We start from the raw sequence: 72089 nt of genomic DNA, 5'->3' as shown, positions 1-72089 counted from the left end.
TTAGGGTGTCTGTTCCCTAATTCTTAGATTACCAGACTTAATAAAAAGGGGCATATTCGATTTCGATAATTCAACCATAGAATGTAGTTTCACGTACTTGTGTCTATTTTGTAAATCATTTATAAAACCTGCATGTATTCTCATCCCAAAAATATTAGATTTTAAAAGTGGGACTATAACTCACTTTCACAGATTTTTACTTCGTCGGGAAGTAAGACTTGACCACTGGCTGATTCACGAACCTATAACAATATATACATATATATCAAAGTATGTTTAAAATATATTTACAACACTTTTAATATATTTTGATGTTTTAAGTTTATTAAGTCAGCTGTCCTCGTTAGTAACCTACAACTAGTTGTCCACAGTTAGATGTACAGAAATAAATCGATAAATATTATCTTGAATCAATCCACGACCCAGTGTATACGTATCTCAGTATTGATCACAACTCAAACTATATATATTTTGGAATCAACCTCAACCCTGTATAGCTAACTCCAACATTCACATATAGAGTGTCTATGGTTGTTCCAAAATATATATAGATGTGTCGACATGATAGGTCGAAACATTGTATACGTGTCTATGGTATCTCAAGATTACATAATATACAATACAAGTTGATTAAGTTATGGTTGGAATAGATTTGTTACCAATTTTCACGTAGCTAAAATGAGAAAAATTATCCAATCTTGTTTTACCCATAACTTCTTCATTTTAAATCCGTTTTGAGTGAATCAAATTTCTATGGTTTCATATTGAACTCTATTTTATGAATCTAAACAAAAAAGCATAGGTTTATAGTTGGAAAAATAAGTTACAAGTCATTTTTGTAAAGGTAGTCATTTCAGTCGAAAGAACGACGTCTAGATGACCATTTTAGAAAACATACTTCCACTTTGAGTTTAACCATAATTTTTGGATATAGTTTCATGTTCATAATAAAAATCATTTTTTCAGAATAACAACTTTTAAATCAAAGTTTATCATAGTTTTTAATTAACTAACCCAAAACAGCCCGCGGTGTTACTACGACGGCGTAAATCCAGTTTTACGGTGTTTTTCGTGCTTCCAGGTTTTAAATCATTAAGTTAGCATATAATATAGATATAGAACATGTGTGTAGTTAATTTTAAAAGTCAAGTTAGAAGGATTAACTTTTGTTTGCGAACAAGTTTAGAATTAACTAAACTATGTTCTAGTGATTACGAGTTTAAACCTTCGAATAAGATAGTTTTATATATATGAATCGAATGATGTTATGAACATCATTACTACCTCAAGTTTAGTAGGTAAACCTACTGGAAGTGACAAGAAATGATCTAGCTTCAAAGGATCTTGGATGGCTTGAAAGTTCTTGAAGTAGGATCATGACACAAAAACAAGTTCAAGTAAGATTTTTACTCAAATTAAGATAGTTTATAGTTATAGAAATTGAATCAAAGTTTGAATATGAATATTACCTTGAATAAGAAAGATAACCTACTGTATATAACAAAGGTTTCTTGATCTTAGATGATTACTTGGAATGGATTAGAAAGCTTGGAAGTAAATTAGTAAACTTGAAGGGATTTTTGAAGTGTTCTTGAAGTGTTCTTCCTATGATGATTATAGCTTGATTCTTGAAGTGATTTTTGATGAAGATGATGATTAACTACTGGAAAAATACGTTCATAATAGTGTGTGTGTGTGTGTTGAGAGAGAATTAGAAAGAGAATTGGAAGTGAAATGGAGTGAATGATGAGTGGTAATTAGTGAGTGGTGAGTGGGGTTAAAAGGAGTTCTAGTTAGTTGACTAGCTCATGGTAGAAGTTAAAATTGATTAGTCATACATGACATAATCAAGAGTGGAATCCCATGCTAGTTCCTATTGGTATATACTCATAGTAAGTACGTTTTGAAGCTGTGTATAATACGGGTAAGAATACGACTAGAATTCTTGATGAAAGAAAAGAATGGAAAAGTAACTGTAACCATTTTCGTTAAGTATGAGTGTTTTGATATATGTCTTGAAGTCTTCCAAAAGTATTTTAATACATCTAAATACACTACATGTATATACATTTTAACTGAGTCGTTAAGTCATCGTTAGTGGTTACATGTAAGTGTTGTTTTGAAACCTTTAAGTTAACGATCTCAATTAATGTTGTTAACCCATTGTTTATTATATCTAATGAGATGTTAAATTATTATATTATCATGATATTATGATATATTAATATATCTTAATATGATATATATACATTTAAATGTCGTTACAACGATAATCGTTACATATAAGTCTCGTTTCGAAATCCTTAAGTTAGTAGTCTTGTTTATATGTATATAACTCATTGTTAATATACTTATGGAGATACTTACTTATCATAATCTCATGTTAACCATATGTATATCCATATATATATCGTCATGTCGTTTTTACAAGTTTTAACCTTCGTGAATCGCCGGTCAACTTGGGTGGTCAATTGTCTATATGAAACATATTTCAATTAATCAAGTCTTAACAAGTTTGATTGCTTAACATGTTGGAAACATTTAATCATGTAAATATCAATCTCAATTAATATATATAAACATGGAAAAGTTCGGGTCACTACAGCAGTATGTTTTGTGGGTCTGATGAATGGTATGCAGGCAGCTTGGATACAGAAACAGTAAGAGCAAAATAAATGAACGAAGGGCTATTTTATCAGCTTTTTGGGGTGTCGGTGTTGGAATGGTTATCGAAATAGAAACATGTTGTTGGTTTGCAGCTGAACAGAAGCGTATAATAGTATAAATTGTTTGATAGAAAACAAAAATAAAAGTGGGTTTCGTGGTGCTGTGTTGATTCTCAAACGAAACAGGAACAATAACAAGTAGCAAGTGGTGGGTCATGTAACAATAGTGATATGATGATGTTGAATATCGAAGGTAGTTTGATTAGTGGTGATTTCATGGAGAAGGAGGTGGTGATCGATTAAAGTGGGTTTGAGGTGGTGAATGTGGATGTCGACATGGTGAGGGTGAAGATGGTTGTTGTAGTGATAACCGGCGGTGGTTGTTCTCTGGTGGCATTTTGGTGGTTGAACAAGAATAGAAAATAGTAGCTAGATGATGGTGACAAGTAATTAATATTCGATGATTGTTGGTTTTGAATGGTGATGGACATAGTGTCCTTAAAGATGCAAGTAAATGAAGATGTAGATATTCCTTGAAGAACTTTAGACTAGTTAATGACAGTTGTAATGCATGTAAATGATATATATAGATACATCTTATATGAATGTGATTCCGCATATATAAGATTGAGATAAATGGAAAAGTAACACAGTACACATTCTTGAATCTAAATCTCAATAATAATAATAATTATAATAATAATATAATAATATAATAATAATAATTAATAATTATAATATAATTCAGAATAAGAACATGAGAATATAATAGTCGTCGCCTTTTACGGACTGGATTTCGTACTCCGCTGTTAATCGGTGGCGGATAAAAGTATTGCAGAAAAATCTCATTTTTGGATCACCGTTTATTTTAAAATCATATAAGTTCGATTTAAACTTCTCTAAATAATAATCGAAACGTCAAACGAGTATTACAATCAATTAATTATTATTTTTAATCTACTTATATATATATAGATTCATAACAACTTAATTATATCGTTTATTATTTTACAACTTAATTCTTACAATTAAATCATCTATTATTATATTTCATATATTTATATATTTACATATATATGTATCTATTTACAAATAGTGGTTCGTGAATCGTCGAGAACAGTCGAAGGTCAAATTGAATATATGAAAACACTTCAAATTTTTTGTGACTCAACTTTACAGACTTTGCTTATCGTGTCAAAAATATTAAATCGTATCGAGAGTTTGATTTAAAATTAGTCAAAATTTTCCGGGTCTAAGTTTAAATTTGGTCAGAAATTTTTGGGTTGTCATAGTACCTACCCGTTAAAGAAATTTCATCCCCAAATTTGATCGAGGTCGTCATGGCTAGCAATAAGAATGTAATTATGACGAATATAAGTTGATAACTATAGTTTTATCATCATTGAGTAATATGGATAAAATAATTTGATTACGCGAAGAGTATAAGTGAAGCTATCACAAAAGAGTGAAATGAATAAATGCAGATTTGTTTTAACCGATGGCGTAGTCACGGTTGATTTTCGGAATTCAAGGAACTTAGAGGAAATCTTCGTAATAAGATTTGGTTCTTCGATAATTAAGGAAATTAAAATCCTCTTTGGTTAAATGCGATGATCTGTCTTGATTGCTATGTCTGTTATTTCACTATAAATCCACCTTCTTCGTTTCCTTATTCCTACAGCTCACACCTTCTATTCTTTCTCTCTCCATTCATACTATAAATCATTCGTCAATATGCTCCATCCAGTTCTGATCCTTGATATACTCCTAACTTTCATATCTGTCATTCTTCTTTTTCATCTGCCACCGTAAGAATTTATTCACTTCTACTATACTCTTGGTTTTATAGTATTTTTAGTTCTCCCGTGTCTTTATATTGCTATTCGCATCGATATACACGGTTTGTAATTTCTGGGTTGTTGTTGGGTTTTGTATCTTGCCTTATATTTCGATGTCTCTGCTCCTGTCTTTATATAGTCATTGACATCCACAGTTAATGCTCTCTCCTATTTGCTGCAATTTATACTCCCATTTCTATTTCGGAGCTTCATGCTTTTGTTTTCTCTTCGCAAGTAATGGTCCAGAATTCGTAGGTATGGAGTTTCGAATTATCATAATATACAAAGTAAAAAGGAAAGGTAGTAGCACGATTTGATTTTCAAATTACCAGAATATCCAGAAAAGACCGAATCATCAGGAAAAATATTTTCTTGATAGCTTAGAGGTTAAATAGAATGAAAGAGTTATGTAACATGGTTCATGATGAGGGTATGATCGGTGAACCTTTATCACGTTCCATTAGAAACTCAGCATGACTTACTGTAATATAATCACGTTGATCAAGTGTCATTATATTATACTAACCCATGCTTCAGTTTCCAACATTACTTCAAAACATTCCTATTTTAAGTTCGAATTTCTCAGAATTTAGAAAGTAAAACAGTTTCCTTTATGATATAATACTGATAGTACGAAGAGATAAATAATCTCAGATGAGAGTAATTATGAATATGTCTTCAGAAATATCGAAGATATTAATAATGAAAGATTTGATAATATCTTAGAATATCTAAGATCGGAGGATGATGAAGAATATTGTCCGCAAGGGTTTAGAGTCAGGAGCAAGGTATCCATTAATGACTTCAGCAGATACTGAATCACTTGGATTATTTGAAGGCAGGTTTAGTCTTTGTGATTTGTCCACATCCTCCTTCATAGTTTGCTCAATCCGTTTTTCAGTAGCAAACCTTCTCTTTTTCCGAGCTTTGCCAACACACTATTCTTTATCATCAAACTTTCGACTGTTAAGATTGTTTACAGTTTTTGCTGCTTCATCAGGATTTTTCCCAAAATTTGGAGAACTAGTTCGCAGTTTAGGGTGTTTTTCAGAAACTTCACATTCGAAGTATATAAGTCTAGGAGATAGACGTTATATGTATATATATAATCGTTGGCATAGAATTGCTACGAAATTCGAGAATAATGATTCAAGCTTTTTGATGTGGTAACTACCGTTACAAGATGCAGATGAGTATATGATTGGGTTTCAATGTATAAGTATAGTGATTTTCGGAGAGGCTTAAGTCAAAGGGTAATGAAGTTGTTGATACGTTTACTGTTAATATGGTGAAATGTAAAAGGTTCCCCGGTAATGATGGTGAAAAGGCAACGTATATATCGAAGTTATAATTAGACTATTTCGACTGAAAAGTCGAAGTTGACTTGCTGGAGCTGTGACAAAACTGACTACTTTGGAAAGGGATTGTAAAGTTATTTTTGAAAATAAATGCCAAAGGAGCTGACACAGATATGTATTAGTCTATGACTTTAGTTTCGAGAGTTTCTAGGTGTATCGCTATACGCGTAATCCTTCTTTCCGTTGATAACGTGTGGTTGGATCATCATCTCGATTGTTTCTTAATTGAGGTGTTTTTCTAGAATCATGAAGGGTTTTGAATGTAGATTGTAATCGTCAATATACATATGATGTTCTAGAATTTTGAATGGTACGAATATTTTTCTGGATTTAATGAATAGCAGTGATGTTCTAGCATAGTTTTGAAGTCAAAGTATAGTTTTGAAAGCTATAGGAATAAGAGTGATGATATCGGTTATATCTCGACTTGGATTCTGATATGTTAAAATCAGAATATGTAATTGAATTTGAATGAGTATGGTTGTTTTGATTTTTATGAAAGAATGTATATTGTTGTGAAAGTAATGCGTATAATTAATGATTTGTGAATTAGAATCGAAGAATGTAACATATTAATTGTGAATTTATATATCTCTCAGGTATTACCTACCCGTTAAAAAAATTCACAAGTAATATTTTGTACCAGATAATTTTATCACAGTCTTTATGAAAATATATGTATATTTTCTTCGGATGTAATACGGATTTAATGAGTTAATATTAAACTCATTTGATTTTCGGCTGGAACTAGAAATGAATAATCGCAATCTTCGCGGATTATTTTTTCAGCGTAAATGAAATCATGAATCAATACTTTATTATTCATTTTTTTTATATATTTCTTCGGTGAATGGTGTTAGTGTTCGTGGAATTCTTGTGAACTTCGCAAGATACGAATGATGTTGTCTGAAAAGTTTCGAGTACATCGATGATGAAAGTGTAAAATCAAACATATATTTGAATAATACACTTGATTTATTATGAAATGGAATTTATTGAATTGAAACAGAGATTGTAGTTAACGATGGTTAAGTCACTGACGAAGGATGTACATCATAGCATATTAGTAATATGAATTAACCGAGTAGTTAAGATTCACACGTAATAGCTTAGTACGGAAAGATTCATTATGGTTTCAAAATTTATATATATAAGATATACATATAAATCCTTCAGTGGGAATGAGTTAATACTTTATAACTCGTTGATATGACATACTTGTTGTTGATTTGTGATGATTTTTCGTGGTGATTATAGAGTTGACGGAGCTTGTGATGTTGTAGATGCTGCTGGTGCTGGTAATGCTAACAGTACTGCTAGTACTGGTGATGCTGACGGTATTGCTGCTGCTTGTGTAAATATCGCTTGTAAATCACGCACTATTCCGGTCAGGATTTCTACTCTATCTTCTATCCACTCATCTGATTTACGGTTAAGGCTAGAATAGATAATCTCTAATCTTTAGAAGTTACATAATCGCCGTAGAATGTTTCTCCGATGAAGTTATGAATCAATACTTCATTGGTTATTGTTGTTAGTATTCCTTGATATCTATAGGGCGTATGACGTTGATGTTCGTGGGTCAGATTGTGAAGTTGAGGCTTGCGATGCGGATGTGGATGTTGTGGGTGGTGGTACTGGTACTGTTGGTGATACTGTTGATGACGGTGGTGTTGCTGGTGCTTGTAACCTTTGCACCATATTCTCTAAAGCCACTACCCGAGCGTGAAGCTCATTGACTTCTTCTATTACACCGGGGTGGTTGTCGGTTCGGACGAGCAGATGGATAAGATCTAGAATCTGAGATAGTATATAATCGTGACGAGATACTCTGGAAATGAGAGAGAAAATGGTGTCTCGAATAGGTTCGCCGGTAAGTGCTTCGGGTTCTTCGTCAAGAGGGTAATATTGTGGATGGAATGGATTGCCTTCTTCTTGTCTCCAATGATTAAGTAGACTACGAACCCATCCCCAATTTATCCAGAATAGATGATGGCTAATTAGTTGATCCATTCCGGTCACACTGCTTTCGGAGCTCGAGTGAAACTCCATATCGGAATCCGAGGGACTTGAACTTGTGGCGAGTTCCATTTCGTATGATTGAATAAAGGATATATCGATATGAAATGATTTCCGGTTATCAGATGGTATTCTAATTACATAGAATATCTATATATATAGAACAAAAGATTTCGTAGATTACGGAGGAATTTACAGAATATGTCAGACAAAGTTTACAGTAACAGATACGCTAAGATATGAATTAGTAGATACGCTAAGATATGAATTTTTGTCTATACACTATTTATGCAATCAATGCGGTAAGATGTGTCTAGACTGAGAATGATAAGCATGTAATTTCTGACAATAAATGATAAGCAAAACTTTTTGACATGCAGACACGGTCGAAGTCCAGACTCACTAATGCATCTTAATAACTATCCGTTATACACACTAATGCAAGACCTGGTTCGCTAAGACCACCGCTCTGATACCACATGAGACATGTGGGGACGCATCCCACTCAGTGCCTTCCCAGCTAACCGCCTGGTGACCACTGAGCGTACCTCAGACACTGATTTTACAGCCCGCCTCTCGACGAAAGCCAACCATAATCGGACCGCGAGGAGTAAGAGCCAATGCTTCATCACAGGTAACACTATGAGAACCCCTTCTACGATTAAGCCGACGAAACAGCTTAAACCAGCTCTGATACCACATGAAGCGACCCGTCCTAATCCATAATGACGAATACAAAAACATATGGTTACATTGCGAGGTATTTGACCTCTATATGATACATTTTACAAACATTGCATTCGTTTTAAAAAGACAAACTTTCATTACATCGAAAGTTGACAGGCATGCATACCATTTCATAATATCCAAACTATAAATGACCTAATCTGTCATTTACTTAGTAATAATCTTTATTGAAGTCAACAACTTGAATGCAACGTCTTTTGAAATATGCCATGAATGACTCCAAGTAATATCTTTAAAATGACCAAATGCACAGCGGAAGATTTCTTTATTTCCTGAGAATAAACATGCTTAAAAGTGTCAACCAAAAGGTTGGTGAGTTTATTAGTTTATTTTAATCAATCATTTCCATAATTTTAATAGACCACAAGATTCTCATTTTTCATAAATATCATTACACTCGCAAGTGTATAAAATCCATTCGTATGATGAACACCTGGTAACCGACATTAACTTTAATGCATATAGAATATCCCCCGCAAACTCGCAAGTATGCTATATACTGGAAATCGCAATCACCATTTAAATCGAAGTACTAAAGCAGTTCAAATTCTCTGACTGATGCTGGTCAGTGTCCGTAGATCTACCTTTAGGATTCGCGTCAATTAGGGGCCATTTCCCTAATTCTTAGGCTACCAAGCTAAAAGAGGCAATATTCGGTATAGTAATCCAACCATAGAATGTAGTTTTAAGTACTTGTGTCTATTTCGTCAAACATTTATAAAAGCAGTGCATGTATTCTCAGCCCAAAAATATATATTGCAAAAGCATTTAAAAAGGGAGAAAATGAAACTCACGATACGATATTTTGTAGTAAAAATATGCATACGACGGAACTGAACAATGCAAGGTTGGCCTCGGATTCACGAACCTATATCAATTATATATATTAAAACATATAATGAACATATAATGGTATTCAAACTATTATATATATATATATATATATATATATATATATATATATATATATATATATATATATATATATATATATATATATATATATATATATTAACTATATAATATATTACTTATTTAAAGTAGTAATGTATTTATTATTTTAACTGTTATATATATCTATATATGTTATTTTTATGTTAAAATAGCAAATTAGATATACTTATGATATATGTAGTAATTATATTTCTATATAAATATCTTTTATTTCTTAAAATGATATTTATGATAATACTAAAATCGTGATAATAATACTAATAATGATGTTGATAATAATAATTTTTAATAATACTAGTCTTTTTTTATTTGTAGTAATAATAATTATAATAACTAAAATAATAATAATGATAGTAATAATGAAAATAATGTTAATGCTAATAATAATAATAATAATAATAATAATAATAATAATAATAATAATAATAATAATAATAATAATAATAATAATAATAATAATAATAATAATAATAATAATAATAATAATAATAATAATAATAATAATAATAATAATAATAATACTAATAATAATAATAATAATAATAATAATAATAATAATAATAATAATAATAATAATAATAATAATAATAATAATAATAATAATAATAATAGTAATACTAATAGTAATAATAATAAAAATAATAATAATAATAATCATAATAGTAATAAAAGTAATAATAATAATAATAATAATGATATTGAAAACTACCTTCCAAAGCTTTTCTAAAAAAAATAATGCCCCAGTCCGGGCTCGAACCCGCGACCTCCCGCTAACCCGAATCACTCCTTAACCACTGCACTACTATTGCTTTTCTGATTATAACTCGCTTTTTTAATTATTTAACCCGTACGAAACGATTTATCATCTTCATCATATTTCATCATTAACCTAAATCTTCATCATCACTTAATCATAACATCCTTATCATCATGATTATGATCTTCCCAAAAATATCTTCAATATCATGTATCAACATAATCATGTACATCACCTTAGTCACGATCCTTAATTACTAATATTAACCTCGTTATCACCATTATATCATTGATATCGCATATTTCATACGCGTTTTCCTTAGCGATATCGGGTACATTTTGGTCCTCGGCAGTGGCGCCAAAAACTTGATGTGAAATCTAGTATATAATTTATCATGGAAAATGCCGGTTTAAAGAGATTACTACACACTAACGGGCAGTGTACCCGATCGTGCAATAGTATAAAGTTGGCAATTCTGAAATCGTTCCAAGGACAGCTTTAAACGTGAGAATTAAGATTGCAACTAATAAAATAAACTAAGCTAATCTATGAAAATCGAAAGTACGAGATAGTTTGTTTTGTGGCTATTTAACGATTAGCCAAATCAAAGATTGATTAAAAGTAAAAGACAATATTTTTGTGTTTTTTAGTTTATAATAAATAAATGCAGACTCAACGAAAAGTAAAGATATTTGAATTCAATAGATAAAAGAATGTTCGCCTAGATCTCCTATTCGCAGTATTGGATGATTTGTTATTAAGCTCTAGTTCAATTTATCAATACATGCAACTACAGAGTCGGTTTACCCAGAGTTCTCTTTTAGCAAACACGTCAAACTTGGATTTATTGGCTTAGCGTTCCCTTTCATCAAAGACCTCTTTCGTTTGTGACTTAGTAATTAACTAATTACAAGATTAAGATTCAATTGGTTACGCGTTCGCTCCACACAATTCACCCATATTTTGTTTAATCTATGTTACCCGGTTTACCCCCTTGGTCCAGTAAGTACCCAATTGGTTAAGACAAATTAATTGAAAACTAGTGTACTAAATTGAAACAGGGTTCTCTTTGTTCAAACAAGATCACTAATCAACCTAGTAACAATAATCAACACCCACAAGAATAGTTCTTAATCAAAACTCATAATTATCATGCATTAATCAATAAAACATTAAAGTATCATCCAAACACATACGAATATTCAATCTAGACAAACATTAAAAAGCTTAGCCAATAATCATGGCTAAAACCAAAATCAGCAATAAACAATTAAGAGTATTCATTATGATGATAAGAATTAAACCTAATGAAAATTGTGTTCTTGAATGATGAACGGATCGAGACGCGTTTTCGAAATGATTGATGTGTTTGAATGATCTTGGGGTTCTCCAAAAATCACCCTTTTTTGTCAAAAAACTACTGGAATTCATCTGGATGCAAAAGTGTAGACGGTCTTCATCTGGAGTTTAGGGACAGCCGGTCAGCGTATGATGCTCAGGTTGAGCATAATCAGTGGATGTTAGAGGAGCAGCGCAGGCATAATGAGGATATGAGGGTCTGGCACCAGAATAGTTATGGTGCGATTAACACGGCGCTGGGACAGTTTGGAACGGAGATGGGTCATTTGGGTGTCACGACCCTACTTTTTCCGTTATCTTTTATCGTTAATTATTTAACGACCGTTAACTGTTAATTGTGCTACGTCATTTCCATGACCTATATTATTATATTAATAATAATATATTAATTATTAAGTGTTATGTGAATAATTGTATTCATATTTTAATTTGTACGTTTCTACGTGTCGCGAATTTCTATCCGGCGAATCTTTTTGGTTTTCAAACCAACGGTCGCGTTTTTGGGATATTTAAATCCTAATTATTTTAAATATGATATTTTAAGATCATATAATTATATAGGGTATTTATATTTATTTTTCGTCGCGCGTTTGTTATCTCTCCAGATTTTTAATCGCGTAAGCGTGTTTTCGCGTTTCGGGATTCGTTAGGGCTTTTGGGCCATAAGTACATCAACAATTAAGTGAGATGGGCCAAGTGGGACCCACCCCACCCCTAGGATTGGCTGAATGGATGGGGATGGGGTATCCCCTTTTGTTTTCAATTTTCTTCTCATTTATTTTTCATTCCATATTTTCTTATCTAAACCTAAATTATTTTTGGTGCTCTCTCCTCTCTCCCTCTTCTCTTTACCATCGCCAACCACACACCAAATATCATCATCTTCATCAATTATTATAGCTTGGATCAAGGATCAATTAACACCAACGCGTTCCTCGTTCCGTTCTCTACACGATTATACTTCTCGTTTCTTGATTAGGGTATAAACCATAACCCTAGAACTTTTGATTTTTCATTTTATTTCTGTATTTTGATTATATATTAATAGTATGATGATTACTTGTTGTTGTAATGGTGTTTTGCATGCATAGAATTACTCGTAAACACATGTTTTCGGTTTGATATAATTGGGACAGCAGCTTTTTCGTGTGTTTATGCTATTATGACTGATATAAAAGTTAAAATAAAGTATCTAGATGAGTTCCTCTCATCAAGACATTAATTTTAGACTCCAGATTCATGTCGTTTCGATTCTCGGAGCCCTAAATATGATCAAAGTGGTATTTTGTTAAGATTGAAATGTGATTTTGGTATGAACCAGGTTGGGTCCGAATTTGTGACTATATTTGGTGACTTTAGGGTGTGTTAGTGTGTTAGGACTGATGGTGAGATGAACTTTCATGTTCGGGTCATCTTAATACGAGCCACGAATCACCCGTTACGTCTAAAACACGTTTTTGATTGAATTGAAGTTCCAAGTAGTGTATTGGCTGTATATCACGACTTGTGGGCTATTCATGGTGTGTTATTGAGTGTACCAAAGTGTCGGGTAGTTTGATTAGGCGGAGATATATGTAAGGCTCGCCGAAAACCGACATTCGGGGCTCAGGATACGACCCGATGAACTTTTGATTTAAAACATGTGACTAATTTTTAAACTTATGATATAAATAATGGATTTCATTATCATTTAATTACTTATGATAAAAAAAAGTAATTATTATTATTTACAACTTATGATATATTTATTATATCATTTAATTAATACTTATGAATTAATTAACATTTTAATTAAACATATGATTAATAATACTTCATTATTAATGGAAAAATACTTATGATAAGTATTAAACTTATATTATGAGATTATTATAATAAGACTTATAATAAGGATTAATTAATTATTTAATTATTATAAGGCTTAGTTATTATTTAATTATAATTTAATTATTAAATACTTATGATTTAATAATTATAATTAGAAACTTATGATATGATTAATAATTCATTATTAATTAATAATACTTATGATATGATTCAAAATTTATTATTAATTAATAATACTTATATTACGACTAATATTTAATTAATTAATTAAATACTTATGTTATATTAAATATATCATTTAAACTTATATTAAATTAATAATTCATTTTAATTTAATTAAACTTATGTTATGACATAAATAGACATATTTAAGTTTAATAAACATTATAACTTACATTATTATTACAACTTACACTTTTAAAATTAACGTTGACTATGTTTGACCAAGGTTGACTTTTAAGTTGACTTTCGGTTGACTTTGACTTTCAGTTGAGTTCTGTTGACTTTCTAATTAAGGAAACTTTCCTAACTTATAAACTTTCCTAAAATAGCAACTTTCTAAATTTGGAAACTTTCCAAAAATAGAAACTTTCCAAAAATTGAAACTTTCCAAAAATGGAAACCTGCTAAAAAAAGAAACTTTCTAAAAATAGAAAGTGTGTTTCCGTAAGCTGTTCCGATCAAACTAATGCATATTGAGTATTGTTCTATGACTACTTGCAACATGTACAATAGCTATCATACTAAGACTTGACCTAAGTTAGTTATTTATATCGACCTGCTTTATTTATAGGTCGGCGTTGTGATTATTCCTGATCACTGTACTCATTTGCTGTTTGCTTAATTGTGTTAGTTACTTCGTTACTATTAAGGTGAGTTATAGTCCCGTTTTTACATACTTTTCAAAGTATATTTTTGGGATGTGATTACATGCATTTTATTTCACGTTTAGACACAAGTGACAATTAAATTTAAATTATTCATTGTGAGTTGGACAAAAATATTCCCTAGTCTGGTAACTATAATCATTGGTTTCTACCGGTGAACGCGAATCCTACGGATAGATTTATCGGGTTTGACATCCCCATTTCGAGCTAGTCGCGCTAGCAATATATAATCGGGATGTTTAGTACTTCGTATTTTGTTGTAGATACACTGTCCAGTGTATATTTTTATTATGTTTGGAAAGGGTAAATAAAGGGTTAAGTGGTTACCAGGTGGCTCATTGATAATGAAATAATGTTTAATGTTTTCTAACATTTTTAAATCTTGTGGTCTAAAGTTTATTCAATTATTTAAACCTATAATTCACTCAACCTTTGTGTTGACAGTTTACTGGCATATTTTCACAGGTACTTGAGTTTATGTGATGCTTCCGCTGTGTTTAGAAGAGTCTACATGCATTTGGGCAGATTTTTATGAAACAATTTATGAAACTTTGGCTTGCATTCGGTTTTTGAATAATTAATATTTGTGGGTTGTTGACAATGTTTTGTATCAACTTTGGATTATTAATATGTTGGGTTACTTTTAAACTACACATTTTGGTATGCTTTCCTTTTTGGGAAATTTTTGAAATAAAAGAATGCAATGTCGTTTGTTAAATTCATTTAAGTTCGATCAAGCTGTGGTACCAAGTGATGGAGCCGTTAAGTGTTTTGACGGGGCCATCACATTGGGAGAGCGTGTTGACAGGGTAGAGTATGATGTTAGAGGAATTCGGGCCCACAATCAGTGGGACGTTCATCAACGACAAATTCAGCGACAGATGCGTCAGAACCCGGAGGCGTATATTCCGACGCGGACTACCATTCCTGATTATACATCAGTTACTCCTTCGAGACCGGATCCTTCATATGACCCGTACCGAGCTTGTCAGGATACTTATGGTGTGGTTTGGGACCCGTTCAGAGACTTGTGGCTGAGGAATGATTGATTTGTTACGCATGTTTATGTTGTATTTATTTGAAACTATTTCCTTTTCTTTTGGTCTGTACTTGAATAATTTTATTTTCTGTTTATGTTCTTTGAAACTTATTTGAGGGACAAGGCATTTCGGCATCGGGTAGTGCCACCTTGTCCTGTTATGTAGTTCATTTGTTTTTATTTTCTTAGGTATGTTGGTGAAACGATTTTTCAAGTCTGGCATTAAGTTCAGCAAAACTGCATGATTGATGATATTGGTGTGATGATCGAGAATAGACGATGTTCTTATGCTGGCAGTCAGTTCGGTGCCATCTGTCGCTGGCATTCCGCGATCAGTGGTTAAGCTCGATAAGTTTTTATATTTTCTTTCTCACATAACCCTTTCGATTTTTATCTAATTTTTGATCTCAAGTGATGGGGACATTACTTGATCTCAAGTGTGGGGTGGGGGATGTAAAATCTCTCGGGTTGGTTGTTAATGGAATCATCATCATATTAGTTTTGATTTAAAAAGACTTGACGTTTCACGGGTTTTGGTCGTAAAAAAAATGAAAAAATTAGGGGTAAAATAAAAAAAATAGAAAAATTAGTTTAAAAATATATAAAAAGTAGAAAAACAATTGAAAATTCGGCCAAAACCTTTATTCTGAAAATTGGCTTGGTATTTTATGGTATATTTCGTGTTTTCAAAGAAGCCAAAATTGTTTCACATGTTCATTATTTTGAACATGAAATCCTACGAGTTCGGGGAACTCAATAGTAGGTCACCTGTACCAAAACAGGTATAAACCGTGAGAGAGCGGTGATTGCATAGCGTGATTGTGACCGAATCACGTGCCAGATCACAAACTTTTGGTTACTTGGTATAGCAGACTTCCGAAACTATATCATTTTATTATTACATCATCTAATGGTGTGATACTGTGGGAAGAGGAGCCTAGAGCTTCACCAGTGTTATCCTTTTTAGGAACAATAGCTACGTGCTTGTGTTTGCTTAGACAACACAACCCATAGTCAAAAGCTATGGCACCCAAAGGTTTTTGGGATTTAAACCGAGTGTCAATTGAAATAGATTGGCATTCCCGAGTAACTCAGATCTACTCATTAAGGAAGTAAAGTATTCTGACCATTTCACTTGGTACGTATACCTCTTAAGTTGTACCATTTCATTACCCATCATTTCACGATGAGGTACTGTTAGAGGTGAAAGTCTTGAACTTTCAAAACATGTTCATTATTTTGAATGTGAAATCCTACATGAACATTAAAATTCATACGTAGGTCATCTGCACCAAGGAGGGTGTCAACCGTAAGAACGGTGATAGTAGCGTGTAGTCGAAACCGGACCATGCGCTAGATCGAACACTTTAACAGGGCGATCATCATTGTTTCTCCTAACAAGGACAATGTTGCACCCGACCACTTCATTTAACCATACAGGATGTATCTATTCCATCCTAAAGGGAGTCAAGTCTCCCGAACGACACACTTGCTGATTTGTTTCAGAAGTTGTAGTCCAGACCAGTTGTAGGGTGATGAAAAATCTTGAAAAGTCATTGCTAAAATCGACTGGAAATCTACCAGGCCTCAACGTCAAACAGGGAAACTGGTAGTCAAAGCTTATCTCAATGAGGGAGATTTGATAGTCAAATGGGAAGCGCACCATGATACACAAAATGTCAGTGATTGATCAGATTCCCAGTAGATAACCTCCGGAAAGGTAAGATATCAGCATTTAAGCCTGATGAACCTCAATCTTTATGATTAACTTAACGGATTAGATGATCACCTCATGATTATCGATGATATCTGGACGTAATGTGTATCCTCCTAAGCACATTATTTTCTTACCGACATCTCACGATGTTAGGTACTGTGGGAGGCATTGGCTTGACCAATTGCGGGGTAGCCCGTGCGTTCTTTTTGGCACATGCGTTCGATTGTCATATCTTTGGTGTTTGGCTCCCACTTGATTCCCGGTTCCTTTGAAGACTTACATTATTGCTCAGATTCTCTGCTTCATTTTATTTGGTACGCTATTCAAGATTCTATTTAGCTACGTTGTTCATGTTAATTTCTTGAGGTTTGATAAGTTAAATTCGGGGGAATTCAAGTGGGAGGTATGGTTGGTATTTACTCTAAATCGTGCCCATGCTAGACGATGGTTTGTTGATTGTTCGTTTGGTTCTACATATACTTTTGAAGATGTTACTTCATGGTAGAAGATTATTATCGAATTTAATTGCTTGAGGACAAGCAAAACTCTAGTGTGGGGTTGTTTGATATCGCATATTTCATACGCGTTTTCCTTAGTGATATCGGGTATATTTTGGTCCTTTTGGATACGATTTGGTGTTATTTCGATAAATGTTGTGAAAGTTTGAGTTCCAAGACCAAGAAGATTAAACTTGAAGTTATTTGATGGTTTTCGGTGATTTTCTATGTAAACGAGTGAAGAAGATTGGTTCGATTCGAGTTTTGGTGGTTTTATTGAGTTTTCAGCTCGAATTCAGCAGAAAGGGACCTGGAGCGCCGCTCTAATAGGTGTAAAAATCAGTTCGAGACTTTTCAGAAGGCCAGATATCAGTTTTACAACAAATGTCGCACAGCGCGAAATATGGAGCGCCGCTCCACTTTGACCCGGTTTCAGAATTGACCTATTTAAAGCCCGAAAATTTACCCTAAACATACACTTTTGCATCCAGACGAATTCCAGCAGCTTTTTGACGAAAAAGGGTAATTTTTGGGGAACCCCAAGATCATTCTAACACATCAATCATTCCAGAAACGCGTCTCGATCCGTTCATCATTCAAGAACACAATTTTCATTAGGTTTAATTCTTATCTTCATAATGAATACTCTTAATTGTTTATTGGTGATTTTAGTTTTAGCCATGATTATTGGCTAAGCTTTTTAATGTTTGTCTAGATTGAATATTCGTATGTGTTTGGATGATACTTTAATGTTTTATTGATTATTGCATGATAATTATGATTTTTGATTAAGAACCATTCTTGTGGGTGTTGATTATTGTTACTAGGTTGATTAGTGATCTTGTTTAAACAAAGGGAACCCTGTTTCAATTTAGTACACTAGTTTTCAATTGATTTGTCTTAACCAATTGGGTGCTTACTGGACCAAGGGGTAAACCGAGTAACATAGATTAAACAAAATAGGGGTGAATTGTGGAGCGAACGCGTAACCAATTGAATCTTAATCTTGTAATTAGTTAATTACTAAGTCACAAGCGAAAGAGGTCTTTGGTGAAAGGGAACTCTAAGCCAATAAATCCAAGTTTGACATGTTTGCTAAAAGAGAACTCTGGGTAAACCGACTCTATAGTTGCATGTATTGATAAATTGAACTAGAGCTTAATAACAAATCATCCGACACTGCGAATAGGAGATCTAGGCGAACATTCTTTTATCTATTGAATTCAAATATCTTTACTTTTCGTTGAGTCTGCATTTATTTATTATAAACTTAAAAACACAAAAATATTGTCTTTTACTTTTAATCAATCTTTGATTTGGCTAATCGTTAAATAGCCATAAAACAAACTATCTCATACTTTCAATTTTCATAGATTAACTTAGTTTATTTTATTAGTTGCAATCTTAATTCTCACGTTTAAAACTGTCCTTGGATCGATTTCGGAATTACCAACTTTATACTATTGCACTATCGGGTACACTGCCCGTTGGTGTGTAGTAATCTCTTTAAACCGGCATTTTCCAAGATAAATTATATACTAGATTTCACACATCAATCATCATCATTAATCTGATACAAAATCACGATTATGTATATCACCATAATCAATTCCGTCTCCTCGTTCCACCGTCATCATCAATTACTATCTCATTCTAATTACACCTTAATTTTGTATGGGCCAAAGATTTAATCCACCACTAGTCGAAATGATCTAGAAGCCCAAAGAAAACAAAACATGGATCTCGGCCCATTACTCAAAATAAGCCCAACAGAACTCGGTTGTTTAACTGTTTTTGAGAAAAAGAATTGCTAATCTATTCTTGTGGTACCCATACGCTAATCGACTTCAATGATAGTATTTAGAAAGCAGTCAAACACGACTTTATGTGTTTTTCTTTGTTTAACAAGTTGCCAAATATTAAATTAACAAATTGCATAAGTGGGTTAACTTGTTAGAATTGTGTCGGCCATGAAGGAAATAAAGAATCACTCACTAGTAGTTCCATCTTTATCAATCATTCGCGTTATTCATCTTTGTTTAATTTGAAACCGAAACATATAACTGCAGCAGCAAAGCAGAAGTCTGTTGCGAGTAAAAGTTGCAGTCTATAGTGGCTGTTAACAAAAGCAATTCAAATGGAAATAGTTGCAGACGATAGTAGTGAGTAACAAAAGAAGATAGAAACGGTAATCAGATGCAGCAACAGTGGGTTTGGTGTTGTGATGGTCGAATAAGAAGGTCAGCAAATAGCCGGTAATCACGATCATCATCTTTATCGAGTGATCATCATCATATCAATCATCATCGTTCACCACTATCATCATGAAGTCGTCATCAACATCATAACATGATCCTTCATCATCACTTCTATTCTTCACCATCATTATCGTGTTTTAATAGCAATAAAAACAAAAAACGAATTGCAGTAGCAATAGTAATGTCATCATCATTCTTTATCGTTAAACATCAACTGTAGTAGTATGTTTTGTGGGTCTGATGAATGGTATGCAGGCAGCTTGGATACAGAAACAGTAAGAGCAAAATAAATGAACGACGGGCTATTTTATCAGCTTTTTGGGGTGTCGGTGTTGGAATGGTTATCGAAATAGAAACATGTTGTTTTTTTGCAGTTGAACAGAAGCGTATAATAGTATAAATTGTTTGATAGAAAACAAAAATAAAAGTGGGTTTCGTGGTGCTGTGTTGATTCTTAAACGAAACAGGAACAATAACAAGTAGCAAGTGGTGGTTCATGTAACAATAGTGATAAGATGATGTAGATTATCGAAGGTAGTTTGATTAGTGGTGATTTCATGGAGAAAGAGGTGGTGATCAATTAAAGTGGGTTTGAGGTGGTGAATGTGGATGTCGACATGGTGAGGGTGAAGATGGTTGTTGTAGTGATAACCGGCGGTGGTTGTTCTCTGGTGGCATTTTGGTGGTTGAACAAGAATAGAAAACAGTAGATAGATGATGGTGACAAGTAATTAATATTCGATGATTGTTGGTTTTGAATGGTGATGGACATAGTGTCCTTGAAGATGCAAGTAAATAAAAATGTAGATGTTCCTTGAAGAACTTTAGACTAGTTGATGACAGTTGTAATGCATGTAAATGATATATATAGATACATCTTATATGAATGTGTATCTGCATATATAAGATTGAGATAGATGGCGAAGTAACACAGTACACATCCGTGAATCTAAATCTCAATCTCAATAATAATAATAATAATAATATAATAATTATTATAATATAATTCAGAATAAGAACGTGAGAATATAATAGCCGTCGCCTTTTACGGATTGGATTTCGTACTCCGCTGTTAATCGGTGGCAGATAAAAGTATTGCAGAAAAATCTCATTTTCGGATCACCGTTTATTTTAAAATCATATAAGTTCGATTTAAACTTCTCTAAATAATAATCGAAACATCAAACGAGTATTACAATCAATTAATTATTATTTTTAATCTACTTATATATATATATATATATATATATATATATATATATATATATATATATATATATATATATATATATATATATATATATATATATAGATTCATAATAACTTAATTATATCGTTTATTATTTTACAACTTAATTCTTACAATTAAATCATCTATTATTATATTGCATATATTTATATATTTACATATATATGTATCTATTTACAAATAGTGGTTCGTGAATCGTCGAGAACAGTCGAAGGTCAAATTGAATATATGAAAACACTTCAAAATTTTTGTGACTCAACTTTACAGACTTTGCTTATCGTGTCAAAAATATTAAATCGTATCGAGAGTTTGATTTAAAATTAGTCAAAAAATTTCGGGTCTAAGTTTAAATTTAGTCGGAAATTTTCGGGTTGTCACACGTTCCTAGCTACGTTTTGGTGGTAGTGGTAAGTCTTGAATCCGAGTTTCATTACTTATGATTATTGTTCAATTTTGGGTTTGAACTTGTAAGTTCTTGAGAAAATCCATTTTGCTTTTTAATGGAAGTTTGGAGCTAGTATTTAGTGTTGTTGACCCTTGTTGGTGGATTTTGGGTTGGTTAATGATTTAACCATATTTAAGACTTGTAATTGGGTTTAATCAATCGGTTTAGTGATTATGGAAGTATTGGAACCCATTTGGGTGTGTTTGAAAGACTAATTTTGAAATGGGTCAAAATTAGGGTTTATGTGTCAAATTGGGTAAGACAAGTGTTTAACACTTATGATTTGGTTTAATTGATGTAATAGGACCATTTTCACTAGTGTTAAGTGATTATTGGTAGTTTGGACATTGGTTGTGCTTGGAAGTGCAATTGGGTCAAAATTGCAATATGTGTCAATTTGGGTTGGTTTGTAATCCACCCTAATTGTGTTATTTGTTTATGTGATAAATGGAATAGGTACTTTCCATTGACGGATTACGGATTTGGTTTGCATTCATCAAGGCGACAAGGTGAGTGTAAATATATTATATGCGTATGTATGCATAATGTCACGACCCTACTTTTTCCGTTATCTTTTACCGTTTATTATTTAACGCCCGTTAATTGTTATTCGTGCCACGTCATTTCTATGACCTATATTATTATTTTAGTAATAATATATTAATTATTATATGTTATGTGAATATTTGTATTCATATTTTAAGTTGTACGTTTCTACGTGTCGTGGATTTCTATCCGGCGAATCTTTTCGGTTTTCAAACTAACGGTCAAACTTTTGGGATTTTTTAATCCAAATTATTTTAAATATGATATTTTGATGCCATATGATTATATATAGTGTTTATATATTTTATTCGTCACGTATTTGTTATCTCTCAAAAAATTCAATCGCGTAGCAGCGTTTTCGCGTTTCGGGCTTCGTTCGGACATTCGGGCCAAAAGTAAATGAACATTTATCAAATTTGGGCCACAAGGGGCCCACCCCATATGGATTTTGGCCAAACACCCCTTCTAGGGGAACAGTTTGATTCTTTTTGATTTTATATTTCCTTATTCATTTTATTACTTCATTTTATTTCTTCCTTAACTTTTTCTCTCAAACTTTCTCTCCTCTTTTTCTTGTTTCTTGGCCGCCACCAACATTCACCATATCATCATCATCTTCGATCAAATACTAGCTTGGAATTTAGGGCTTTTAGTATAATCGGATTGTACACATCGATCTCTACGCGTTCATATCTCTTGATTATTGATTAGGGTCGGCGTTGTGATCCTTCTTGATCACTTTACTTCATTTGTTGTTCACTTTTTGTGTAGTTACTTCATTTGCTTTAAGGTGAGTTATAGTTCCATTTTTATATTTTAAATCTTTTGGGATGAGAATACATGCATTTTATTTCTACATATTGGACACAAGTGGAAGTTGGTTTAAATTATTCATTGTGAGTCGAACAAAAATATTCCCTAATCTGGTAATTGTAATCACTGGTTTCTACTGGTGAACACGAATCCTATGGATAGATCTATCGAGCCTGACAGCCCCATTTCGTGCTTGTCGCGCTAGCAGTTTATAAGCGGAATGTATTAGTACTTCGTTATTTTTGAAGATACACATGTTCAATGTCTATTGTTGTTTGGTAAGGGTATGAAAATAGTTAAGTGATTACCAGGTGGCTCACGGGTTAATGGAATAATGTTTCTCTCGTATAGCTAAACCTCTGACTGCTTTAATGCACAAGGGGAAGAAGTATGGGTGGAAAGATGAACAAGATGCTGCTTTTCAAACTCTGAAGCAGAAGTTAACCTCCGTTCTAATATTGTCACTGCCGGAAGGTAATGACGACTTTGTTGTCTATTGCGATGCATCGCGTCAGGGGTTTGGTTGTGTATTGATGCAACGAAAGAAAGTCATCGCTTACGCATCACGTCAGTTGAAGATCCATGAATAGAATTATACAACCCACGATTTAGAATTGGGAGCTGTTGTGTTTGCACTTAAGATTTGGAGACATTATCTTTATGGGGTCAAAAGTACAGTGTACACTGATCACAAAAGTCTCCAACATATTCTCGATCAAAAACAGCTAAATATGAGGCAGCGAAGATGGGTTGAGACATTGAATGATTATGATTGTGAACTTTTATATCATCCGGGGAAGGCCAGTGTTGTGGCCGATGCGTTAAGTCGGAAAGAGAGGGTTGAACCTCGCAGATTTAGAGCCTTGAACATGACCATTCGAACAAACCTCGCTAGGCAGATTCTTGAGGCACAACAAGAAGCCTTGAAGGAGGAGAACTTAGTGAATGAGAAAGTCAGAGGTATGGCTAAGAAATTTGAGGTACGAGCAGATGGTACACGGTATTTTGCGGGATGCCTTTGGGTTCCGAAATTTGGTGATCTACGACAACTTGTTTTAGATGAGGCTCATAAGTCTAGGTACTCTATTCATCCTGGTTCAGGAAAGATGTATCATGATCTTAAGGAGCTATATTGGTGGCCTAATTTGAAAACTGATGTGGCTACGTATGTGGCTAAGTGTTTGACCTGTGCTAAGGTTAAAGCTGAACATCAGAATCCGTCTGGACTTTTGGTGCAACCTGAGATTCCCGAGTGGAAGTGGGAAGGTATTACGATGGACTTTATCACGAAGTTACTGAAAGTTGTGGGTGGTTATGATACCATTTGGGTGATTATTGATCAACTCACAAAGTCAGCTCATTTATTTTCGATTAAAGAAACTGATTCGATGGAGAAGCTTACCCATTTATATTTGAAGGAAATTGTTTCGAGGCATGGTGTTCCTGTATCTATTATTTCAGACCGAGACATTCGATTTACATCGAAGTTTTGGCAATCCTTACAGGAAGCTTTAGGAACAAAATTGGATATGAGCACCGCTTATTATCCACAGACGGATGGTCAGAATGAAAGGACCATTCAAATCTTAGAAGACATGTTGCGAGCGTGCGTTATTGATTTTGGTAATGGTTGGGATAGATACTTGACACTGGCTGATTTTTCTTATAATAACAGTTATTATGCAAGTATTAAAGCCGCACCGTTTGAGGCATTGTATGGTAGAAAGTGTAGGTCTCCTATCTATTGGAATGAGGTTGGGGATGCTCAACTCACAGGCCCAGAAATTATTCATGAGACTACCGAGAAGATAGTGCAGATTAAAGAAAAGTTGAGAACCGCCAAGAGTCAGCAAAAGAGTTATGCCGATGTTTGAAGAAAAGATTTAGAATTTCAAGTTGGTGATCTTGTCATGTTGAAGGTATCACTCTGGAAGGGTGTGGTACAATTTGATAAGAGAGGAAAGTTGAATCCTCGATTTGTTGGACCGTTTGAGATTATCGAAAGAATTGGACCCGTGACTTATCGTTTGAAATTGCCATAAGAACTTAGCGCCGTTCATGACGTTTTCCATGTTTCGAATTTGAAGAAGTGTTTGGCCGAGGTCGATGAAACCATTCCTCTTGATGAGTTTCATGTTGATAAACAAATATATTTTATTGAGGAACCAGTCGAGATTATGGATCGAGAGGTTAAGACTCTTAAGAAAAGTAGAATTCCTATCGTCCGAGTGAGATGGAATGCGAGATGCGAACCCGAGTTCATTGGGGAGCGTGAAGATCAAATGAGGCAGAAGTACCCGCATTTGTTCCCAGATGACGAGCCAACCCTACACCTGCTTAAATTTCGGGACGAAATTTCCGTAACGGGAAGGTACTGTCACGACCCTACTTTTTCCGTTATCTTTTACCGTTTATTATTTAACGCCCATTAATTGTTATTCGTACCACATCATTTCTTTTAGTAATAATATATTAATTATTATATGTTATGTGAATATTTGTATTCATATTTTAAGTTGTACGTTTCTACGTGTCGTGGATTTCTATCCGGCAAATCTTTTCGGTTTTCAAACCAACGGTCAAACTTTTGGGATTTTTAAATCCAAATAGTTTTAAATATAATATTTTGATGTCATATGATTATATATAGTGTTTATATATTTTATTCGTCGCGTATTTGTTATCTCTCAAAAAATTCAATCGCGTAGTAGCATTTTCGCGTTCCGGGCTTTGTTCGGGCATTCGGGCCAAAAGTAATTAGAAATTTATCAAATTTGTGCCACAAGGGGCCCACACCATATGGATTTCAGCCGAACACCCCTTCTAGGGGGGAGAGTTTGATTCTTTTTGATTTTATTTTTCCTTATTCATTTTATTACTTCATTTTATTTCTTCCTTAACTTTTTCTCTCAAACTTTCTCTCATATTTTTCTTGTTTCTTGGCCGCCACCAACATTCACCATATCATCATCATATTCGATCAAATACTAGCTTGGAATTTAGGGCTTTTAGTATAATTGGATTCTACACATCGATCTCTACGCGGTCATATCTCTTGATTATTGATTAGGGTCGGCGTTGTGATCATTCTTGATCACTTTACTTCATTTGTTGTTTGCTTTTTGTGTGGTTACTTCATTTTCTTTAAGGTGAGTTATAGTCCCATTTTTCTATTTTAAATCTTTTGGGATGAGAATACATGCATTTTATTTCTACATATTGGACACAAGTGGAAGTTAGTTTAAATTATTCATTGTGAGTCGAACAAAAATATTCCCTAATCTGGTAATTGTAATCACTGGTTTCTACTGGTGAACGCGAATCCTATGGATAGATCTATCGAGCCTGACAGCCCCATTTCGTGCTTGTCGCGCTAGCAGTTTATAAGCGGAATGTATTAGTACTTCGTTATTTTTAAAGATACACATGTTCAATGTATATTGTTGTTTGGTAAGGGTATGAAAATGGTTAAGTGATTACCAGGTAGCTCACGGGTTAATGGAATAATGTTTTTATATGTTTTCGAGCATAAAATCTTGTGGTCCAAAATGAGTCTTTATGTTTTCAAACATAAATTTTTATGGTTTAAATTGATTATTGTTTGCAATATTAAACTTAGAATTCACTCAACATTTTTGTTGACAGTTTACTTGCATATTTATTCTCAGGTTCATGATTAATTGCTTTCGCTGTGCTTAGAGAGTCTGCAAATTTTTTATGGCAGCTTTTTTTAAACATTAACTTGCATTCTATTTTGATAAATTAAATTGTGTGTGTATATTGACTTTGTCTTGGTCAACTTTTGGTTAAAGTATTTATGTATGGTTTTTCTAAACTTACATATTTTGGTAGGTTTCCTTTATAGGAAATCATTTTTATATAAAGAATGCAAGGTTATTTATTAAATTCATTTAGAGTTATGATCAAGCTGTGGGACCAAGATAACGATGGTCGTCAAGTGTACTTTGATGGGTCGTTAAACATAGGATGGGTGCGGGTAAGGTAGAGTGATCCTTGGGCGTTCGGGTTCACTTTACATGTGTGTGAGATGATGGACTCTATGAGTTTTAGGTCCACATGGCACGTTTGTGCGTCTTGGGTTACCAACCTTGGGGTTGTGAATCTCGGGCGTTACAAATTCACATTGACAAATAGGTCAACCCCGTTGTTGTTGTTGAGATGAGTTGGTAGTGATTCGCGTGTAGTTTCGGCTTCACTAGTGAATCGCATGTGGTTTCGGATTCACGATGTCGCGTGTGGTTTCAGACATTCCCATTGTTTTTGACTTGGAGTGGTGAATCTCGTATGGTTTCGGATTCACTAGGCGCGTGTGGTTTCTGCCAGCTCTATTGTTGTTAAAGTGAAGGTGGTGAATCGCGTGTGGTTTCGGATTCACTGGGCGCATGTGGTTTCGGCCGGCCTTCATGTGTTTGAGGTTAAGGGGTTAACCTCGGGATTTTGAGTACACGTATATACATATATATTATTATTGTGTTGTAGCTAATCTTGCGGTTTTGGCTTGGTGGTACGTAATGTATAGCTTGCTAGTTATACTTGGATGCGGTATGTGTTTATTATGTGCGTTCGTGATACGTATTCATTTTATGCATATGTATGTATATAGTATGTTTATCCTCACTAAGCTTTATAGCTTACCCTCTCGTTGATATTATTTTTATAGGTTCACAAGGTGGCAGTTCGGGTAAGCGTGGAAACTAGTGTACTTTTGTAGGTTGCTTTAGAAGACGTGCTTTCAGATTAATTTAGGATTGGGTAGTGTGTCCCCTATCGCCATGCTCAGTCTTTTGTTTTGTATAAATGAAATGGGTCTCGCTTTCATGTAATTATGGGTCGTTGGAGTCCCAAAGGTCGTAATTTATTTTTTTCGATTAAAAACCAGATTATTTAATGTTTCAAAAGTATTGGAATTAGGTTGGGGGATACTCGGTTTAGGCAAAAATGGATTATCATGTTTAGATATGGACTGAACTGATCTCCCAACTATATTGCGCGCCGCGCGTAGGCCCGCGCGCCGTGCAAATGGCCATTTACTGGTGGTCAGGTCAGTTGCTAACTTCTGAATCTGTATTACGTTATAGCGCGCGTCGCGCAACCCATATGCGCGCCACACATGTGGTCAGACAGGAACTGTTTGTTGTTTTAAAAAAATAAAAAAATATAGGCGTGTTTTCTCGTAAGAGTTTTTGGGTCGTTACAACATATTTAGTGCGGACTCCATACACATGGTCGTAATCTCACGTCTACGGTAATGTTTAAAAATAAACAGTCAAGAAAAGTCCGCACAACTTTTGTGCGGACGAGTGGTGTATTTCGGCAAAATAAAATAATTAAAAAGGTGTATTATCTCCTAAAAGTTTTAAAAAGTAATTTATTCCATTTTTTCAAATTCAAACTGATATATATATATATATATATATATATATATATATATATATATATATATATATATATATATATATATATATATATATATATATCTGGTGTCGATATGTAAAGTTTAACACGAAGACGATGATTTCAATATGAATTATTGAATTGAAAATGAATTACATCAATTGAATCTACAGTAACTTAATCGTCATAAATTGTTTCATTAACTGAAATCTAACAGTCCTAGCAGCCTTTTAATAAACTCTAAACCAAAAAATACAAAACAAGTCCCTAAGCTATTGATAAATATAAAACACGACCCTGGACATCTCAACTATGAAGTAAAATACAAAAATCATCCCTGTACTTCTTGTTATCACAACATAAGTTCATTACTCCCCCTCAAGTTGTGAGTTATGTGGACTACGAACTCCTAAATTGTCAAGAAGTTTGTGATGTTGATCCACAGTAGCAATCTTTGTAAACACATCAGCAACTTGTGACTTAGTGTTAACATACTTTGGTTTAACCAATCCATTTTTAATTTGATCACGTACGCATGTAGTGACAATCTACCTCAATGTGCTTTGGTCTAGCATGAAACACATGATTGGTAGCTATATGTAAAGCAGCTTGATTATCCAGTTTAGCTCAACTGGCCCAAGATCAGTTAGACATATATCTTTTAACAAACTAACAAGCCATGTTATTTCACAACAGGTAAGAGCCATAGCTCTATACTCTGGTTCTGCAGAAGACCTGGAAACTACACTTTGTTTCTTAGACTTCCAAGATACAGGTGAATCACCCAGCAGAATACATTAACCAGTAGTTGACCTACGTGTCATAGGACAACTAGCCCAGTTAGAATCACGTTATGCTTTCAACTCTACATCAGAATTATTTGCATGTACGATACCTTGAGCAGGAGCATTTAATAAGTATCTCAAAAGATGTTTAATAACTTGAAGATGAACATAAGTTAGAGACTGCATAAATTGGCTAAGAAGTTGTACACTATAACAAATGTTAGGTCTAGTGATGGCCAAATATATTAATTGACCAATTATTATTCTGTAAACCTCAGGATCTGATAATGGGGTACCCACATCTGCTTGTAACTTTGTATTTGATCTAGAGGCAATCTGTATTGATTACAATTCAAGACACCATTCTCTTTTAACATATCATTGTATATTTTTGTTGAGAAATGAACACACCTTGAGCTATTTTTGAAACCTCTAAGCCAAGAAAGTAACTCAGATCACCCAAATATTTCATATGAAAACTTGATTTGAGATTGTATTTAGGCTTCTGAATATGCTCAGGACTGCTACCAGTTATTAACAAATCATCAACATAACATAGTACAATAGTAAACTGTGAATCATCCCTTTTTGTAAACAAAGAATAGTTAGCCTTAGATTACTAATAACCAAAGGATAATAAATCAGATGACAACTTAGCAAGCCATTGCCTTGGTGCTTGTTTTAGGCCATACGATTTTTTTTTAACTTATACACCTTTGACTTTTCAACTTGATTTTGTATTGACTCCCCCTTTCCAGCATATCCCAATGGTATTTTCATGTAAACTTCTTCAAATATATCCCCATGAAGAAAATAATTTGATACATCCATTTAACATAATTGCATATTGTACATAGTAGCTACTGAAAGAAGTGATCTAACAGTAAACATTTTGGCCATTGGAGCAAAAGTTTCACTATAATAAACACCATATCTTTGTCTATTACCATCTACAACAAGCCTTGCTTTCTTTTTGTCTATAATGCCATCTGATTCAATTTAGTTTTGTAGATCCAATGACATCCTATAGCCTTTTAATTTGAAGGTAATTCAGTAATTTCCCAAGTATTATTTAACTCCAAAGCAGCTAATTCCACATCCATAGCTTTACACCATTCTGGATCAATGATAGGTTCTATAAAAAAATGTGGGATCAACAGTAGCCATTAGAGCAATAATATAATGTTGAAAAGAAGAACCAAGATTTAGAGAGGAAACTTGATTTGCTCTTGGTGTTTTTGTGAAAACATAATCTATATGCCATAGTGGAGCACTAGATTGTCTAGTTGATCTTCTTAAATTCTCAAAAGAGTTACAAGATTTTCATTTAGCTCTGCAGTTTCTGAAGTATCAATTTGACTTTCTTGTTGACCTTCAGGTGACTTTCAGCTGACTCTTCCACATGAGAGATATGAGTAAGATCATCATATATGAAGACTTTTTAGATGATAAAGTCACGGGAATAGGCTTCATTAACTTTTGCATAGTTTCCTAATGAAAAGGAAAAATATTTTCTTTAAATTCAACATCTTGATACAAACACATATTTTGTTAACAAGCTATATAACAAATAACCTTTTTGATGTGCAGGATAGCCTAGAAAAACACAAGGAACACCTCCGGCACTAAACTTATTCACATTTATGTCAGGATTAGATTCAAAAGCAAAACAACCAAAGACTCTGATATTATCATATCTTGGTAGACTTTTCAGTAAAACTTCGTATGGAGTCTTATTCGATAAATTGGAAGAAGGAATTCTATTTATCAAGTAAACTGCAGTACTTACACAATATCCCTAGAAACTCAAAGGCAAATGAGCATGAAAACGTAATGCTTTGTCCATTTCAAGTATGTGCCTATGTTTTCTTTCTACTCTCCCATTCTATTGTTGTCTATCAGGGCAGGAAGTTTGTTGTACAATACCCATCTTAGTCAAATAAGCACCTAATTTTCCTTTTATAAATTCAAGTGTATTATCAGACCTAACCACTTTTATCTTCTTATCAAACTGAGTGTGCAAAAACTTGACAAATGTTTTAAATGCCTCAAAACACCCACTTTTATGCTGTAGTAAATAGACCCAAGCTGCCCTACTACAATCATCAACTATAGTTAAGAAATACATGTACTTTCTTTGAGTCACAACCTTTTATGGACCCCGTATATCTATATGAACAAGTTGAAAAATATCTTTGCTTTTAGATTCACTTAAGGCATAAGGCAGTTTGGTGAATTTAGCCATAGAACAAGAGACACAAACATCATCATTCTCAGTAATCAACTTTGAAAAAACAGAAGGAATATATTTCATCTTAGAGTCAGACACATAACCTAACCTATGATGCCACAAGCTATATGACATTATAAGTATAGATGAGTTTGCACTATATCCTTCTTTTATTGGGAACAAACATGAATCTTGAACAGAAGCAAAAATCAATCTAACCAGTCTTTTATCCACTTGATCCAGAGGAACATTGACCAAGTAGTAGAAATCATCATTTCTTTTACATGGTCCTATCACCTTCTTTGTTTTCAAGTCCCGAAGTAAACAGAATAGAGTATAGAGTATAACTGTACAATTTATGTCCCTTGTTAACTTGGGAACATATAAAAGATTCATTTTGAAAGACAACAAGAACCTATTTCAATTCCAAATGATTAGCCAATTTAAGTTGACCAATGTACGATATGACAGAGGTATTGTCATTAGGTAATCTTATATGTGGCTTATAGACTATTGACTTATGCTTATTCAAATTAGTAGAATCTGAAGTCATATGATCAGTTGCTCCTGTGTCAAGAATCCATTGATTGACAATATTAGTTTTAGAAATAATACCTACAGCAAAATGATCTATCTCATCATCAGTTTCCGTACCAACATAATTGACCTCGTTTTGAGTCATTTAAGGAAGAATTTAAACAATTGTTCAAATTGCTCAGACGTAAACACCACATTGCTTCCTTGAACATTTGTATCAACTTTCTTATTAAGATTATGACTATCAGCTTTAGGTTTGACATGAGTTGACTTCTTAGCATTAAATCTACTCTTTTAATGCCAAGAAGGATAGCCAATCTTCTCCCAACACTTGTGTGGTGAATGCCACTCATGACCACAAAAGGTACACTTATCATCACCATTACTAGCTTTGCTATACACTGCAGTAAATTCTTGACTTTGAACACATGAAAAAATTCCCTTTGAGATTCTTCTTGCTGCAACATTGAATAAGCTACCTCCACACTTAGAAGTGGACTCATCAACAACATTTGACTCCTCAATGCACTAAACTGTTCATCTAAACCATTCAATAATTGAAACAAGTGTTATTCTTCCTTCTGTAGGGTCAAAGCATTCATAAAATTGACTAATTCAAGAGTAACATTAGTGACCTTAGGTAGTTCACTCATTGAGTCAATTTCTTCCCAAATACATTTTATTTTGGTGTACTGTTCAGTAACAGAAACACCATTTTGATTACAAGAATAAGTTTCTTTATGCAGTTTATATTTCCTGGAACCATTACTTAAGCAAACCTCTTCTCCAATTGCTTTCAGATAGCAGATGCAGTATCAAAAAACATAATAGATTTCACAATAGATTCATAAACAGAACTCATGATCCAACTTATTTCCATATTGTTGCAGGTGTCCCAAATCTTAGCCTTATTTGGATCATCGTAAGGTCTGGTAACATTTCCAGTAACGAATCCAAGATTACGCTTTGTTGACAAAGCAATTTTCATAAACCTTCGCCATGAACGGTAATTTTGAGCTCCAACTAGTTTCTCTTGAAGCGATACTGAACCAGGACCATCTGAAGGATGCAAATAGAGTGGATTTTGAAAAGCTTGTTGTGGATCCATGGTGTTTGAACGAAGCAGAAGCAAATTAATCACTTATTCGAAATGAAATCAAACGCAATCACAAGAGTTAAACCACACGCTCTGATACTATGTAAAGTTTAACACGAAGACGATGATTTCAATATGAATGATTGAATTGAAAATGAATTACAGAATAAATTATGTCAATTGAATCTTCAATGACCTAATTGTCATTAACTGTTTCATTAACTGAAATTTAACAGCCCTAACAGCCTTTTAACAAACTCTAATCCAAAATATACAAAACAGGTCCCTAAGCTATCGATAAATACAGAACAGGACCCTGGACATCTCAACTATGAAATAAATACAGAAATGACCCCTGTACTTCTTGTTATCACAACATAAGCTTCATTACAATATCGATACTAATTGTACATCATGTAAGTTATTTTCTAGAACTTGCAACATTTATTTCGTTTAAAGTTGACTTCAGCTGAAAAATGACCGACATATGCGAACAAGTTAAGTAATGCAAATTGTGTGACCGTTGACCATTATTGTTATATCTACTTCATGTATTCATGTAGACTCGAATTTAGTTAATTAGAAAGTTTAATTGTTTGTTTATCGAGCGAAATAAATTCCATCACTTGATTAAATTTTAGGGGGTAATAGCCCCTCTCTACCTCATATAAGATCCTCACTTACTCCTACACTTGATTTATACGAGTAACAGATTATCGTTTTGTGAATTCCAAAAAACCATAAAAAATAATTATACTTACTTCTAGGAGTCACTACGAACCACAATACAGTTGTCCCCCGTGCTGTTGATACCCACTAACCTACATGTGTGTGTGTGCGTCAGTTAATTATAATTTTTACATTGGATAAAACAAGGTACTTTTAATAAGAAAACTTAACTAGATTTGTAAGTTTCCCACAAGATATGATCCATCCTCATCCTCATAATCTTGTATACTCAATTCCAATTCATTGTACTTAAAAGGTAAAACTTTACCTTTCTTTTCTAGGAAATACAACTCATTGTATCAAGAACAAATATGTCATATTATGAAAAGAAATATATAAAAGACTTTGTGTAAGAAATATAAAATACTACGGAGTATGATTTCAAAGCCATATGACTTTGTGCAAGTCTATCTAACTAAGAGCTAGCGGTTAGCAGCATTAATTTGGACAACTTTGTTGTTTTTAAAATGCCATTTGATTCTTCTTGTATAAATAATACTTAGACAGTTAGACCCAAATTAAAAGTTCATTCATTTTGCGTAATATATACAGCTCTCACATTTTAGCATGCAAAAGACGTGAGACGGGGTCGAGACGGTCGGGTCCTAAAAAGGTCGAGACGTTCGAGACGGTCGAGACGGACGTTGCCCAAAGTTGACTTTTAAATATATAAATATATAAATGTATATATGTATACATATTTTTAAGCAAAAAACCTTAATTGATTAATTTGTACCAAAAATCGCTATCACCGTTAATTTAATACAAAAAAATCAAACTAAAATACGAAAAATTTGAACGATTTTAACGACTTTCTGGCTTTTCAGAATTTTAACCGACTTTGACCTGATTTTTTTCAACTTTGACACGAATTTTGACCGTTGGCTGTCATATTAGACGGTTTTCTTCGAGACGGAACGGGCTAGTCACCAAACAGTCTCAACGGGCGTCGCAACAGCTCGAGACGGGGTGTTTTGCAATGGTGCTTTTTAGTTTTTAGTACTGATTAAAATCGTAAAGTGAAGCAGTTTGTTTGTATATTAATTTAATTAGTTATTCTTCATGGACAACAGTGTTTTCATGGTTGTTAGAAGGCCAACAAATAAAAAGAAAATGATTAATAGCTGTACTTAACCCGACAGATAAGAGTCGTCAAAAAGAATAAAAAAGGGTGTATGTGCTTAGCTTGTTAATATTGTTACAATTCATAATAGAACATATGATCTATCTTTCCAAAATTAACCCAACCAAGCCAGACATGGTAGTTGTTCATGTACATCTATGCTTTTAGAAGGTACAACTCATGATGCATTACAATATACAACTTCAAGTAGCTCAGCAATGGCCCGAAAGGCAGAACTTGTCCAAATTTATCAACTAAAGATATAATATAAATATAAATATAAATATATATAATTCTAAGATAAATATTATGAATTAATGAGCAATCAAGTTAGTTCCAAGCTTCATTCACATATGTTAATTAAACTGTTTGTTAATGAATCTAATTAAGATTTTTAGAACAGATTTTATGAGGTATCTAAGATCATAATCAATGTTCATATATTTGGTCACAATATGAAGAAAATGTGTAGGAAAGAAAAGGATTCATATATGTTGCTTATTACTTGATGTTAAACCAAACCCAACTCTATCAAGAATCAAAATTCTAGAAAAGCTCTTACAATACAAAACAATACAAGCATATGTATCTCATCTTAACATCAAACACAAATCAAGAAACCCTAGAAACGATGAAGTTAAAAACAAAAAGAGTTGACATAAATTAGAAACAAAGAGGAAATTAAAGAATTGAAACCTGAAATTTTTTTCAAGGAAGTTACACATAGTTTGTGATATTAGAATGATGGGCGTCCACTACCATTGTTTCCCCAATAAGCATCATTTGGCATTTGAATGGAGTTGAGATTTGGTTGCATTCCTTGAAATAACGAAGGATCCGACATCAAAAGTTGTTGCTGTTGTGACCCTGGCGGCGGTGTAATTGCCCCCGGAGATCCGAGCGATCCACCTTGCATAGGCAAAGTACTTTCATCATCTTCTAGTGGGAGTCTTTCATAGGCCGCGTTACTAAATGATGCGGCCATAATTACTACTGGCCCAGCGGCCAGTAGTCCTCCTACCACACTACCACCTACCACTTGCCCTTGACCACCAGCTAAGTAAATGGTCAACCCTGTAGCGGCAGGTGGAGCTGGTGGAGGTAGGAAAGATCCCGATAAAGAAAGAATCTCAAATCGTCCATGTAATGTCACAACGGCCCCGGGTGAAGCCGGTTGCCTAAGTGTGACATTTGTAACCGTACCGGTCCCACTTATGATACAAACACCGCGTTGCCTACGGCGTGCAAAGGTGCTAATACTATCCATTACATCACATCCATCCGAAACTTCCATAACATGAGTTCGCAACGCGTTTGCGCTATCTCTAGTGATTATAATCGGTGGCTTGGGTTTGTTTTTGGAACCCGAAGGACGTCCACGTGGCCTTCTTCCCATTTCTCCATCTTTCCCTTCACTACTACCACCACCACCGCTATTATTTAGCATCTCATCATTGTTCTTATCATCGCGTTCTCTTTTGTGGCCACCCATGTTGAGACCGCTCGTGCCGCTTTGTTCATCTTCTGAATTTTGTTGTTGAAACTGGTGGAGATTAAAGTTTCTTGTGTGAAATGGAGGTGGAAGAGAGTGGGCGTGTGCCGTTGCTGATGCTGGATCCATCTTCAAAATCTGTTTTTCTGATTCAAGAAAGGATTATATATATTGGATGTTGTAAAACCCTAGAATGATTTAATCAAAGCTGAGTAATTATAGAAGTGGTAGGTGAGAATTGAATTATATGATTGGGGGTTTAATTTGATTGAACAGTTAAGATGAACACTGACCTATAATTGATTAGTTCATAGTATTGATATGGTAGTTAGGTTTAGGGTTTGGAATTTGGTTGTCCATGTGTTTTATTTGGAGAAAGAGAATATATGGAGTTAGGGTTATTAGCTAGGGTAAGATTCAGATTGGGTTGAAATGATTGTGTGCAAATTTTGGATAGATATACTGTACAATATTTAGCTACTAGATATGAAAAACATGATTTGTTTTTGAGCTATATATATATATATATATATATATATATATATATATATATATATATATATATATATATATATATATATATATACGGACTATTTATATATCTTGCCTTAATCTAAAGATTAACTACGTAGCTACTATAATTATTAATTGCAAATGAAGGATACAGTGGTCACCTTTTTTTTCACAGAAAAAACCTTTGCAAATCAATAATTCGTAGTTGATTAGTCAGGTTATATATTTTTTCCATCTTAGCTTTTATGACCATGTCAAGATATGTATATAACCTTTTCCATCTTAGCTTTTATGACTGTACTTAGTGAGATTTGAACTTAAGACATCTTGTAATAATGTTCCGACATCTTGTAATAATATTAGAACATCTAACTACTACTCTCTCCGTTTCAATTCTAAAGTTAATTATTTTTTAAAAAATATTTTAAATTAATTGTGCAGTTCCATAAGTGAAAAAAAAATAATGTGATAAAGTTCCTTTATGTCCATACTTTATACATGTAAAGATAATAAAAAGATAAGTAAAAGAAAGAAGTAAAACTTAAAAATAAACAAAAAAATACATGTGACAATCACTTTTCTTAAACTGTGTTGTTGTTTTTTTCCGTAGACAATAGATTATGGACGCATGGAGTATATTTTTTTAATTAGTCGTTTAAATCATCCATTCTTCGGCAGATTCAAGACGATTGATTCTTAATGAAGATATTATGGTGACTATCAAGACACTCTTATTTATGGATCTCTAATAGATCTAATTTGGTACCGGGGGTCTTTGAAGCTTGGAGTAGAAATCCAACTAATACCATCGTTTAATCATTTTATCTTGTAATTTTGGCGATTTGGGTCAAGGTTTAGGAGTCTGCTCTTATTTGTATTTGGGGTCTTCCTGATCACGTTTGCTCCTGTATTTTTGCCCGCTCCTTGTGGACTTTTATTATAAATTTTCAGCTTTCCAAAAAAAAAAAAAAAAAAAAAGGCTAACATAACGGGATTGTTTCATAATGTTATCCCATATAGAAGTATGCATGGTACGAGGCCCCCGAGTGATTTTGGTCGCTTGTGTTATTAATGACCAAACAAATGGTCACTATGGTGATCAATTTTAGTATTTTGGTATCTATAATGTTTGGTCACTTGTGTTATTTTGGGTTTTATTTGGCCGTGCATTTGGATCGGTTTCAAGGTTTTCTCCCGGGCATCGATGGGGGCGGGGTTATTATCACTGCATCGGTATAGTCGAAACGGGAGATGATCGCAACGGGTGATTTAGTACATCCCCCTAGGGTGATTCCAATCGTTGTTCAAAAAAATACTCGGTATTACTTTTTTGCTTCTTTGCTGGCATTGATAATATTCTAATAACCACAATCAAAATTTACCGTACGTTTTCAAATTATGTTAGTATTAGATGATTCTTTTTGTTCTGATTAAGATAAATGGATTTTAGGCTAGTAGTACGTATTACAATAAGATACTGATGTTTATATATGCGTCCCTTTCGATGTTATCTTCTTGGAATAGTTTATTTTAACGCTTATATTCTTCTACTCAATTTTCTTAATTATTATTATTATTATTATTACTTACTATTTTCTCAACAATGTTGCTCGTTAATATCAGGTATGTCCTACAAATAAAGATGAGGGGATCATTTTAAAAGAAAAATTAATTCAGGGGTGGCGTATGTGTAGTTGACAAATTCAATTATTATCCTAGTTTAATCATATACCGAGTACTAGTTTAATCATATATGCTACATGCTATCCAATTGGATGATAGAATTTAATATTTATTTCGTCTTAAACTTGGTTTGGCATATAATAATTTATGATCATGCCGTTTTCACTTTTATGGAATTAAAAACGTTTAATATTTAATCTTTTAATATCATTATACGAGTATTTATTATGTCCTCTTTTGATTGGTTACGCATTCCATAAATGACTGTTATCCATGCCGTTGTTGAGTCAATTATACCATTAGTCCTTGTGGTTTATTTAAAATTAAACCGCTCGTCCCTATCTTTTTTAAAATTATATCACTAGTCCCTATGCTTTTAAAATTATATGGCGCAAGTCCATTTCTAACTCCAATTAAGTTTTTCCGTTAAATGGTGAGCAATTTAGGAAATTCTTTAAGATGAGGGGTTGAAAATGTAACGTCGACTTGTCCTTTTTCTTCTCAGCACAATCATCTATTTCTTCTCGGCACAATCATCTAGTAATCTTCTTGTATAAACCCAAGTTAATCTTCTTTAGAACATACTTCGTATAACTAGTGAAATGACCCGTGGAAACACGGGTTTGTATAAACAAAACAGTTTAATGATATGTTTTACGTATTAAGTGAATGTAAATGTTAAAGTCATTTAGTTTATTGCCCCTGTGGAACCACAGATTACGACTAAGAAACTTGTCGTTGATTTTACAAACATAAAGTTCGCTCAAAGTTGAGTATTTATATTTATATTTTTAATAATAATAATAAATGCCTTTTAAATTTTTTTAGAAAAATAAAATTCTAATTTAAGAGAGATTAATATTTCCTTTTATAAAAGATTTTATATTATTTTTTAAATTAAATTAATATATAATTATGACATCATCATTATGAAAATTAAGCTTAATGATGACATCATCATTTTAGAGGTTTATTAGATTATATAGATATAAAGCTCCGTATCATATATCTCGAAAACTTCTAATAGAAATTTTCATCATTTGTTAATTAGATCAAATCTCATATATAATTAGCAAATATCTCAACAAATTCAGATCTATACAAATAATTGAATTTAATCCTAAAGCAAAAAACATTAATCTAACCAAATGATCAGATACTTCATCATCATCGTAAACCAAAATTTTTTATCTATATGACTTCAAAGGATCAGATCCAAGCAACTGCATAAAAAACCCATTTATTCCTCATCATCCTTTTGTTCATCACCATCCTCTCTGTTCATCATCGTCCTCTCTGTTCAGCATCATCATCGAATCAAAACGGAATCAAGAACAAAGGAAACCCAGAACAAAGCCTCGATCTGAAAGAAAAAAAACCGAATCAAGAACAAAAGGGAATCTTACCTTCGAATTGAAACCGACGTTGCAGAGAGTGAAGATAGTTGAACCACCGTCAATTAATCATACTTGTGAAACTCCGGCGAGTGGTTGTGGCTGTTGAACCATCGATGCCGCTGCGCCGCTAGCAACACCACCATAACAACTAAAATGAAGGGATTCGAAATCTGATTCTGAATCTGAACGAACATCCAGATCTATTTCTTCTTCTTTTTCTTGTTACGGATAACGAGGATGATGGTGATTTTTTAGTGAAAAACGAGGATCGAAAACGATATTGATGATTTTTAGTGATGGTTAACGAGGATGAACATGGTTCGATTTTTGGTGTTGGTTAATGTAGATGATTTAACACATTTGATAAAAGGGGTTGTACAATATTTGGTGTTAATTAGTGATTTTTAGTTCATATAGTTTTCAGGTTTCAGATGTTTGATATAATTGAAGTAATATAGACTTCGTTTCAAATTTACGAAGTATGTTTTTTGTAATGACCGGGAAATTTCCGACCAAATTTAAACTTAATCTTCATTTGATCTCGACATGATAAGCAAAGTATGTAATGGTAAGTCTCAAAATTTTAGAACTGTTTACAAGAATACATTTGACCTTTGACTATTCCTGACGATTCACGAACAATTATTTGTAAATAAATATGTATATATATATATATATATATATATATATATATATATATATATATATATATATATATATAAATGTAAGTAGATATAATAAATTGAAATTATAAAATATAATCTAAACATTAGAAATTAGATATGTAAAACAAGATACAAAATAATTAAGTGATATTAAATGAATATATATATATATATATATATATATATATATATATATATATATATATATATATATATGAATTCAATACATAAGTAATATTATGTATATTGTAATATATATAATTTATAAAGATTAAATAAAATATTATAAAATTGTAATATTAATATAGTAAAAGTAATTACAAGTTAAAATATGGTTGTTATACTTACTTTCAGTATTATTATTAATATTAATAATAATAACAATATTAGTATCAATATTATTAAATATATAGATATGAAATTGATACGCACAACTTGTTATATTAATATCATTATTACTATCAATACTAATGCTAATAATATCGTTACTATTATCACTGAGACTATTAAAATCATTATAAGTATTGTTATTTTTATACAACTTATATTTATCATGAATGTTATTAGTATTTTTAATAATACTATTAACCTTATTATAAATACTATTATTCTTGTGAGTAATATTATTATTATTAAACATCATTAAATTGATATCACCCTTATTATTAGTGTTATTTATTATTATTACTATTTATTACTATAAACTTTTATTATCATTAATTTTATTATTATCATTATCCTTATTATTATTAGCATATTATTATTATCTTTAATAGTATTATTATTTATAATTATTATCATTATTATTATTATTATTATTATTATTATTATCAATTATTTTATTATTATTAAAACTAATAGAATTATTATTATTAATACATTCATATTATTAATTAGGATATTGAATTTATATATAAAAAAATAATAAATAAAATAAAATCAAGTCCGTGTGACATACCTATCCAGCTTTTACGATTTTTTTTTTTTTTTGTCTTCAAAATTATCAGATAAAATTATATTCAGTTATCTTTCAACATCTGCTTTACATTTTTTTATTCTTTATTTTCTTCTGCCTACGCAATTCATGTCGACCACTTTCACTAAGCTACAATCAATTACACTGCTTCAAATTATTCGATTCACAGATATTATCGTCTATATATCCGGATTGTATACTGCAATTGAGAAAAAAAAATAAAAAAAATTAAAGGTGTCGACCCCTGTCTTGAACTCAAAAACAAAAAAGCTCAATTTCGATTTTTTTTTTTCAAAATTCGTTAATGCAGTTTTGTTAGGAGTCTTGTATTCAATCTTTCTGCAAAAACTAAGCTTCCAATTTCTTCTAGTGATCACGAATTCTCAAGTCAAAGTTGAAATTTTAAAAGTCAAACTATTTGGTTTATTGTAAAATTCGAATGTGTTTTAACGTTTCTGGTTCAATTGACGTTTGCTAAAGTTTCATTGAATGATTTGAAATGTAATCCATGTTATCATCTTATTCCAAAAAGATCTCAAAATCATAATCGCTATTTTTTTCGTGACCCAGCAGCAACGGTTTATATATATATATATATATATATATATATATATATATATATATATATATATATATATATATATATATATATATATATATATATATATATATATATATATATATATATATATATATATATATATATATATATATATATATATATATATATATATATATATATATATATATATATATATTCTTCTTTCAATTAGTATAAACTTTAGGCGATTTGTTATTATTTTGAAATAGCTAAACCTCTGTCGTGATGATTGGATTATGAATGAGTCGATGGAGCTGAAAGGATGGAGAAGATGAATAAATTAAAAACAATAAATAATACTTGGTTAAATAAATTTGTATTCGATTTTTTATCAGAAAATGGGTTACAGTCGAGTGGTTAAGTGTTGGTTCGGAGGAGCGGGAGGTCGTGGGTTCGAGCCTGACTCGGGACATTTTTTTTTAAAACTGATTTCTTTAAATGTAGTTTTTCTTTTCTTTTAGTATTATTTCAATTATTATTATTCTTATTCTTATTATTATTATTATTATTATTATTATTATTATTATTATTATTATTATTATTATTATTATTATTATTTGATTAAAACTTTGTAGGATTATGAATAAATAAAAATTACTTTGTGATGTAATTGAATTATTTATATAATTATTATTATTATCCTTATTGATATATAATTATTATTATTAAGCATTATTAATACAATTGTTATTAATATAACTTGAATTTTGATTACATACAAATGTATTTATATGTATAAATATGTACGAAAATGAATATGGTTATGATTACGAATGTGTTTAAGTATAAATTGATAAAATATAATAATAAGTATGATTTAGTTTATAGTATAATATAATATAAACATAAGTATAATTATAAGTATTGATAAAAGATGATATTATGAAATTTAGATGAAATTAGAAAGATGTTTAGATATAAACATGATAATGATAATAATATAATTCGATTTATTATTAGTGTTAATATTAATTATTATTATTATTATTATTAGTAGATCATTATTTTCTAAACTATCATTTTAACAAATAAATCTTTTGTACATTATGTATACTTATTACATATACTAGGATTATATTAATATTTAATATAACAAACTAATGATATTTCATAAATAAAACACTAATTGCATATATATATATATATATATATATATATATATATATATATATATATATATATATATATATATATATATATATATATATATATATATATATATATATATATATATATATATATATATATATATATATGTATGTATATAGATATATTAATATAACTAAATATATATAAATATTAATTATTATAAATCTATATACACAAAATCAATATATATATATATATATATAGAATATAATTTAAGATATAATATAAGTATACGTTTTAAAATGTAATTTAGTGTAAATTCTATATAACTATAAACAGATAAATAATACATATTATTAAATGAAATTTTGTAATTTACATTATATGTATTAATAGATATACAATTGTTATAGGTTCGTGAATTCAAGGCCAACCCTACACTTGTTCATTATAGTCATATGTATTTTTACTACAAAATACACTATGGTGAGTTCATTTGATTTCCTTTTACTCTTTACATTTTTGAGACTGAGAATACATGCGCTAATTTTACAACTGCTTTATTAAATGCTTTTGAAATACATTTTGAACTGCGAATACATGAAATGCTTTTATAAATGTTTGACGAGATAGACACAAGCAAAACATTCCTCGAATGAATTATGTGGACGTGATAATTGCCACCAATGAATTATGTGGACGTAATAATTGCCACAATTGATATGAATATTTTTTTCCTGATTATTATTGCTTGGTAACCTAAGAATTAGGGAACATCACTAATTTTGAGAATTAGTGCATGCCTAATTGACGCGAATCCTAAAGGTAGCTACCGGGTTTAACACCCCCACCCAAAATGTTCACTAGACGGAAGGGCTAGTGGGCGTGGTGTTTAGTACTTCGAAGTTTATATGATTATTATACATACGAGATGTTCTGTTTTGGGGATATTATTATGCGCATTATATGTTAAGGTCGGTTACAAGCCAAGCTATGAAAGCAACGAAAAGTGAATGTTATGTATCGAGAGAATGATTTTATACACAGGTTATGTGTATGTTATTTTTGTGCACAAGATATGTGTACGGTTACTAAGATTTATGAAAGATGATTTCGTACACGAGAAAGGTGTACTGTATTTAAAAGATATCGCATGTACATTACAGGTAGGTATAGGATTCGAGCCCATTTGTACCATGCAGGATTTAAATCTTGTGGTCTATCAAAATGATGAATTTTATTGTTTTATGATAAACCTATGAATTCACCAACCTTTTGGTTGACACTTGAAAGCATGTTTATTCTCAGGTATGAAAGAAATCTTTCGCTGTGCATTTGCTCATATTAGAGATATTATTTGGAGTCATTCATGACATATTTCAAAAGACGTTGCATTCGAGTCGTCGAGTTCATCAAGATTATTATTAAGTCAATTATAGTTGGAGGTATTATGAAATAGTATGCTTGCCATCAACTTTCGATGTAAAGAAAGTTTGTCTTTTAAAAACGAATGCAATGTTTGTAAAATGTATCATATAGAGGTCAATTACCTCGCGATGTAATCAACTATTGTGAATCGTTTATATTGTATATGAACGGGGCATTTCATTTTTAGATTCTTGCTGAAAAGAAAAAGGACAAGTTGAACTAAGGTTTTTAACCCCCTCATCTTGAAGAAAAAACTAGATAGTCCATCACTTAACGGAAGAAGTTTACTGGAGTTAGAAATGGACCACCGCCATATAATTTTAAAACCACAGGGACTTGCGGTATAATTTTAAAAAAATAGGGATGAATGGTATAATTTTGAGTAAATAACGGGGACCAATGGTATAATTAACTCTTGATTGTTTAATGATTTTCTATTTTATTTTCAAAATTTTCTGACCGAACTACTCGTATATACTACTCCGTATTTTATTTATTTTTATATCAGATATGATGTTTCCATATACTCCATTAGTGAGCTTTAAAAGTGATGAATGATATGTTTATGATTTTTTTTATATATATAAAAATTTATCTATACAATGAGTTGAATCAATTAAATTAGGAGAAAAAAATAAATTCAGAGAAAAAATAAATAATTTTAATTAATGCATCGTCGTATATGTCATGTCATTTAGTGACTTATTCTTTGTAATTTTTATGTTTATGTAGCATATCTCTTAAAAATTGATGCAACTATAATTAGTGAGAACTAGAAAATTACCGGCCCGCGTGATGCGGCGGGGATTTTTGGATTGCAAATTCACATTTAACGTAACGTTATGTATTTACAGAGATTAAAACGCGTTGCTACGGGTATGTATGAAAACACGTGGTTAGTACATAGCATACCTAATGTACTGCGCGTTTTAATGGCAGAAAAATCGCGTAAAAAAGGGAACAGAACCATCGGTATGATGTGGTTAGTTTGGGTTGTTTATTATACTTGTATATGTATATGTATGAGAGATAACCCAAAAATTTTAGCATTTTTTAAGAAGTGTCCGTTTCGCGTGTAGTTAGTCGTGTTGTGTTCGTAAAATTATTTCGAGTTGAACGGTGGTTTCGAAAGAATTTAACTCGTAGCGAGCGGTAAGATGTGACCCGTTAAAAAATTGAGTGAGCTTTGTTTAAGGGTTTTTAATTAAAATATTAAATTTACGTTTTACCCCCTATTTCGAGTGGTGAAACTACATATTGGGCAAAGTTTGAGGAGCGAATTTTTTCTTCTTCTTGTGATGTCGTTTGGGAAGTTTATTTGGGCAAATACGACCAAAAGCTGTTGCTCAATTAGTATATAAAACAATATATCGCTCTAGCTTTACACTTTAGATTTTGCTTTGCCTCGGCTGTTAAGATCATTTTCAACCGTGACGATGATATTAAACGCAATTTGGTCAAAAAGTGTAAAAAATGTAAAGTGATTGTGATTAGGCACTGACATTTCTTAACTGTTGAGTTAGTTTTTTGTGTTTTAATATTGAGTATGGTGATGTGGTAAAGTCTGATTAAATATGATAGAAAAATAAATTAAAAATAATAAATATATATTAATTAAATCAAGAAAATGTGTGACTGGTTGTTGAGGGGAACTCACAGACACAAAATCTCGTCAATTTTGTAACTGACGTCACCAATTCTAGCTAACTGACGCCTGATTAAGTCCGTTACTTTTCGTCAGTTGCCCTCCATATCATCTGACGGAGCAAACTGACGATGAGTTATATATGGTCTTAAAAACATTAATTAATTAACAGAACTTATCCCGTACGTAAATTTAATTAGTCAACAAAAGTTAGTACAAAAATAAAATGATTGATTGATATATTAGTGTCTACAAAGAATCTCTTTATCTTTAGCATCTCTTTAAGCCCTTTTTCATCTTCAAGTTGTAAACGTGGTACTTTCCCCTATTTCTTCGGGTCTCTTGGTAACTTTGACCCTCCTAAAGCAAAAATCTACCTATTCAACTCATTCTTTATTGTTTATTTTAGTTCATGACTAGTCCCGACCGGCCCGCGTGATGCGGCGGGGTCTTTCGGCCGGCGTATTCATATTTAACGCAGTTTTATTTACAGAAGTGAAAACGGACCATCTGTTATGCGTCGTTGTTGGTGTCGTCGTCTTTAGTGTTTTTAAAATTTGTCCGGTTCGAACGTAGTTAGTTTCGTTTTGTTGATAAAATTATTTCGAGCCTAATGGTGCTGGCGAAAAAATTTAACTCGCGGCGAGCAGGAAGATACGGGCTGTCGTTGTGTTTAGCGTTTTTTAAAAAAGTGTCCGTTTCGAACGTAGTTAGTATCGTTTTGTTCATAAAATTATTTCGAGTCTGACGTTGCCGTCGAAAAAATTTAACTCGTGCCGAGCGGGAAGATACGGGTTGTTGTTGTGTTTAGCGTTTTTTGAGAAGTGTTCGTTTCACGTACAGTTAGTACCGTTGGGTTCGTAAGATTTTTCCTAGTTGAACGGTGGTCTCTGAAAAATTTAACTGGTACCCAGCGAGAAGATAGAGCCCGTTATAAATTGGGGTGAAATTAGTTTCTTATATTTTAATTAAATTATATATTTACACTTGTTACCCCTTAAAAGGTGTAAACCTGAAGGACCGTGGTCTCTGAAAAATTTAACTCGTACCCAGCGAGAAGATAGAGCCCGTTATAAATTGAGGTGAAATTAGTTTCTTATATTTTAATTAAATTTTATATTTACACTTGTTACCCCTTAAAAAGTGTAAACCTGAAGGACCGTTGTGAAAATATAGGTGAAAAAAATTTAACTCGTACCCAGCGAGAACATAGAGTTCGTTATAAATTGGGGTGAAATTAGTTTCTTATATTTTAATTAAATTATATATTTACACTTGTTACCCCTTAAAAAGTGTAAACCTGAAGGACCGTTGTGAAAATATAGATGAACTTGAGGGATCGTTTGTAATGTAAACATAAATTCAAAACTACAATAAAGTATAACTAAAACTACACAATTTCTCACCAATTTTAGTATCTAAAAAATAAAAGGTTATCTAAAGGTTAATAATTAATAATTAATGTCCTTGCAAAAAGTAATGACTAGACATAATGACTTAATTTTACTTACCATATACAGTATATATAAAAAGCTGGAATGGATACGTCATATATAAAGATATCCAAACATGCAACTTCAACTTAGCTAGAATTTCGCACAAATTTTTAATTCATATCCTTTTTTCTAGTTTCTTTCTGCTTATCACGCTTTTAAATACGGTGCCTTTATTTATTTGATTTATTATTTATATTTTTTATTTTATTTTTGGTAAAAAGATTTTACTTTTAAAGAAACTCGAGCTTCATAAAAAAAAAAAAAAAAAGAAGAAGAAGACCCGCAACAAGGAAACAAACTAAGGCAACAGGGCCTGAAAACAGCAAAATCAACCATAAAAGGCAGCGACAAAACTAACAACTAAAAACTAAGAAACTAAATGAACTACTACAAACTAACGACAATAAAACCAAAACCATCAACCTAATTAGACATAAGAAACGAAAAAAACTCAATGGAAGCTTCACACACCATTGGCGTTTAACCTTCGTAGCTCCCCCTGTGTACCTTCTTTGCCTTAGGCCTCTTTCTCACTATTCGTTTCGGAAGCTCCTTCGAGTTGAACCGTTTACCTTCCACCCTAACAAATCCTTTGAGCTCTTTAGCCACATCCTCAAAACACCAGTACCAATATATGAAGTATTACCAACACCTATGCCCAAAACAACATGCCCAGGCCCAACAGAACATCCAGGGCCCAGTCGTACCTCACGGCCCGTCTTTAAAACCTCCCTATCTGGATCCAAATCGACCCGAGAAGAACCATCACAATCCATCAGCATCTGGTGCCTTAATAATGGCTATTCATATTCATATATTTAAGGCATTTGTTGACATAGGTATATACATCAATCCGTAAATTAGGAGAAGTTGGAATTAATATTTTAAAATAGGTCAAAATCGGTTAATGTCAAAGTTGATCAACACAAAACTAGTCGCTAGTTGGATTAGTCTGTGCAAGGATCCCGCTGAATAGTCTTGATTCTCAACTTTTACCTGTGTTCGGAACGAGTGTTTTTAAGGGTTGATTCCTCGGTCGTCGGGTACATTAATTGATAACGGTTCGTCTAATGTTTTGCGATCTTATTCATTTGATAATCGCTCGACTAAGGGAATCAGTTGATGGTATAGTGGTAAACAGAGGCGAAAATAATATAGGGGCAGGGGGTGGCAACCACCCCTAGTAGATTTACAATTTTTAGTTCAAAAATTATGGATTTTTTGATTTTGCCCCCAGATTATTTTTTTGCCCCAAAGCCTCTATATTTTGCTCAAAAACCTTCAAATTTTGCTCAAAATCTCCATATTTTGCCCAAAAATTGCTACACTTATAAATTTTTTTGGCTCCGGTGAAAAAATTCCTGCTTCCCCCAGTTGTGGTAAAACCGATTATTAAAAATATGGAAAAGAAAGTAGGCAGTTGCCTTGTTGGTCAGTTTGTTTGTGGCGTTTGTATCGCGGTGTTTGGTTGTTTAATTTTTCTTTGTTGTCATTTGTTGCTTGTCTTTTTGGTTTGCGATAGGCTTTTTTGTATCGGAGTCGTTTGTTGGTCTTGGTTAAGTTGTACTCCGTTGTAGTTTGCGTTTAGCTCATTTGGTGGAGTTGGTTATTGTTCACGAACCTAACCGAATAACCGTGTTGTGTGTATCGTTGCCGTTTCCTTCATTTTTTTGATGAAGAGATTTAGTTATATTGTTTTCTATATTTTTGTCATTAAAAATTATAAAATTCAGAATAAAAAATTATAAACAAAAAATCGCTTTTCAAAGAAAAGAAAAATTATAAAATTCAGAAAAATCGCTTTTTCTAATTACCTTATAAAAAAATCCAACTAATTCTCAGCCGTGCTTAATACAACCTAGAAATCTAATAACTTGTTTCCAACACACCCAAAATGCCTTTGGAGCAAAAAAGTTTGATAAAAACAGGTAAGAAATGCGCTTTTTCTCCCCCACACTTTTTGGGATAAACTAGGAAAAAGAAAAGAAAGGCATGGTAGTGAAGTAGTGAACATGTGGATAGGTCAATGGCACAGGGTTTGAGAAGCTACTCATCTTGTGTTACTTTAGTTCATGCATGCATATGCACAAAGATGGGGCCGGGGTTTTGACCAACCAATTTACATTTCCTTTTTCTTTTTAACATCTGATGTGACCATAAAATCTTCATATTATAGATTGTCTTAATTACTCCATATATAATTTCATACAGTAGTATATTCAAATTACAAGCAACTAAGCAAGTATAATAATCAGTATATATCAAATAAATATATGTTTTCATTTTTTGCCATGGTCTTAAACATGGAAAGAAGTACTAATATCGTTCATGTTATTACTTTACCTTATATTTTATTGAAGTATTTAAAACGGCAGAGTAAGAGTTTAAGACCATCCATGTCAATTAAATAATTAAATTGAGTTCGAAGTTGAAAATGGAGCTTGTCATTTTGTTTTTTTTATAATACAATAATAAATATTTTTTTTAAAGCAAGCATTATATTAGAAACAGAGAAAAGTAGAACGAGAATGATTCTTACACTATTACCTTTTAACGATACATCACTAAATATGATTTAAAACATTATACTTTTATAACACCGTAAGACACATTAAATTTTTTTTTTTTTAATAGCAAAAAACGAAAACTTTATTACGAATCAATGTCTCAAAAAAGAGACAAGAAAACAAAGATACATCACAAACAAAAAACAAACCAACCCGAGCAAAGGAAAACTAAACCCGAACCTTGCCAAAGACCTACGTTCACAAGATATGAGAATAAAAACAATCCAAACTAACCAAACACCTACAAAAACACAAACTAACTACCGACAATGACGTTAATTGATATATAACTAAAAAATGACGTTATATGAGGATCCACCTCCCTTTACCATACTAGTAGTATGAAAATGAAATATGAGTAACATAAATATTGCTCGAAATTAAATATATTAAATTAAAATTAAATATTAATGTGAGTAAGATTAAGATTGAATAATGACAAAATATATGGAAAAAGGTATGGTGTGTGAGTGTGTGTAAATGAGGAAAAAGACGCGAGATTGGCGCTGACAAAAGGGGGGGCGGAACACGAGGGTGCAACCACCTGCAGCCTGCTACTGAACCACTAGTGTGAGTCTGAGGCCCATCCCTCCAACCGGCGGACTCTATGCTGATCATCGCACCACTCTTCTTCTTGTTATTACTCGTGGTTGTTAATATTGTAGTTGGGATTTGGTTATGAAACTCATGCATCATGCTCAAACCCACCAAAGATGCTCTTTGTCCCTAATATAGACAAAAATACCCATTATACTCGTATACTCCATCTGTTTCATATTTATCGTCATCAGATAAAAAATATACAAATTAAAAAAATGTCATAAAAATATTTTACTTTCACTTTACTTTCTAGTTTTACCCTTATTTTTTCTTTTCTTTTAATCTTATCCACATACATTAAGGGCATAATGGAACTTATTAATTTTCTTATTCTTTTCTATTTTCTGAAAGGAGACAATTAATTTGGTACATCTTAAAATGGAATACTGGACAATATATTATGGACGGAGGGAGTATATACTAGTTATAATTAAAAGTTTGGAGAGTGTCACACCCCCAAATAGGGTCAGGGGTATTTGTGACCATTCATATCATAACACAGTTGTATAAACGAGAACGACTTTAAATGAGACGTTTTGAATAAAACATTATTAATAAAACAGCGGAAGCATTAAATTTTTACATCAAATTCAAACTGAAATAATAATAATAGTCTTAATGCAAAGTAAATGTAATGAAATGAAGACTCCATGTAGCAGCATTCAATTCATCAAGTAGCACTCATGGCAATCATCTTATTCGTCACGTAAGACAAAACATGCTTAAAGTGTCAACCAAAAAGGTTGAGTGAAATTCATAGGTTTATATAATATGCATTAGACCACAAGATTTAGTTTAAAGTTGATTGATACCAAACATATCAATCTAAAAGTGTTGCTGAAGTTTGTAATATCGCGACTAAACAAAAGTTACCTCGTGACACCTTGCTATTCAGTGTCGTTGAATCATTATTATGTAACCAAAGATCAACGGTCAAATGGTTAGAGACGTTACTCTCAATAGGCATATTCACAATAATTAAGTTTGCCTTTTATACGCAGCAATTGACGATATTACGGTGAGGATTTGCATGAATCAAAGCATGACAACATAATAACATTTGAGTACTTGTGTCTAAACGTAAAACAGTTATAAAGCAAGCATGTGTCTCACCCCAAAAGTTAAAAACAGTTTAATAAATAGTAAAAGTGGGGCTATGAAAATCACCTTAAATAGCAGTTGAAGTATTCCACGCAAGAAAGGAAAGTAAAGCAAGTAAGTGACCGGGATATCAACCTAGAGGTATAACGTTCGATCAGTAAATGTCTAATAGACCAAGTGTATGTTTATTAATATAATGAATTATATTAATAGTGACAGTCCAAAATAGGAAGGTTTCAACTTATGGAAAGTTTATAAGTTCAGGTTATATTCATTAGTAAGACGTTGTACTACTTTACTCAAACTTCGTTGCTATCAAATAAGTCAGGAATGACCAGATGTAACCGGGGGCCCAGGACTCTTGACCAGAATCTAAGTCATGGCATTCGAGATCCACAAGCTTACCCATAAATGGCAACCTAGACATCATTCACTTACGACTGTAAGTAGCGATGAAGTTTGTATATAGTGCACGTTATCTTTAGAGTATAACCTTCACGTTATGTGCGTATAGAAATATGACACATTGATATAATTTACTTATACAGTAAAGATATATTATATTAAGTTTGAATATATTTAATATTATTAATGTATTATCATTATTAATTTATTTTAAAATTAATCTTATAACAAAGTATTATAAGTTTAATTATGTAGATAGGTCAAATATATAATAATTATGTCTTACATATTTATTACAGATCTTAAATTTATATACTATTATTTGATTAATATAAATCTTATATTTATTATATATATCCAAATTAATTATAAATAATAATCCAAAAATTCTAAAAAATCATTTTTATAACTTTCTTAAGAGTTCCTAACTATTTTATATTCATTCTTACAGTTTCAAATAGTTTACACCAATTAATTCTATTTTTATATACATATATATAATAGTTGCCGATAAAAATTTAGAGAATAAATATATAAAATAGTAAATAAATTACAATTTTGATTCTACAATTACTTTTATGTTATATATGACCTGCAAAAATTATCTTTACACATTTTAAGTATCTACAATATTTTTTATTGATTTATTTTGTTATATATATATAATCCGTATATGATATATATATATTCTTAAATTCGTTTTTAAATAAAAATATATTAAATCTGTACATATAATTCATGAAAATAATTTTTATATCTAACGTAATAGTTAATACTAATTATCAAGGGTTTACTTGATTTTGTTATAATCGTTTCATATTTTCTATAATTAATATCGGCTAGTACAATAAAATAAATAAAAATGTATAAAATAAAATAAAAACAAACGTAGAGAACTTACAATATTTCTCCAGAGGATTTTGAAGGTTCTCTAATTTTTTTGTGGCAAAATTTGTGAAGATTGAGTGTAGTATTTATAGTTGGAAAAATGGATAAAGAAATAATAAAAAAATAAAAAGAATTCCTAGTTAATTTGCAAATGGGTTTTTAAAAAAAAAATATGCATGTCTAGTCATTTTTGGCATGTTATTAATTCAAATAAGGAAAATTAATTTTTATCTTTTTATTTATTTATTAAAAGTATATCTGAAAGTTAAAATAAGAAAAAGTAGTTTGTATTTTGTATTTATTTATTAAAAGTAGATCTTAAAAGTTAAAATAAGAAAAAGCAGTTTGTATTTTTATTAAAAGTAAATCTTAAAAGTTAAAATAAGAAAAAGTAGTTTGTATCTTTGTATTTATTTATTAAAAGTAGATCTTAAAAGTTAAAATAAGAAAAAGTAGTTTGTATTTTTATTAAAAGTAAATCTTAAAAGTTAAAATAAGAAAAAGTAGTTTGTATCTTTATTAAAAGTAGATCTTAAAAGTTAAAATAAGAAAAAGTAGTTTGTATTTTTAATAAAAGTAAATCTTAAAAGTTAAAATAAGAAAAAGTAGTTTGTATCTTTATTAAAAGTAGATCTTAAAAGTTAAAATAAGAAAAAGTAGTTTGTATTTTTATTAAAAGTAAATCTTAAAAGTTAAAATAAGAAAAAGTAGTTTGTATCTTTATTAAAAGTAGATCTTAAAAGTTAAAATAAAAAAGGGTAGTTTGTATTTTTATTAAAAGTAAATCTTAAAAGTTAAAATAAGAAAAAGTGGTTTGTATCTTTATTAAAAGTAGATCTTAAAAGTTAAAATAAGAAAAAGTAGTTTGTATCTTTGTATTTATTTATTAAAAGTAGATCTAGTTTTGATTTTCTTTTTATTTTAAATTCTAAAAATCGTTTAATACATTTCTAAGAACATTTAACATTTTATTTCTATTTTTGTTTAATTATTAAATACGAATTTTATATAAAAATTATTATTATATTCGGTTTTTATAATTAAAATTAAAATTTATGATTATTACTTTATAGTTTTTATTAGTTTTATAAATGTTATAATATTATTTATTATTTAGTTAATTATATATTCTATTAACTAAATAACAAAAGTAATATAAATATTATATATATTCATTGATGTAAATATGTTATATTGTATAACATAACCTTATTTATAATATTTATAATTATATTATTTATTTTAAGCGTACGTTTATTCGGTCAACGTTAAATTTATTCGTATATAACAACTCTAGGTATTTTAGTAAAATCGGAAGTCGAAAAGTGAGGGTTGTTATACCACCTCCCCGTTATTAAAAACTTCGTCCCGAAGTTTTAGGTAGACTTCTCAGATGCATCAGCGGTTGAGAAGAGATGGGGATATTTTAGTTTCATCTGGTCTTCACGTTCCCAGGTATACTCGGGGCCACGTCGTGAATTCCAACGAATTTTAACAATAGGTATGGTGCTTTGTTTTAAGCGTTTAGCAGATCGGTCCATGACCTCTATGGGTTCCTCTATGAAGTGCATTTTATCATTAATGCGGAGGTTATCTAAAGGATTAACAAGAGTGTCATTTGACTAGGTCATCTTCAAAAGGGATGATGGTGCTATACGAGCATTTTAGTAAACTGAACACATGAAATGTGTTATGAATAGTATTGAGCTTATTTAAAACTTTGAGTGTTTATGCCACAATATTAGGGTAGACAAAACAGAGAGTAGTTCAAGAAAATTATAGTCATGAATTTTGATAGAGATCATCATTGTTTACAACAAGAATATTGTAATGATGAATATAAGTTGAAAAAAATAAAGTTTTATCACTACTGAATAATATGGATAAAATGATTTGATTATAGGAAGCGTATAAACGAAGCTATTGTAAAAGAGTGAATGAGAAAATTAAATGTTCGCCTTAACTTTTGTGATGACCCGGAAATTTCTGACCAAATTTAAACTTAATCTTTGTATGATTAACATTTTCGACACGATAAGCAAAGTCTGTAAAACTGAATCTCAAAATTTTTGAACTACTTTTATATATTTAAATACCTTTCGGTTGTTTTAGACGATTCGCGAATAATTATATGTAAATAGATACATATATACTATAACTTGAAAAGGTAACAATGTATTAATTATTTGATACCGTACATTAAACTTATTGGTTTAAATATCTATTTGAATATATATGATAAGTTGAAATATTTATTATTAAAATTTATTTATAAATAACTTCCAATGTGTATTTAAAAAATGATTTATATATAAAAAGATATATACATATATATAATTTCAAGTTATTTAGTAAACGATAGTAACATTTTCAAATTGCTACAGTACCCAAAATGCTACAGTGTTTTTGAAAATCACTATTTGCTACAGTGAAATGCTACAGTAAAAATTGACTTTGCTACAGTAACTTTGCTACAGTGGTATATTTTATGGATGATTTAAGACTATATTTTGACAAAGGTACGATTCACGAAACGCAAAGTACACGATATAAAATAGTAAGCAAGGACGTCTGAAAATCCGGAACCGGGACCCGAGTCAAGAAGAAATGCCCGACGCAACGGACCAAAAATATCTAGTCTACTATGCACAAGAATAAAATATAATATATAAATAATTATATTAATTATTTATATATTTATATTTATTTTATATTATGTCGACAAGCTAGGAGCCAAAACAATGTGAGCTGTCCCTGGTCCTCATGCGAGTCGCATGGCCAGAAGGCCATTTCCATGCGAGTCGCATGACTCCAGATTTCAGGCCAGGTTCTATAAATTGCAGTTTTTGGCTCGAGATAATCACACACATACACAAATATAGATATACTCCGTAATATTATTTATTATTATTATTATTATTATTATTATTATTATTATTATTATTAATAAGATTATTATTAATCTTATTATTTTTATTATTAATGTTATTATTTTTGCGATACAAAAATAATAATGTACATAAAATATTACGACGGAGTGCTGTCCAAGTAATTTTCAAAACGTGTTTCCAAGCGAGCTAGAACTAAGGAAAATATGGGTTATTGCCAAGGAAATTATGGGTAATGTTCGAGGGTATTTTTGTGAATCAAACCTCGTGTTTATCATCTCCGATGCGTCTACGTGCTTTTCTACAATATTGTATATCAATATTAAATAGTGAGTTTCATTGATCCCTTTTCAAATGCTTTTGCATTATATATTTTTGGGCTGAGAATACATGCAATTTATTTTAAACGCAATGGATACAAGTACATACTAAATTCTACACTGAGTTTGAACCAAAAATCCCTTAGCTTTGGTAACTGTTAACTGCCAGTTATAAGAACTGGTGGGCGCGAGTAGTAGTATATGGATCCATAGGGCTTGATATCCCCTTCCGAGCTAGAGCACTAGCCTTTTAACGGACGTATGCTATTTGAGAAGCGTACACGTTGGTTTGCGTGTATTATTAAGATGATTATACAAAGGGTACAAATTATATATACGTTAAGTTTAGTTACCAGGGTGCTCAATTTCGTAGAATATTTTGATAAACGTTTCTGGATGAAACAACTGAAATCTTGTGATCCACCTTTATATGCAGATTATACGAAACATTAAAACTATGAACTCACCAACCTTTGTGTTGACACTTTTTAGCATGTTTATTCTCAGGTTTCCTAGAAGTCTTCCGCTGTTTACTTAGATGTTAGACAAGCTATGTGCATGGAGTCTTACATGACATATTTTTCAAGGAAACGTTGCATTCACCAAATCATCACCATGTATCTTATTTTGACTGCATTGTCAACGGAAGTACTGTTGTAAACTATTATTTATAGTGATTGTCTATATGTAGAAATCATCAGATGTCGAAAACCTTTGATTTAAATATTCATTTATGGTGTGTCTTTTCAAAAGAATGCAATGTTTACAAAACGTATCATATAGAGGTCAAATACCTCGCAATGAAATCAATGAATGACGTGTTCGTCCATATGGATTTGGAGCGATCGTCACAGTTGGTATCAGAGCGTTGGTCCTAGCGAATCAGGTCTTGCATGAATGTGTCTAACTGATAGTTGTTAAGATGCATTAGTAAGTCTGGACTTCGACCGTGTCTGCAAGTTAAAAGTTTTGCTTATCATTTCTTGTCGAAAATTACATGCTTATTATTCTTAAGTCTAGACACGTTTTTCTGCATTTATTGCATAAATAGTGTATAGACAAAAATTCATATCTTAGCGTATCTGTTACTGTAAACTTTTCCTGATATCTTCCGAAAATTTCTCCGTGATTTATGGAATTTGGTATTATATATACATATGTAAATTATGTATTGAAGAATACCAAACTAAATTCTATAATCTAATTCATATCAAAAATCATCTCCCTATTTATACAAGATGGATCCCGTATCTAGTTCAAACTCTGACAGCTATTCCGATATAGATATTCACCTGAATTCCGAAGACAGTGTAACCGGAATGGATCAACCAATTAGCCATCATCTATTCTGGATGAATTGGGGATGGGTTCGTAGCCTACTTAATCATTGGACACAAGAAGAAGGTGATCCCTTCCATCCACCACATTGCCCTCTTGGCGAAGAACCTGAAGCACTTACTGGCGAACCTGTTCGAGACACCATTTTCTCTCTCATTTCCAGAGTATCTCGTCACGATAATATACTATCTCAAATTCTGGATCTTATTCATCCGCTCGTCCGAACCGCCAATCATCCCGGTGTAGTAGAAGAAGTCAACGAGCTTCGTGCTCGGGTAGTGGCTTTGGAGAATATGGTGCAAAGGTTACAAACACCAGCAGCATCACCGGCATCAACAGTACCACCGACAACAACACCAACAGTACCATAACCACCACCAACAACATCCGCATCGCAAACCTCAACTTCACAATCTGTTCCACGAGCATCAACGTCATACGCACCGTAGTTACCAAGAAATACCAGCAACAATAACCGATGAAGTATTAACTCATTTCCCCTGAAGAAATTTTATGTATATTTAATATATATGAATTTTGAAATCAAAATAAATATTTTCGTACTAAGCTATTACGTGTGAATCTTAACTGGTAGGTACTACTCGGTTAGTTCATATTACTAATATGCAATGATGTACATCCTTCATTAACGGCTTAATCATCGATAACTACAATCTCTGTTTCAATTCAATGAATTTCATTTCATAATAAACCAAGTGTATTATTCAATAACATGGTTGATTTTACACTTTCATCTTCGATGCACTCGAAACTTTCTAGAAAACATCATTTGCACCTTGCGAAGTTTGCAAGAATTCCACGAATATCAACACCCTTCACCAAGGAATATCAATAAGAATAAATAATGAAGTATTGATTTTATTAGTGAAATACTCCGTAAAGATTATTAAATCTTTAATGTTTTAGAGATTATTCATTTCTAATTCAAGTCAAAAATCAAATGAGCTTAATATGATATTAACTCATTAAATCTGTATTACATCTGAAGAAATATACATACATATATTTTCATAAAGACTGTAATGAAAATTCTTTTGTACAAAATATTAATTGTGAAATCTTTAACGGGTAGGTAATACTCGGGAATATATAAGTTCACAATTAATATGTTACACTGTACATTCTTCAACTTTGATTCAAAAATTATTAATTATGCTCACAGCGATATACAATCATTTTCATACAAATTCAATTACATATTCTGATATTGACGGATCAGAATCCAAGTCAAGATTTAACGGGTGACATCATTCTTAGATCTCTACATCTTTCAAAGCTATACTTTGACTTCAAAAATGTAAAAGATCCTTTAGCATTGTTATTACTGAAAATAACCTTGCAATTTCTTTTCAAAATATCCAGTATTATCAACCGTTCAACCAGTCAACGATGACCTTTCAGACTTGTAACTTTGGCATATACGTTTTTGTTATCAGGGAATCTTTCATGTTCCACCACATTAGCAGTAAATTTACCAACAACTTCATTGATCTTTGACCTTCCGAAAAATCCTTACACTCATTGAAACCGTATCATGTACTCATCCACATCTTGTAACGACAATTGACATACCAACTATCGGAAATTAGCAATCAGTATTTTGAAATCTTGTAGCACGTCTACGCCAACAGTTATATGTTTACATATAACGTCTACCTCCTGGACTTACATACTTCGAATGTGAAGTTTTCGAAAAACACCCCAAACTACGAAACTAGTTCTCCGAATTTTGGAAAAATGTTGATGAAGCAGCAAAAACTGTAAACGACCTTAACAGTTAAAAGTTTGATGATAAAGAATAGTATGGTGGTAAAGCTGAGAAAAAGAGAAGGTTTGGAACAAGAAAACAGATTGAGCAGACCATGAAGGAGGCTGTGGACAAATCACAAAGACGAAATCTACCTTCAAAGAATCCAAATGATTCAGTGTCTGCTGAAACCATTAGTAAGAACCTTACTTCTTATTCTAAACCTTCGCAGACAGATTTTCCGCATCATCCTCTGATATTAGAAATTCTAAGATATCATCGTATCTTCCATTATAAATATCCTCCATATTTCTGAAGATATTTTCATAACTATTCTTATCTGAAATCATTTATCTCTTCACATTATCTTTGTTACATCATAAAAGAAACTATTTTAGTTTCTAAAATCTGAAAAATTCGAAAAATGGATATTTTGAAGTAATGTTGGGAACTGAAGCATGAATTAGTATAATATAATGACACTTGATCAACGTGATTATATTACAGTAAGTCATGTTGAGTTTCTAATGGAACGTGACAAAGGTTCACAGATCACACCCTCATCATAAACCATGTTACATAACTCTTTCATTCTATATAATCTCCAAATATATCAAGAAAATATATTTCTTGATGATTCGGTCTTTTTCGGATATTCTGGTAATTTGACAAGTCAGATTGTGCCATTACCGTTTCTTTCTTAGAACATTAATTATGTTTATTCTGAAATTCATACCTACGAATTCTGGACCATTATTCGCTTGACTTAAGGTCGGGAAGAGAAAACGAAAGCATGAAGCTCCGAAATATAATGGAGAATATAAAGCCCGATAACAACCCCGAAATTACAAACCGTGTATATCAATGCGTATAGCAATATAAAGACACGGTAGAATGAAAAACACTATAACCCCAAGGTAATAGTAGAAGAAAATAACTTCCTCTGGTGGTAGATGAAAAAGAAGAATGAAGGATACGATAGCCAGGAAAATATCAAGAATCAGAACTGGATTAAGCATTTTCACAATCTATTGGGATGTATGAAATAATAAAGAAGATTATAGGAGTGTTGAAAATAAATGAAACGGAAGAGGTCAATTTATAGCAAAATATCGGACGCAGCAATAGAGGCAGGTTACGCATTTAATCAAAGAAAATCCTAATTTCCGCAAATTCCGAAAAATCAAATCTTATTAAAATTATGAAGATTTTCTATTCCTTAAAATCCGGAAATCAATCGTTACTACATCAAGAGATAAGACGCATCTCTATTCTCCATTTCACTTGATTACGATAACTTCTCTCATACGCTTCGAGTAATTGGATTATTGTATCCATATTATTCAAACATAGATAAAACTCTATTATCAACTCATATTCGTCATTAAAATATTTTTATTGTTAGCCATGACGACCTCACTCAAATTTCGGGACGAAATTTCTTTAACGGGTAGGTACTGTGATGACCCGGAAATTTCTGACCAAATTTAAACTTAATCTTTGTATGATTAACATTTTCGACACGATAAGCAAAGTCTGTAAAACTGAATCTCAAAATTTTTGAACTACTTTTATATATTTAAATACCTTTCGGTTGTTTTAGACGATTCGCGAATAATTATATGTAAATAGATACATATATACTATAACTTGAAAAGGTAACAATGTATTAATTATTTGATACCGTACATTAAACTTATTGGTTTAAATATCTATTTGAATATATATGATAAGTTGAAATATTTATTATTAAAATTTATTTATAAATAACTTCCAATGTGTATTTAAAAACTGATTTATATATAAAAAGATATATACATATATATAATTTCAAGTTATTTAGTAAACGATAGTAACATTTTCAAATTGCTACAGTACCCAAAATGCTACAGTGTTTTTGAAAATCACTATTTGCTACAGTGAAATGCTACAGTAAAAATTGACTTTGCTACAGTAACTTTGCTACAGTGGTATATTTTATGGATGATTTAAGACTATATTTTGACAAAGGTACGATTCACGAAACGCAAAGTACACGATATAAAATAGTACGCAAGGACGTCTGAAAATCCGGAACCGGGACCCGAGTCAAGAAGAAACGCCCGACGCAACGGACCAAAAATATCTAGTCTACTATGCACAAGAATAAAATATAATATATAAATAATTATATTAATTATTTATATATTTATATTTATTTTATATTATGTCGACAAGCTAGGAGCCAAAACAATGTGAGCTGTCCCTGGTCCTCATGCGAGTCGCATGGCCAGAAGGCCATTTCCATGCGAGTCGCATGACTCCAGATTTCAGGCCAGGTTCTATAAATTGCAGTTTTTGGCTCGAGATAATCACACACATACACAAATATAGATATACTCCGTAATATTATTTATTATTATTATTATTATTATTATTATTATTATTATTATTATTATTATTATTATTATTATTATTATTATTATTATTATTATTAATAAGATTATTATTAATCTTATTATTTTTATTATTAATGTTATTATTTTTGCGATACAAAAATAATAATGTACATAAAATATTACGACGGAGTGCTGTCCAAGTAATTTTCAAAACGTGTTTCCAAGCGAGCTAGAGCTAAGGAAAATATGGGTTATTGCCAAGGAAATTATGGGTAATGTTCGAGGGTATTTTTGTGAATCAAACCTCGTGTTTATCATCTCCGATGCGTCTACGTGCTTTTCTACAATATTGTATATCAATATTAAATAGTGAGTTTCATTGATCCCTTTTCAAATGCTTTTGCATTATATATTTTTGGGCTGAGAATACATGCAATTTATTTTAAACGCAATGGATACAAGTACATACTAAATTCTACACTGAGTTTGAACCAAAAATCCCTTAGCTTTGGTAACTGTTAACTGCCAGTTATAAGAACTGGTGGGCGCGAGTAGTAGTATATGGATCCATAGGGCTTGATATCCCCGTCCGAGCTAGAGCACTAGCCTTTTAACGGACGTATGCTATTTGAGAAGCGTACACGTTGGTTTGCGTGTATTATTAAGATGATTATACAAAGGGTACAAATTATATATACGTTAAGTTTAGTTACCAGGGTGCTCAATTTCGTAGAATATTTTGATAAACGTTTCTGGATGAAACAACTGAAATCTTGTGATCCACCTTTATATGCAGATTATACGAAACATTAAAACTATGAACTCACCAACCTTTGTGTTGACACTTTTTAGCATGTTTATTCTCAGGTTTCCTAGAAGTCTTCCGCTGTTTACTTAGATGTTAGACAAGCTATGTGCATGGAGTCTTACATGACATATTTTTCAAGGAAACGTTGCATTCACCAAATCATCACCATGTATCTTATTTTGACTGCATTGTCAACGGAAGTACTGTTGTAAACTATTATTTATAGTGATTGTCTATATGTAGAAATCATCAGATGTCGAAAACCTTTGATTTAAATATTCATTTATGGTGTGTCTTTTCAAAAGAATGCAATGTTTACAAAACGTATCATATAGAGGTCAAATACCTCGCAATGAAATCAATGAATGACGTGTTCGTCCATATGGATTTGGAGCGATCGTCACAACTTTTGACATAGTCACGATTGATTTCCAAAATTCAAGGGATTAAAGGAAATCTTCGTAATCCATAAGATTTGATTCTCCGGTAATTAAGGAATTTTTAGATTTCTTTGGTTAAATGCGGTGAATTGCCTCTTTTGCTGTGTCTGGAATTTTGCTATAAATTAGCTTCTTCCGTTTCATTATCTTCACCACTTCTATACTTTCTTCCTAAATTCATACTTCCAAAAGATTTGTTAATATGCTCAATCCCGTATTGATACTTGTTATTATATTGACCATATATGCAGTCATCCTTCTTTTCCATTTACCACCAGAGGAATCTGTTTACTTCTACAATGCCCTTGGGGTTATAATGTTTTTAATTCTCCCGTGTCTTTACGTTGCAATACGTATTGATATGCACGGTTTGTAATTTCGGTATCGTTATTGGGTTTTATATTTTCCCTTATATGTCGGAGCTCTTTGCCTTTTTATTTTCTTCTCGACTCTAAGTAAAGCGAGTAATGGTCCATAATTTATAGGTATGAAGTTTCGAATTATCATAATATACAAAGTAGAAAGGAAAGGTAATAGCACGATTTGATTTGTCAAATTACCAGAATATCCGGAAAAGACCGAATCATCAAGAAAAATATTTTCTTGATATGTTTAGAGGTTAAATAGAATGTAAGAGTCGTGTAACATGGAAAATGATGATTATAAAGTCTATGAATCATCATCTTCCATTAAAATTTAGCATGACTTACTGTAATATAATCACGTTGGCCTGACGTCATTACATTATACTAACTCATGCTTCAATTCCCAACACTTCTTCAAAACATTTATAATTTAAACTTGGATTTTACATAATATAGAAACTAAAACAGTTTTCCTTTATAAAGATATCGCAAAGAGATACTTAATTGCGGACAAGAATCGTTATGAAGATATCTTGGGAAATATAGAGGATATTTATGATGATATTTTGGAATTTCTAAGTTCGAAAGTTGATGAAGAAAAATTTTCCGCAAGCTTTTAACATGACTTCGGAGCAAGATATTCTCTAAAGATTTCATCAGATCCAGAATTACCTGGATTCTTTGAATATAAGGTTTGGTCCTTGTATTTGTCCTTGGTCTCCTCCATGGTTAGCTCAATCCATTTTTCAGTTCCAAATTTTCTTTTGAGCTTTTCCAACGTACCATTCTTTATTATCAAACTTTTGACCATTAAGACCTTCTACAATTTTGATGTTTCCTCTGCATTTAATGCAGCCATATTTGAATCATCGGTTATCAATCCGAGATGGTTTCAAGAAATTTCATTTTTAGATGATTAAATGCTGATTGTGATCGTCAACGGATCTAATGGTTGATGAATAGGCGTTGTTGATTTCAAAAGTAATGAATGATAATTTCAGTGGGTTGATGTGATAATTCATCATAGAATATGAATGAATATAATTCATGAATGTAGTGATCTTTAAGAAGATAACATCTGCTAAAGCTTTTCTTGGATTCTGATATGTCAGAATATGTAATTGAATTTGTATGCAAAAGGTGAACGGATACATATGTGGATGTAAGTAGTATAGTTACTAATTATTGAATCAGAATTGGAGAATGTACAATGTAACATATTAAAGTGAGATATAAATATTTCTCGGGTTTTACCTACCCGTTAAAATATTTTCACAATTAATAGTTTGTACAAAAGAATTACAATCTCAATGAAGATATACGTTCATATATATATTTTTCAGATGTAATCATGGGTTTAATGAGTTAATATAAGATTAAACTCGTTTGATTTACGGTTGAAACGAGAATAAATAATCTCCAAAACCTTAGAGATTTCATATTTGTTGCGGAATATTTTCCTAATGAAGTTATGAATCAATACTTCATCGTTCATTATTGTTGATATACTTCGGTATATGAAGTTGGTGCTCGTGAAATTCTTGTGAAATTCGCAAGACACGAATGATGTTTTCTAAAAAGTTTCGAGTACATCGAAAATGAAAGTATACAATCAAACATGTATTTGAATAATACACTTAGTTTATTATGAAATGGAGTTTATTGTGCTGAAGCAGTGATTAATGATTGTTAAGTCATTAACGAAGGAGGTACATCATAGCATATTAGTGATATGAATTAACCAAGTAGTACATACTAGTTAAGATTCACACGTAATAGCTTAGTATGAAAAGGTTTATTATTGTTTCAAACTATATATATATGTAAAGTATACATATATAATTCTTCAAGAAGAATGAGTCAATACATCTTAACTCATTATTACTAATATTCCTTGGTATCTATGGGGCGTATGATGTTGATATCCGAGATACTGAGTGTGATGTTGAGGCGTGAGATGCCGATGTTGTTGTTGGTGAAGCTGATGTTGTTGGTGGTGCTGCTGATGGTACTGGTGGTGCTGGTTATGCCGCTGGTGCTGCTGATGCTTGTAGAATTCGCACCATATTCTCCAGAGCCACCACTCGAGCGCGAAGCTCATTGACTTCTTCTACTATTCCGGGATGATTGGCAGTTCGGACAAGGGGATGAATAAGATCTAGAATTTTAGATATTATATATTCGTGACTGGATATCCTGGAAATGAGGGTGAAAATAGTGTTTCGAACGGGTTCGCCGGTAAGTGCTTTAGGTTCTTCACCAAGAGGTGAATTCGGTTGGTGGAAGGGATCACCTTCTTCTTGTCTCCATTGATTAAGTTTACTACGAACCCATCCCCAATTCATCCAAAATAGATGATGGCTGATTGGTTGGTTCATTCCGGTTACGCTGCCATTGGAGCTTGAGGAATCAGATGAGAAATCCATATTATGTGATCGGATAAGGGTTTCGATATGAGATTAGTGTTGAATACTGGATAATATATCTGTCTCCTTGAATACGTGTATATAGCAAAAAGATTTTCGTAATTTTCGGAGGGAATTTAGGAAAAGTGTTAGACAAAGTCTATTGGGATAGATACGATAAGATATAATAAGATATGATGTGTCGAGATCATAAAGTGATAAGTATGTAATCTAATAATCTTTTGATTAAAGACTTTCAATTCGTATACTGTGATAACGCAATGACATTTTCCGGTTCGCAAACCGATGCATAAAGGCATAAGGCATATAGGTATGTGATATAACAGGGAGTTACATACGTTTGAGTGTGAGTAGTAACAAATATAGGAGTTTCAAAAATCATGGATAATATTTCATGTAATACATATGTAATACACAAAACCATGATAGATGACATATGAATGTCAAGAATTTCAGAAATCATGGTGTCGCATTTAAATGCGGTGGCGTAATTGGATAGCACTTAGAAAAATTCTTAGATTGGCTTGGCATTCTAAGATAAGTAAAGTTTCTAAAGTATAGTGTAGCATTTAACAATTAAAGGCAACAATTAAAGGCACTATGGTCAAGGAAAGTTGTAGTCCTACATTGCTAAGGTACCTAATTGTATAAGGCACACATAAAATGCAATCCTGGTTCTCTACAACAACTCTGCTCTGATACCACTCTGTCACACCCCCAAATAGGGTCAGGAGTATTTGTGACCATTCTTATCATAACACAGTTGTATAAACGAGAACGACTTTAAATGAGACGTTTTGAATAAAACATTTATTAATAAAACAGCGGAAGCATTAAAAGTTTTACATCAAATTCAAACTGAAATAATAATAATAGTCTTAATGCAAAGTAAATGTAATGAAATGAAGACTCCATGTAGCACCATTCAATTCATCAAGTAGCACTCATGGCAATCATCTTATTCGTCACCTGAGACAAAACATGCTTAAAATGTCAACCAAAAAGGTTGATTGAAATTCATAGGTTTATATAATATGCATTAAACCACAAGATTTAGTTTAAAGTTGATTGATACCAAACATATCAATCTAAAAGTGTTGCTGAAGTTTGTAATATCGCGACTAAACAAAAGTTACCTCGTGACACCTTGTTATTCAGTGTCGTTGAATCATTATTATGTAACCAAAGACCAACGGTCAAATGGTTAGAGACGTTACTCTCAATAGGTCTATTCACAATAATTAAGTTTGCCTTTTATACGCAGCAATTGATGATATTACGGTGAGGATTTGCATGAATCAAAGCATGACAGCATAATAACATTTGAGTACTTGTGTCTAACGTAAAATAGTTATAAAGCAAGCATGTGTCTCACCCCAAAAGTTATAAACATTTTAATAAATAGTAAAAGTGGGGCTATGAAAATCACCTTAAATAGCAGTTGAAGTATTCCACGCAAGAAAGGAAAGTAAAGCAAGTAAGTGACCGGGATATCAACTTAGAGGTATAACGTTCGATCAGTAAATGTCTAATAGACCAAGTGTATGTTTATTAATATAATGAATTATATTAATAGTGACAGTCCAAAATAGGAAGGTTTCAATTTATGGAAAGTTTATAAGTTCAGGTTATATTCATTAGTAAAACGTTGTACTACTTTACTCAAACTTCGTTGCTATCAAATAAGTCAGGAATGACCAGATGTAACCGGAGGCCCAGGACTCTTGACCAGAATCTAAGTCATGGTATTCGAGATCCACAAGCTTACCCATAAATGGCAACCTAGACATCATTCACTTACGACTGAAAGTAGCGATGAAGTTTGTATATAGTGCACGTTATCTTTAGAGTATAACCTTCACGTTATGTGCGTATAGAAATATGACACATTGATATAATTTACTTATACAGTAAATATATATTATATTAAGTTTGAATATATTTAATATTATTAATGTATTATCATTATTAATTTATTTTAAAATTAATCTTATAACAAAGTATTATAAGTTTAATTATGTAGATAGGTTAAATATATAATAATTATGTCTTACATATTTATTACAGATCTTAAATTTATATACTATTATTTAATTAATATAAATCTTATATTTATTATATATATCGAAATTTATATATATAAATTATCTAAATTCAAATTTATATATCAATAAATCATCTAATAATTCTAATTAATATTTTATTGACTTCAAATCAGTAGCTAATTTGTACAAAATTTTATAAAATAATCTATACAATATTACTTTTTGTTTATGTATTAATTATTATTTTCAATAATCGTTTAATACTTAAAATACAAAAAAATAGGTAAACGAGTTTAAAATTATATTTTATATTTTTCTAAGTATCTACTAATCTTAATAAACATACGAAAATTTTATAAAATATTTTTATCACGTTTTAGTATTTACTTCTAATATTTTTCTTAGTTTACATTAAATCAAAATTAATTATGTAATAAATAAAAAATCGACTTAAGTAAATTAGTTTATAATTTTCTTAGGCTTCTATATGTTTAATAAACTGAAAAAAATTATTTATGTATTTTTATTGCTGATAAACATATTTATTACGAATTTTGTATATCTTTTAATATATAATCGAAATTAATTATAATTAATAATCCAAAAATTCTAAAAAATCATTTTTATAACTTTCTTAAGAGTTCCTAACTATTTTCTATTCATTCTTACAGTTCCAAATAGTCTACACTAATTAATTCTATTTTTATATAAATATATATAATAGTTACCGATAAAAATTTAGAGAATAAATATATAAAATAGTAAATAAATTACAATTTCGATTCTACAATTACTTTTATGTTATATATGACCTGCGAAAATTATCTTTACACATTTTAAGTATATACAATATTTTCTATTGATTTATTTTGTTATATATATATAATCCGTATATGATATATATATTCTTAAATTCGTTTTTAAATAAAAAAATATTAAATCCGTACATATAATTCATGAAAATAATTTTTATATCTAACATAATAGTTAATACTAATTATCAAGTGTTTACTTGATTTTGTTATAATTGTTTCATATTTTCTATAATTAATATCGGCTAGTACAATAAAATAAATAAAAATGTATAAAATAAAATATAAAAAAAAACGTAGAGAACTTACAATATTTCTCCAGAGGATTTTGAAGGTTCTCTAATTTTTTTGTAGCAAAATTTGTGAAGATTGAGTGTAGTATTTATAGTTGGAAAAATGGATAAAGAAATAATAAAAAAATAAAAAGAATTCCTAGTTAATTTGCAAATGGGTTTTTAAAAAAATATACATGTCTAGTCATTTTTGGCATGTTATTAATTAAAATAAGGAAAAGTAATTTTTACTTTTTATTTATTTATTAAAAGTAGATCTAAAAGTTAAAATAAGAAAAAGTAGTTTGTATCTTTGTATTTATTTATTAAAAGTAGATCTTAAAAGTTAAAATAAGAAAAAGTAGTTTGTATTTTTATTAAAAGTAAATCTTAAAAGTTAAAATAAGAAAAAGTAGTTTGTATCTTTGTATTTATTTATTAAAAGTAGATCTTACAAGTTAAAATAAGAAAAAGTAGTTTGTATTTTTATTAAAAGTAAATCTTAAAAGTTAAAATAAGAAAAAGTAGTTTGTATCTTTATTAAAAGTAGATCTTAAAAGTTAAAATAAAAAAAAGTAGTTTGTATCTTTATTAAAAGTAGATCTTAAAAGTTAAAATAAGAAAAAGTAGTTTGTATTCTTATTAAAAGTAAATCTTAAAAGTTAAAATAAGAAAAAGTAGTTTGTATCTTTATTAAAAGTAGATCTTAAAAGTAAAAAAAAATAAAAATAGTTTGTATTTTTATTAAAAGTAAATCTTAAAAGTTAAAATAAGAAAAAGTAGTTTGTATCTTTATTAAAAGTAGATCTTAAAAGTTAAAATAAGAAAAAGTAGTTTGTATCTTTGTATTTATTTATTAAAAGTAGATCTAATTTTGATTTTCTTTTTATTTTAAATTCTAAAAATCGTTTAATACATTTCTAAGAACATTTAACATTTTATTTCTATTTTTGTTTAATTATTAAATACGAATTTTATATAAAAATTATTATTATATTCGGTTTTTATAATTAAAATTAAAATTTATGATTATTACTTTATAGTTTTTATTAGTTTTATAAATGTTATAATATTATTTATTATTTAGTTAATTATATATTCTATTAACTAAATAACAAAAGTAATATAAATATTATATATATTCATTGATGTAATTATGTTATATTATATAACATAACCTTATTTATAATATTTATAATTATATTATTTATTTTAAGCGTACGTTTATTCGGTTAACGTTAAATTTATTCGTATATAACAACTCTAGGTATTATAGTAAAATCGGAAGTCGAAAAGTGAGGGTTGTTATAGAGAGTGCGAAGTGCACGTCCGTAAGAATTGATTAGACACTATATGTTTTATCGAAAAGTTGTCGGAATAGATTTTTCCGTCAAAAGTCACGTCTGTTAAGTTAACAGATTTTCATGCCAAATGGAGAGTGGTAACATTTATTTACCCCCTTTCGTGTTTAACTGTTTTAGTATGTTTTTTCATTTAGAAAACAAAAACTTATTTTTTTTTGGAACATCCGAAATTTTATTAAAATCAAACCCTCTAACAAGACGCAAGAGGGGAAACAATCAACATTTACAGCGGCTTAATAAGTCAACCGTTTCAACTTATGCTTGATTTTCCTTGACTAACAAACCAATTAAAAGAATACAACTGGATAAAATTGAAAATGCAATCCTTCTTTATCTTCTTGTTGTTGAAGATTACACAGTTTTGCCATTTCCACACATGCCACAATAAACAAGCAATAACCGCATACAAACCTTCCTTTGAAGATGAATGAGAATGCCAATTGTCGAACCAAGCAACCCATTCACTCCAATTCGCGAACATAGGCAACGAGACATTAGTCCACACACGCACCTTCCGCCATAGGTCAAGAGAAACGGGACACCCGAATAACACATGATCTAGCGATTTTATCCAACCTTAGCAAGATACACATCCAATGGTCTCAATTTTCAAGCCCCTTGCCGATAAATTTAACTTAGTAGGAAGTCTATTTATCGCCACTCTCCATAAAAAATATTAACCTTCCTATGAAGCTTACGGTTCCATCGTGTTTTCATACTAGTCGATGGTAAAATACATGAGTCAATGTGAGATCGAGTACTATTAACATTGTAACCAATGTCCTTAGATAACGTCTATTCGAATGTGTCTTCCCTATTCGCGAAAGAAACAACTCCGATTTTAAGAACCATCGAATCCAATAAGACTTCATTTCTTGCACCAATATTAGTTCTATTCCATTCCCATATCCATTCTCCATTCATAAACCGATCGGCTAACGAACACTCTTTATTTTTCTCCAAGTGAAACAATATTTTATATTTAGAACCCAAACATCCGTCGCCTAACCAATTATCCAACCAAAACTTTATCGAGCTACCATCACCTATCTTTGAGGACTCTGATATGGGCAGAACTCGCTATCTAAAAAAACCCCTAGATGACTCCATAACCAATTACAAAGCAAATTGCATTATGAAATTCCCAATGAGGTTCGAACTCTAGATCTCACGGTCGCCCAAGAAAGGTCAGTTATCACTCAGTTATACGAGAGTGACGTATGAGGGATAAAAGATCTAGAAAGTTTTTCTTCTACATACCATGTAATAAAAACGAGAGTCATTTCACCAACAAGTAAAAAAAATCGATTCTTCATCGATGGTTAAACAAAGTCATCTATCCCTCTATTTGAGTATAGAGAGATTACTTCTAGATTGTTGTAATTTTGTTAGTTGAATATAGTAAGTAGGTGGTTAATATTAATATAC

At 31.4% G+C, this 72089-nt stretch overlaps 2 protein-coding genes across 2 annotated transcripts; both read right to left on the bottom strand.

Moving 5' to 3' along the window:
• Positions 1-32739: 32739 nt before the first annotated feature.
• LOC139886651 (uncharacterized) lies at positions 32740-33051 on the bottom strand. Its single transcript, XM_071870595.1, has one exon. The coding sequence runs from the start codon at positions 33049-33051 to the stop codon at positions 32740-32742; it is 312 nt and encodes a 103-aa protein (XP_071726696.1).
• Positions 33052-35627: 2576 nt separating this feature from the next.
• LOC139862866 (AT-hook motif nuclear-localized protein 24-like) lies at positions 35628-36512 on the bottom strand. Its single transcript, XM_071851498.1, has one exon. The coding sequence runs from the start codon at positions 36510-36512 to the stop codon at positions 35628-35630; it is 885 nt and encodes a 294-aa protein (XP_071707599.1).
• Between the last annotated feature and the right edge of the window lie 35577 nt (positions 36513-72089).

Source organism: Rutidosis leptorrhynchoides, chromosome 1, assembly GCF_046630445.1.
Source record: "Rutidosis leptorrhynchoides isolate AG116_Rl617_1_P2 chromosome 1, CSIRO_AGI_Rlap_v1, whole genome shotgun sequence".
NCBI classification, from domain to species: Eukaryota; Viridiplantae; Streptophyta; class Magnoliopsida; order Asterales; family Asteraceae; genus Rutidosis; species Rutidosis leptorrhynchoides.
The sequence above is the reverse complement of the archived record's forward strand: the minus strand, read 5'-3'. Positions and strand labels throughout refer to the sequence as shown.

Excerpts from the sequence above, each read along its gene's own strand:
- LOC139886651 (XM_071870595.1), bottom strand. The coding sequence starts at position 33,051 with ATGGATCCACAACAAGCTTTTCAAAATCCACTCTATTTGCATCCTTCA.
- LOC139862866 (XM_071851498.1), bottom strand. The coding sequence starts at position 36,512 with ATGGATCCAGCATCAGCAACGGCACACGCCCACTCTCTTCCACCTCCA.